The sequence below is a fragment of the Apium graveolens genome, unplaced genomic scaffold, assembly GCF_009905375.1.
Source record: "Apium graveolens cultivar Ventura unplaced genomic scaffold, ASM990537v1 ctg4473, whole genome shotgun sequence".
Classification (NCBI taxonomy): domain Eukaryota; kingdom Viridiplantae; phylum Streptophyta; class Magnoliopsida; order Apiales; family Apiaceae; genus Apium; species Apium graveolens.
The window spans coordinates 24,215-86,844 of NW_027418557.1; the positions used below are offsets into that span (position 1 = coordinate 24,215).

Sequence of the window (62,630 nt, forward strand, 5' to 3'; positions counted from 1 at the left end):
ATTGGTGGCCTAACATGAAGAGAGAAGTAGCAGAGTGGGTCAGCAAGTGCTTGACATGCCAGAGAGTGAAGGCTGAACATCAGCGACCTAGTGGACTATCACGACCCCTAGAGATTCCGGAATGGAAATGGGAGCATATAGCCATGGATTTTGTGACAGGCTTACCAAGAACAAAGACCAATCGCGATGCCATATGGGTTATCATAGATAGGTTGACCAAGTCCGCACACTTCCTACCAATCAACGAAAGATACACTGTAGACAAGTTGGTGGATATTTACTTGAAGGAAATAGTAGTTAGACACGGCGTTCCAGTAGCCACAGTGCCAAATAGAGACCCGAGGTTTAATTCCTGATTTTGGAGAAGCTTCCAGGAATGCGTAGGCACCAGACTAAACATGAGTACCGCTTACCACCCCCAGACTGATGGACAAAGCGAAAAGACTATTCAGACCCTAGAAGATATGCTACGAGTATGTGCCATTGATTTTAAAAGAAATTGGGATGACCACTTACCCCTGATCGAATTTGCTTACAACAATAGCCATCACGCTAGCATATGAATGCCCCCGTATGAAGCTCTTTACGGAAGGAGATGTCGCTCTCCCCTGTATTGGGATGAAGTTGGAGAACACAAGATATTAGGACCAGAATTAGTCCAACAGACCAGTGAAATGGTAGGACTCATCAGGAAAAGACTGGTAGCAGCCCAGGACAGACAAAAGAAGTACGCCGACCAGACCAGGAAGGATAGTGAATATGCAGTAGGAGATTCTGTGCTATTGAAGGTATCTCCGTGGAAAGGAGTGATGAGATTTGGAAAGAAAGGGAAGCTGAGTCCCAAATTCATAGGACCCTTTGAAATTTTGAGGAAAATAGGACCTCTAGCTTACGAGCTCGCATTGCCTCCTAATTTGCAACAAGTACACAACGTGTTCCACGTGTCCATGTTAAGGAAGTACCATGCAGATGCATGACATGTAATAGAATACGAGCAGGTAAATTTACAACCAGACCTGACCTACATCGAGCAGCCAGTAAGGATAATGGACCAGAAAGAACAAGTGCTGAGGAACAAGACTGTGAAGCTGGTTAGGATCTAATGGAGAAATCAAAATGTCGAAGATTCAACTTGGGAACTTGAAGACGCAATGAGAAATAGATATCCCCACTTATTTTCTAATTGATTATGGGACGGAATCCTTGTTAGAGGGGAAGACTGTAATAACTCGAATTTTTGAGACCTTGTAAAACGTTTAAATGAATAGTAACCCTGACGGACGGGAAATTTTTTTGAGCCCACACTATGTAGTGCATGAGAAAACGAGTTTCGGAGTTGATATTATGATTATACGTATCAAATGAGTATATATAAACGCTATTAGTTTTCGAAGAAAATGAACTTTGAGAAACGGCCGTATTTACGACTCATCGAGGATTACGGGAATCACAATATAATTACGAGATTAAAACCCTACGGATTTATATTCAAGTATGATAATTAAAAATATAAGGAATAAATACGAAAGGAATTACGTCGCGAACCATTTACGAGTAAGTATTACGAAAACGTTTAAGCAACCGAGCGAACGCGTAAAAATTAAATAAACGTAACACACTAACTAAACCATAGTAAGGAAGTAACCATGGTTACTTCATCAAATAGTGAGCTAACCATAGAATGATCAAGCTAGCTAGCAAAATAGTGTGCTAAGGAATCTAACCATGTAGTTTAGCTTGTAAGCTAGCAAGCTACACAGATTTGTCCCCAAGATTTGCTACAAAGAATAAACCTAGAATGCTATACTAGGAAGAATAAAATCAAGTGCAAGATATCACCCCATCTTCCTAGAAGCAACCTATCAAATCAACCAAGCTAATCAAACAATCAAGTATAAATACCCCCCTTCATCTTGTTTCCATTCGGCAATTTGAAGAAAAGAAAGGGAATTCAAATTCAAAACTCAAACTTCTAGCTCTTGTTAAATTCTCCCATTAATTCTCAAGCCTCATAGCAATTAAACTAAGGTAAGAAAATTCTTTCATCTCATTTTATCATGGTTTGATGGGTGGAATAAAATCAAGAAACTCACTAGTGAATAGTATGAATAGTAACCTCTCTTTCGTTTCTTGATTTCAATGGTGGTTTTAGGTTCCAAAAATCATACCAAGCACTTCCAAGCCTCCACCATCCTCAAGAACACATCTCAAGATTTCAATAAAGGTAAAAATATTTGGCCCAACTTTATTTAAGTTTCATTTTTAAGATCAATTTAGTATATGGTAGTGAACCTTGTTTAATAGTGGTATTGATGAAATCTTGGTGTTTAAGATAAGTAGATTTAAGGTTGATTGTTGTTGCCTTAATAACATGATGTTCTTGAGAGGATTTTGTGTGTTGGTGATAGAATGATGATTGTTGGTGGTTATGTTAAGAGTTAGGGCGTAAACAAAATCCCGATCGTAAACGTAACTTCGTTAAAACCAACAAATCGTAACTATAAGTTTCTGCAGAAAGTTCCGAAGTTTTAAACTATAGTTTCTTGAAAAATAAACCATTTTTAGGATATATAATGTTATAAGGATCGTTTAGGCACTTGAATCGCTTGATTCCGATTTACGGATCAAAAGTTATGGCCATTTTACTAAAAGTAATTTACGCGACGAAAACTGCTACAAATTTACCGAGAAAATAATGATTTTTCAATTTTATAAATCATGAATTTTTACAGAGAGTAACATATTGAATTTCCTAACTTCCATAAGAATTTCAAGTGAAAATAATGATTTTTCAATTTTATAAAAATGTCGGAGCCGACACCGCGCGAGTAGAAACCGTAAGAATCCATAAGTGGAGCCGACGACGATAATAAGAATGAACCTAAGATACTTAGAAAAATGAAGCGACCACGATGTGAATAAGGACTTAAAATGATAATAAGGGTAATATAAGCTGAGGGGGTGCATAATAAGTAGAGCATGAGTGCGAATTACCGTAAATTAGAACGGTACCTAACGAAATGAAATATGTTTATGGTTATAGATTTCCGAGCGGAACCCAGGGCATCCTCCACCTCGAGATACCCTGGAAAGTTTACGAAACCAACTCCATTTTACTGTTGTGTTGTGAAAGGATTGTTTTACTATCATTGCATAAATACCATGATTGCCATGATACATAGTTGTTGAATTTTTGCATAATGTAGCGATGTTGTATGTAACACCCCCAAATCCAAGGTCGTGAATTCGGGTTGTTACGATCACTTATTAATTAAATAATTCTCTTTTCACAATATTACTCGACCTTTTATTCAGACTCACACACACACAGGTTATATGCTTGGAAACATTATTAAATAAATCATTTCCACTTATCTACCTGACGGGGCTGGCGCACAAAAAGCCTACGGAACTCACGAGCGTTCCTTACCCGCCTAAGGACAACAGTCCTGGTCTGATCCATGCTGGTAGTCTGTTGTGATATGATATATAAAAGCAAGGGTGAGCATTAAAGCTCAGCAAGGTATATATCCCCATAATTAAGTATGTAAGGATAAATAAAACCAATAATTATACTTTGTATCTCCAAAGCGTTCTGAAAGTTTATATGCTTATCAAATTTATAAAATTCTCAAAATCAACTACAATAGTATATCCACTGAATACTTGTATTCATCTCCTTCTCAAAATCATTTTATACTCGTACTCATTTTATTTCAAAATCTCAAGATGTTACTCGAACCAAGATTCTCATATGGGTGTGATATATATTCGTCAACATCCCAATTTAAAACTCAGCCTTATCGGCAGATTTCTCAAATGGATTTGATATATAATCATCAACATCCTTATTTAAACTCAGTCTTATCGGCAGATTTCTCAAATGGATTTGATATATATTCATCAATATCCTTATTTAAAACTCAGCCTTATCGGCTCTCTGTTGTATATTTCACAACAGTTTTTCCAAAATGGAAGAAAGGGACTATACTGGAATAAACCACGTATCGGTGATCAGCCGAATACGAAATTTTCTCTACTAGTAGAAGGAATACAAACCTAGCCGCCTTTGGGCTCATCAAGACACTACACGGTGGTTGCCCATTGCCGTGCAAGTCCGAAAGTCAATGGTCACATAGACCATATAACCGTACAATGCGCCACTCCGCGCTTGCATAATGCGCCACTCCGCGCCTGGTCACTGCCCGATACCACTCCGTGCCGGGCAGGCCACATTCCAGTCCCAAAACATTTATATCTTTTGCTCAAAATCCTTTTTCGAAGGAATAGGTCGTTAAAAGTTGACCTGTAAATAAGATGTTTTATTCATTACTTTTAACTCAATTGATCTTTGGGAGTTGTCGGAGTTTTGAATTTAAAATCATTTTCAAATCCCTATCTGTAGTAGGGTGACACATATATTACTCACTTGTTCTTTATTGAACGAGGAAGCAAAACTCTTATGCTTCTAGACTAAGTTCCCTAAGGTTTTGATACGTTTCAAATGATTAATCTCTTTCAAGAGTTTTGAATAATTTAGAAAGTACCTTTGGGAAATATGTCTATTTTTAAATAAGTTTTTAGAAGTCCGAAGACATTAAATATCTAAGGTCTCATAATAATCTAAGAGGGATTTAATGAATTGATAAAATCTTATAAATAAAACATCTCTGTATAAGGTTCAATGAATTGATAAAATCTTAAGTACAAAGTATTTCTAATTAAGGTTCAATGAATTAATAAAAAACCTTAAATACAAAATATTTCTGAATAAGGTCCAACGAATGGAGACACCTTAATCAAATAATCAAAACAGGATTTGGTATCCTATAATTGCTCTTTGAATAGTTAAATCTTTATTAAATAACGTGAAATGATTTATAAACTATTCAGTATATTTTTAAATACTTTCTTTATATTTAATAATCCCTTAAGTATCGCTTTATAAAATAATCAATCAAGTAAGGGTGTCCCTTAAATGAATAAACCAATATTTCTCGAAGTTTAAGTCAAAATCTCAATCGTTCGCTTGATATATATATTACGCGAACGTACTTTGTTTATCGAAATAGAAATCTTTCGCGTTCGGCTCTCTCCGGAATTAAATCGTTATTAAAATATTTCCGACTCCCATTATCCTATATTATATTTGAAATACGTTTCAATTTCTCATACTCGTGTAAAACGAAATTTGTTTTCGTAAACAATCGCATAATTCGTATGCATTGATATCATAGACAAGCATATATATTTGAACTGTAAATCATGCCATCAATATCACAACAGTATATAAATATATAGCATGGATAGTATGAGATAGGGTTTCGAAAACTTGCCTCGAGTAATCGAAGTGGTATGGTATCTAGTGTTTGGTTGGCGATCTATAAACAAGAACCAACAGTCTAAGTTAGTACGCGATTAACGTCTCGCTTTTATTAAGCAACTTTCGCAACTACTCAAGTATAACGAATCTCCGATCGTCACATTCTCAACACTTATATTCTCACTTTATAACATGGTCGAGTTTTGAAATCGATCGTTCGCTTTAGAAAATTCATTTCGAGTTTTAAGCTCGAACGTGAGAAAACGCGCGTCAAAACTTGGTTTTTATGCGTTTCTCGCTTGCGCTCGCTTTACCAAAATATTTTTATAAAATCGAAAAATTAATATTTTCTCAAAATTCTTTTTGGAAAGTCTTCTCTACTGTCATATCCATTTTTTATAATTTTTCCAGAATCTCGAAATTATTTTAAGTCCTTCAAAATCACCATGCAAGTGGACTTAAGTGCAGTTGGCTAATCGCAGAAATGTTTTACACTAAAACGACCATAACTCCTAAACCGTAAATCTCCTCATGATGATCTACACATGTATAGAAACTACAAAACAAGATCTATCTGGTTATGGCCAGTGGTGTTCAAATTTTAACCATTTTCATGGCCGAATGTCCTGCAGAAAACAGATAAAGTGCAAGAATGCCCAAACTCAATTTCTACTACTTGATCTTAACACAATCACTACCTATAACCATCATAAACACAAGTACTTCTCAAGATCCACCCACATACACCTTATATGCTCTATATAGTACCACATACATGGATTACAACTCAACATCTCAAGCCTTTAGCAAGAACATAATCAATACAAACTCAAACAAACACAATCCTTTGGATCTTAACACTACAACAAACATAACTCTTAAATCCAACCATAAAACCTTAAAGGGTTGAAACTTATACCTTCTTGGACACTAGAAAAGGTAGTGCTAGGATTATTGAGGCTTGGTTTGCTTAGAAAACACTTAGAAGGGCTAGCTCCTTAAGAAACAAAACCAAGAAACAAGTTAGAATTTCGGAGTTACATTTCAGCACCTCATTCAAACATTTTTATAAAATTGAAAAAAAATAATTTGAGGCTGAAATTTGGTACGAAGCTTACCCATGATATAGAGAAGATATGGTAAAAATTTCATGATATTTGAATGAGTATATTTTGAGTTATGAATTTTTCTTTCTCCCTTGCTCAGAAAATCCGAACTGCTGGAATGAAAAATGGGAGAGCTTTAAGTGAGGGAAAAGGGGTTGTTTTCTTTTGTGGCTAAAGTGTGGGAGTGTATAATGAATATATGGGATGTATGCAGCAGATTTGACAATAATTTGGCAAAGGTATGGGTTGGTTTGATTGTGTGGTGAAGTGAGAAAAGGGAGAAGTATGGCTTGTGTACTTGTTTGTCTCCCATCACTATTCAACACTATTCTACTAACTATTCTAGTTAGCTTCTAATCATCTAGTTACACTCCTAACTACTAGTTAGGACTTGGTTATGCATGGCCAACTTGCATGGGATTTAATTTCTCATTCGTTTATTTATCGTAAACGCAATCGTCGTTCCATTCCGATAGTTTCCACGTATAACGACTTGTTTCGTAGCGATTTCTTTTATCGCTTATAATCCTATAACCAATTCCATTCCTTCTCTTGATCATAGAAACACCTTGATATATTATTTATTTCACGTAGTATTCCCGGTTCTACGCCATTCTTTATGGATACGAAAACACGTAGTATAATTGTGAATCTTCGAATTCCGTCGGCTTTTACATTCACTTATTTTCCTCGATAAACAAGAATATGATCTCGGATTCTCAAAATTCCACTATTCATTTTATGATGATCCCCATACGTATTACTTAATTAGCTCAAGTTACTATTCACAGAAGTTTTAAAATATTACAAAAATCAGGGTTCTTACAGTCTCCCCCCCTTAAAAGGATTCCGTCCCGGAATCAACTCACAAATAGATGGGGGTACCTTTCTCGCAGGTGGCTCTCTAATTCCCAAGTCGACTCCTCGACCTTGGGATGTCTCAATAAGAATCTGAATAGCTTGACACTCTTGTCCCTGAGTACTTTCTCTTTTCAACCAATGATTTTAACTGGTTGCTCAATGTAGAATAGATCTAGTACTTACTCATGTTTCACTATATTCTTGGTATCCGCATTATACTTTCTCAACATTGGCACATGAAAAATACTATGAACCTGTTGAAGGTTTGGAGGTAAAGCCAATTCGTATGCCACGGTTCTATTTGTCACAAAATCTCAAAGGACCCATATATCGGGAACTCAACTTCCCTTTCTTTCCAAATCTCATCAGTCCTTCCCATGGTGACACTTTCAAAAATACCTGGTCACCCACTTCATACTCTCTGTCTTTTCGTGCTAAGTCGGCATATTTACGCTGTCGGTCATCCTCTGATCAACTCAACTATGTCCCTCGTTCTTTACACCAAGTCGGGACCTAGTAACTTTCTTTCACCAACTTCATCCCAGTACAAGGGTGAATGGAACCTCCGACCATACAGCGCCTCATGTGGGGGAATTTCTATACTCGCATGATAACTATGATTATAGGCAAACTCTATCAAAGATAGGTGTTCATCTCAATAACCTTAAAAATCAATTACAAAATTTCTCAACATGTACTCCAATGTCTGAATGATTCACTCACTTTGTCCATCGGTTTGGGGATGGTATGCAGTACTCACATTCAGTTTGGTTCATAAGCATTCCTGAAAGCTCCTCAAAAAAATCTGGAGTTGAATCGGGGATCTCTGTCAGATACGATAGCTACAGAGACTCCATGTCTTATCACAATTTCCTTGATGTATAGCTCTGCTAATCTATCCACCATGTAGGTTTTCTTGATTGGAAGAAAGTATGCTGACTTGGTCAGTCGATATATAATTACTCATATTGCATCACGGTTAGCCTTAGCTCGGGGAAATCCTACCACAGAATCCATGGCTATTTGTTCCCACTTTCACATCGGAATTCCTAAGGGTTGTAGGAGTCCCCTCAGTCGCTGATGTTCCACCTTCACTCTTTAACAGGTCAAACACTTACTGACTCAATTGGCCACGTCTCTTTTCATGTTGGGTCATCAATAATATTCATTTAGATCTCGGTACATCTTGGTACCTCCAGGATGAATTGAATATCCATCGGCAATGCCAGCACGGGGGCTGTTACCAAACTCCTTTTCAATTCCTGAAAACTATCCTCACATTTTTCATTCCACGCAACCTTTTCCGTTTTGCAAGTAGGCCTAGTCAAAGGTCCTGATATCTTAGCGAAATCCTGTACGAACCTCTCATAAAACCGGTTAATTCCCAAAAAGTTCCTACTTCCGTAGGTGTGGTTATTCTTTCTCATTGGAATACTGCCTCAACATTGGTAGGGGCAACTAGCACTCTTTCACTGCTCATCAATTGTCCTAAGATCTGAACTTCATTTTGCCAGAATTCGCACCTTGAGAATTTGGCAAACAACTTTTCTCTTCTCAATGCTTCTACCACTATCCTCAGATATTCCGCATGTTCTTCCTCCATTTTAGAATAGACTAAAATATTATCAATAAAAATAATGACGCACACGTGCAAATACTTTTTAAACACTCGATTCACAAAGTCCATGAAAGCTACTGGGGAATTCTTTAGCCCGAACGACGTCACCAAGAACTCATAATGTCCATACCTCGTGCGAAATACGGTATTTGTCCCCTGTTTTAATCTTCAGTTGGTGATATCCCGTTCTTAGATCGATTTTCGAAAAGTGTACAACTCCTTCAAGTTGGTCAAACGAATCGTCAATTCTAGAGAGAGGGTATCTGTTCTTAATAGTCAGCTTATTCAGTTCCCTATACTCTGTGCACAATCGCATACTGCCATCCTTCTTTTTGACAAACAACATTGGTGTGCCTCATGGTGACACATTAGGTCTCATCATTCCTTTGTTCAACAGTTCTTGCAACTGTGAAGTCAATTCTTTCATTTCAACCGGGGCTAGCCTATATGGGGCTTTTTGAAACTGATGTCATTCCTGATGCTAATTCGATAGCGAACTCTATCTCTCGGTCAGGTGATAATCCTGAAAGGTCTTTGGAAAACACATCCTCAAATTCGTTAAAAACTGGTATGTCACATACATCGGGGCTTCTCTCTTGGTACCCGCCACGTATGCTAAATACGCTTTGCTATAATTCCTCAATAATTGCTTCGCTTGAGCAATATTCAAAAATTTCTGGGTCTGACGCTGACCCTTAATCACAATTTCCTTACCGTTAGGCATTCGGATTTTAACTTTCTTTCCTTAATAATCAATCTAAGTACCATTGCTCGACAACCAATCCATTTTTAAGACCACATCAAATTCTCTCAGCCTGAAAGGAATTAAGTCCAACTTAAAGTCCTTCCCTCCTAGTTCCCACTTGCAGATTAGATGAATCTCATTAATTGGAACAACCTCTAAATTCACTATTTCTATTCGCAATAATTCTCGCATTGGAATCACATTAAGTTTTAACTTGGCCAAAAATCTCGCGATATAAAATACTTAGTTGCTTCAGAATTAAACAGAATATTTGCAGTAACCAAATTGAGTAAAAGGTTACCTGCTATCACGCCCTAGCTGGGTTGGGGCAGTTGCTAGAATAATGTCTTGGTTGGTTGCAATTAAAGAACCTCAGTAGCTCTTTTCCCAAATTACATACCCCGAGATGTTTCTCCCCACATGACTTATGATCTGGTAGGGGTGACCGAAACTGGTTATAAAACATAGTCCTATATTGACCACCTCCCTGGGCGATACTCTTGCTTACCGGTTCGCTAAACCTGGTACCCACTACGGGTTGGGACACCGCTCCCCTCTCAGTCCTAATCGGAAACTTCTATTTATCGCTCTACCGCCTTGGCTTCCGAACTCCTCTTCTTGCTCTCTTCCTCTTTTTGACCTTGCTCACTCTCTGCCTCTACAATCGAGGCCTTTTTGCACATAGTCTGTTATCTCAAGTAATGACACTCGGTCCTGAATTCATTGTTTCAGCCCTTACTGAAATCTCCTTGCCTTTTTCTCTTTCGTGTTCACAAACTCCGGCACGAATCTCAACAGTTCAATAAATTTGGCTTTGTACACAGCCACTGACATCTTATCTTACTTAATCTCTAGAAACTTCAACTCCATCTGAGCCTCCATAAACCTGGGAAATACTTTTCCCCATGTGATAATCACATCAGTCTCCAGGGTTCCTTTAGGTTCCCACTAATAATTTGCTTCTCCTTTCAACATATAATTGGTGAACACGGTCTTTTGTGTCTCTTCTATAGGCACTATCTCAAAGCTCTTTTCCATTTCTTTCAGCCAAGCTCTGGCCTTAACAGATTAGCAGTCCCTTGAAATTTCTGGGGGTTTTAACAACCTAAAGGCCTTAAAGACATTAGTAACTGGAACATGATCAACCTGGGTTGAGGGTGACAATTTAAATTATCTCGAAGAAGATTCATAATTTGGTCCATGGGGTTTCCGCTCTGGCCTTCCCCCTCGTTAGTATCCATAGTTTCTTCTTCATTGTAATCCTCTAAGTCGAATTCATTATATTCGACTTCCTCGTGTTCTTGGTTATTTTGGTTTACCAATTCAGCAGGGTTTGCTCTAGTTCCCCAATATGTCGGGGTGGCATCGTTATGCTAATATTAAAGATCACCAATATAACATTATTCGCGTCTCTCCTCATTATGTTAAAGTCGCTTAATAACTCGCTTTGCCACAAATACATTCTTCATTCCTCTTTAGTTACTCGCAACGTTGTGCCCACGCACCTGATTTGATGCGTTAACAAAAGACGACATCCTGTCGAGAATATACACGTAGCTCCTAGTGATATCCCACTCTTGCAATTCTGCGTCAGACTTATTGGTCTTCTCCTCCAGCAGTTCGGAGCTTGCTGCGTTGATTGCAGGAGCATGAAACTTTTCGAAAATTATTCTGTCGATTCTCGCTTTCCGTGCCGAGCTATAATGGCTTAACGGACAAAATGATTTCATATTATCGCATAGCATTCTCATCTTGGGACACGCTAAAATCTTCCTTATAGGACATAGATTCCTCAATAGTATAGCGAATACCCTTCTTGGTAGAATCGCTGTTTATCATGTATTGAACCCTTATTATCGGAACAATACTTTCAACCAATTCAGGTAACGTAATAACCTTAATAGTAAAAGAATTAAGAATCTTGATTCTTGCCTAATATGTCTCCTCAAGGACCCTCTATAAAGAGCTATGAGTAGCAAGACTCGGGTTTTCCAATCAACCCATGGTATTGGGGTATCGTTTTCATCCCGCTTTCTCCGGAGACTTAGCTCCACTTCTATATCAACATTATAAAAATCATGTACAATTTTCTCCTTTCCTCATTTTGTCGATCTTAAACGATCCCATCAATTTCCGTATAACACTTCACATAAACACTTCAACATAACTCCTGGTAGTCCATCAACAAACTCTATCGGCTCAACCAATGGACTCTCTTTTGCATATAACTCTTAGCACTCTTTTCTCTGAGTGCTACAACTCATTCTCTTCCCTTAATGTCGGCTTTTCAATCAACTGTTAATAACTCAACCAATGCCTCAACTCTTAAGGCTAAGGTCCCCTTGGGTACTACTGTCGCGACTACTCCATAGTAATCCGACTACGAACTCGATGAAAGTTCTTGTTAACTTTTAGATCCTCAGTCTACCCATTTTACTCTTACTGTTTCCAAGACTTATAACCTTTGGCTCTGATACCATTTCTGTAACACCCCCAAATCCAAGGTCGTGAATTCGGGTTGTTACGATCACTTATTAATTAAATAATTCTCTTTTCACAATATTACTCGACCTTTTATTCAGACTCACACACACACAGGTTATATGCTTGGAAACATTATTAAATAAATCATTTCCACTTATCTACCTGACGGGGCTGGCGCACAAAAAGCCTACGGAACTCACGAGCGTTCCTTACCCGCCTAAGGACAACAGTCCTGGTCTGATCCATGCTGGTAGTCTGTTGTGATATGATATATAAAAGCAAGGGTGAGCATTAAAGCTCAGCAAGGTATATATCCCCATAATTAAGTATGTAAGGATAAATAAAACCAATAATTATACTTTGTATCTCCAAAGCGTTCTGAAAGTTTATATGCTTATCAAATTTATAAAATTCTCAAAATCAACTACAATAGTATATCCACTGAATACTTGTATTCATCTCCTTCTCAAAATCATTTTATACTCGTACTCATTTTATTTCAAAATCTCAAGATGTTACTCGAACCAAGATTCTCATATGGGTGTGATATATATTCGTCAACATCCCAATTTAAAACTCAGCCTTATCGGCAGATTTCTCAAATGGATTTGATATATAATCATCAACATCCTTATTTAAACTCAGTCTTATCGGCAGATTTCTCAAATGGATTTGATATATATTCATCAATATCCTTATTTAAAACTCAGCCTTATCGGCTCTCTGTTGTATATTTCACAACAGTTTTTCCAAAATGGAAGAAAGGGACTATACTGGAATAAACCACGTATCGGTGATCAGCCGAATACGAAATTTTCTCTACTAGTAGAAGGAATACAAACCTAGCCGCCTTTGGGCTCATCAAGACACTACACGGTGGTTGCCCATTGCCGTGCAAGTCCGAAAGTCAATGGTCACATAGACCATATAACCGTACAATGCGCCACTCCGCGCTTGCATAATGCGCCACTCCGCGCCTGGTCACTGCCCGATACCACTCCGTGCCGGGCAGGCCACATTCCAGTCCCAAAACATTTATATCTTTTGCTCAAAATCCTTTTTCGAAGGAATAGGTCGTTAAAAGTTGACCTGTAAATAAGATGTTTTATTCATTACTTTTAACTCAATTGATCTTTGGGAGTTGTCGGAGTTTTGAATTTAAAATCATTTTCAAATCCCTATCTGTAGTAGGGTGACACATATATTACTCACTTGTTCTTTATTGAACGAGGAAGCAAAACTCTTATGCTTCTAGACTAAGTTCCCTAAGGTTTTGATACGTTTCAAATGATTAATCTCTTTCAAGAGTTTTGAATAATTTAGAAAGTACCTTTGGGAAATATGTCTATTTTTAAATAAGTTTTTAGAAGTCCGAAGACATTAAATATCTAAGGTCTCATAATAATCTAAGAGGGATTTAATGAATTGATAAAATCTTATAAATAAAACATCTCTGTATAAGGTTCAATGAATTGATAAAATCTTAAGTACAAAGTATTTCTAATTAAGGTTCAATGAATTAATAAAAAACCTTAAATACAAAATATTTCTGAATAAGGTCCAACGAATGGAGACACCTTAATCAAATAATCAAAACAGGATTTGGTATCCTATAATTGCTCTTTGAATAGTTAAATCTTTATTAAATAACGTGAAATGATTTATAAACTATTCAGTATATTTTTAAATACTTTCTTTATATTTAATAATCCCTTAAGTATCGCTTTATAAAATAATCAATCAAGTAAGGGTGTCCCTTAAATGAATAAACCAATATTTCTCGAAGTTTAAGTCAAAATCTCAATCGTTCGCTTGATATATATATTACGCGAACGTACTTTGTTTATCGAAATAGAAATCTTTCGCGTTCGGCTCTCTCCGGAATTAAATCGTTATTAAAATATTTCCGACTCCCATTATCCTATATTATATTTGAAATACGTTTCAATTTCTCATACTCGTGTAAAACGAAATTTGTTTTCGTAAACAATCGCATAATTCGTATGCATTGATATCATAGACAAGCATATATATTTGAACTGTAAATCATGCCATCAATATCACAACAGTATATAAATATATAGCATGGATAGTATGAGATAGGGTTTCGAAAACTTGCCTCGAGTAATCGAAGTGGTATGGTATCTAGTGTTTGGTTGGCGATCTATAAACAAGAACCAACAGTCTAAGTTAGTACGCGATTAACGTCTCGCTTTTATTAAGCAACTTTCGCAACTACTCAAGTATAACGAATCTCCGATCGTCACATTCTCAACACTTATATTCTCACTTTATAACATGGTCGAGTTTTGAAATCGATCGTTCGCTTTAGAAAATTCATTTCGAGTTTTAAGCTCGAACGTGAGAAAACGCGCGTCAAAACTTGGTTTTTATGCGTTTCTCGCTTGCGCTCGCTTTACCAAAATATTTTTATAAAATCGAAAAATTAATATTTTCTCAAAATTCTTTTTGGAAAGTCTTCTCTACTGTCATATCCATTTTTTATAATTTTTCCAGAATCTCGAAATTATTTTAAGTCCTTCAAAATCACCATGCAAGTGGACTTAAGTGCAGTTGGCTAATCGCAGAAATGTTTTACACTAAAACGACCATAACTCCTAAACCGTAAATCTCCTCATGATGATCTACACATGTATAGAAACTACAAAACAAGATCTATCTGGTTATGGCCAGTGGTGTTCAAATTTTAACCATTTTCATGGCCGAATGTCCTGCAGAAAACAGATAAAGTGCAAGAATGCCCAAACTCAATTTCTACTACTTGATCTTAACACAATCACTACCTATAACCATCATAAACACAAGTACTTCTCAAGATCCACCCACATACACCTTATATGCTCTATATAGTACCACATACATGGATTACAACTCAACATCTCAAGCCTTTAGCAAGAACATAATCAATACAAACTCAAACAAACACAATCCTTTGGATCTTAACACTACAACAAACATAACTCTTAAATCCAACCATAAAACCTTAAAGGGTTGAAACTTATACCTTCTTGGACACTAGAAAAGGTAGTGCTAGGATTATTGAGGCTTGGTTTGCTTAGAAAACACTTAGAAGGGCTAGCTCCTTAAGAAACAAAACCAAGAAACAAGTTAGAATTTCGGAGTTACATTTCAGCACCTCATTCAAACATTTTTATAAAATTGAAAAAAAATAATTTGAGGCTGAAATTTGGTACGAAGCTTACCCATGATATAGAGAAGATATGGTAAAAATTTCATGATATTTGAATGAGTATATTTTGAGTTATGAATTTTTCTTTCTCCCTTGCTCAGAAAATCCGAACTGCTGGAATGAAAAATGGGAGAGCTTTAAGTGAGGGAAAAGGGGTTGTTTTCTTTTGTGGCTAAAGTGTGGGAGTGTATAATGAATATATGGGATGTATGCAGCAGATTTGACAATAATTTGGCAAAGGTATGGGTTGGTTTGATTGTGTGGTGAAGTGAGAAAAGGGAGAAGTATGGCTTGTGTACTTGTTTGTCTCCCATCACTATTCAACACTATTCTACTAACTATTCTAGTTAGCTTCTAATCATCTAGTTACACTCCTAACTACTAGTTAGGACTTGGTTATGCATGGCCAACTTGCATGGGATTTAATTTCTCATTCGTTTATTTATCGTAAACGCAATCGTCGTTCCATTCCGATAGTTTCCACGTATAACGACTTGTTTCGTAGCGATTTCTTTTATCGCTTATAATCCTATAACCAATTCCATTCCTTCTCTTGATCATAGAAACACCTTGATATATTATTTATTTCACGTAGTATTCCCGGTTCTACGCCATTCTTTATGGATACGAAAACACGTAGTATAATTGTGAATCTTCGAATTCCGTCGGCTTTTACATTCACTTATTTTCCTCGATAAACAAGAATATGATCTCGGATTCTCAAAATTCCACTATTCATTTTATGATGATCCCCATACGTATTACTTAATTAGCTCAAGTTACTATTCACAGAAGTTTTAAAATATTACAAAAATCAGGGTTCTTACATTGTACGATAAGTATATATCGTGAAATGTATATTTCGCTTTAAGCGTGACATATTATATGAGACCGAGAGTCGATCGGGATTTAAGATAAAACCCGGGAATCATTCCGGTAATATTATAGAACGGTTATAAGTCCATAGTAGTACGTTTTAAAAGGGATCCAACATCCACTTACGAAATATTAAAACCCCTCGAACTTTTATTAAAACGATTTCCCAACGATCATATTCCCTCAACTATATTTTATTGATTCGAATCATAAATACTCTATACTTATTCTTTTATCATGGGCATAGTATACCCCAGCAATTATTTATTTCAAACCCGATTACTCATTAAAGATTATTAATTGCGTAAATATAAACTAGTTGAAGAATATTATTTTAAATATTCTCTTAGAGAGCAAACTCATTCGAGGTTTAATTATTTATCGATTATCATTTATTAATTATTATTTATTAAAGGGTTTATTTTGATTTAAAATCATAGATCCTGATTTAAAACATACTTTCTGATTTCGGGAAATCATCCGAGTAATTTCAGATCGCCGGAGAATATTATCCTGACTTATTTAATATTTTGAATATAGTTTCAAGGAGAAACTTTTCCCCTTTATTTAATTATTTGTTGACAACGGTCAACTCACATCCTTAGTACTTCCTCCGAAACTTTCGGAAGTACATATATATATATAGTAAAACTATGCCTATCAACAAGCAAAACGCTTGGAGGAACTTCGATGTGGTTCGAGTTCTCGAGATATGATAGGATTTCCTAAAGGACAAGGAAGGGGTAGGATCCAAGTACTTCGTGTATTGGATAGACTACTGGTACAATAGGAGACGGTACAATATGTACCTATGGACCTGCGAAGTGTGTGTATATCCGAAATGAGGACACATAGCCCGTATGCGGCAAGGGTGATAACCGATATGTTAAGGTGTCGTCCCTCTATTAGTAGAAAAGGTTACTTTTATCGCAGTACGACTGATCATCGTATGTGGTGGCTCCAACGAATGTCATAATTCTTCCAATTGGAATTGAGATGCCATACCGTAACCCAAGCCTAGGTGCTGGAATTACTATTAAGGTATTCGCAGGATATTAAAATCCCTTAAAGAATTGTTTTCATAAGAAGGTGTGTATCACCAAGGAAAACTATTTTCGAATAAAACATAATTATCATATATGATGTTATCATACAGTCATTTTCATACTGTACATTATTATTCTGGGCATTATAACTCACACTTGTTTTCTTAAATTGACACAACATAACAGTGAATCAAGATGCCTGCCATGAGAACCACAGCCAGGAAACGAGTAAGAAATGGCCAGCTGCCTATTTCGTAGATTGTTTGGTGCTGTACAACAGGTAGTCAGAATAAACTGGATTAGTTTTCAGTTGTTTATAGTTCGGCTTATTTATAAGTATGACTTATGTAAGGTAAGAAATAAGAAACGTATATTTGGCCGGCGGACTAGCCTCACCTAAAGGTCACTCCCCGGTAAGATTAATTACTTTTGGGTTGTAATAAATATCACTTGATGGTTGACAATTACTCTAGTTATGATGGTTCGTTTCCAAGACAATAACATGTAAGTGTGTATGTGATAAGTGTGGGGTCGTGAAGCGTGAGTATTTATATACTGTAGTGTGAGTTGTGTGAGTTTAGATGGCGTGGCCTCCGAGACTCCTGACCCCGGGTTTTGGGGCGCCACAAGACTTCTCGTATTTATCGAATAAATTTGATTATCTGTTAGACATTTATTTATCGGTTTTGTGGAGCTGCGTCTCTATTTTTATGATTTTGATTTAATAAGTTTGACCGATGTTTTGACCTTCGTGATATTTTGATTTTTCAAATAAAATAACGTTTTTTATTTAAGTTGTATATTTAGAATTAATAGTGCGAAAGTGTTGGTTGTTACAAATATTCTATATTGGTTAATTATCTCTATGTCACCTTACCTTGTCCCAAAATCAATAAACAAGTACTAACGGCGGAGGAAGCATCACTCGGAGACACTTTCTGTTTCCTCCACTAAATTTTGAGGAATACAACGATCGTGTGATGGCTCAGGCATAGTCTTCCACCCTCACAAGTCACAATACAAAAAATATTGGGTCCTGTTCTCTGACAATCGTGTGTCAGGGAACAGTTATCCAACACATCATCTCCTGATCCAACGGCCAAGATTTTAAAAAAAAATTAACCATTCCGCTAAAAAAAAGCGCGGAACGTCCAGAAACTAATAACAACCCGACTTTCTTCTCCATCAGTTATATACACAAACACAAACACTAAAATCATATACTTCCTCCTTCTCTAGAGATTTTCTGGCGATTTCAGCCGAAACAACAACCAAACAACAACCGTACAACAACCGTTTTCTACCCAAATGTTCGATTCTCTCGATTGTTCTTTGTATTAGTCTGTTCTTAGGGTTAGGGTTTTGAAATCGAATTGATTGTTCTTTGTTCTTTGTTTACTTCGAATTGATTGGGTTATAATTCTATATATATATAAGTATGTGTGTAAATGTAATTCGACCTCATTGATTGTGTTTTGAACCCGATTGTGTTTTGAACCCGATTGTGTTTTTGTTGAACCCGATTGTTCATTATAGGATTACGATTATTGATTTGAGAATGTTATTAGTTTCTGGACGTTCTGCGTTTTTTTAGCGGAACGGAGATGTGTTCCGCGTTTTTTTTTTAAATCCTGGTCAGGAGATAGTGTGTTGGTTAACTGTTCCCTGACAATCATTGTCAGGGAACATGACCCAAAAATATTAGGAAAAAGAATTAAGAAGTTAGATTTTTCATCGGCACTCGTCCATATAACATGCGGTGATGGAAAAATCCGTTTCATTGGCTGCCAATGCAGAATTTCTAGAATACAAGACAGGGACAGTAGTAATCGCGACGATTAATCCGTATGATAGTAATCTTTTCGAGAGTTGATAAAATCGTAATTAATTTTATAAAAAAATTGTATTTTTATAAGTTCTCTTATATAAAATGCTTTAAATATTTATCAATACGTTCTTTATTACAATATAGTGAGAATATTCCGAGATGATAAAATACTATAATAAGAATAAACATTCCATCCAAGGTAGAAATTAAATAAAGTGTGGGATAAAAAAGGTTCAATTTTTTAAACACAAGTGAGTGCCGTTGCAACTTGCAATTGGATTGGAATGAGGTCATCATAATTTCGGGCTCACGGACTTGTAGTACATATTACGTCTGGTTCTGGTACTCGTACAAATTACAAACTACCCGCAGCTTAAATAGTAGTGCCTCCGTCCCCGAAGGTTTCCGTTCACTGTTTACAAGTATTTCGAGGCGTACAGTTTCATAATTTTTTTTTAATTTTTTTTTAATAAATATTTAAACATAAAACTTTTATTCAGAAAAAAAATTGAAAAAAATATTATGAAGCTATGTTTTAAACGAGTATTGAAAAGTATTTCAAAAAATAATGTATAGAATTTAATGGGATAGAGGGAGTACTTATTTATTTTTTTATACGTGGTTTGACTTTTTTGAACACAATTTTAAATATTATGTTCTTATATATATAATAATAATTTTTTAAATTTGTTTGTAAATTAAAATTTTAATTATATATTTTAATTTATAAAAAATTAAAAATTAATTATGTGTACAAAAGTCAAACCGTCCCTTATGAAATAGTTTTAACGGTGGTATATGTACATCGGTGGACGGTGATAACGTCAAAAAAAAGTACCAGCACAGTTTGAACACAAACAAACAAGTTGCTAACTGGACCACCGAGTACATGCCAACAACATTACAATAACAAGACAATTGTAATGACATGAAATTAGCATTAAATTATCATTTTAAGTCTCCGTTTGGACAAAAAATGCTGGCGGAAAAAATGTTGTCAAAAAAATTAGATGACTATTTGGTATTTTTTTTTTAATTTATGTATAGTTTGAGATATAATATATAAAAATAATATTTTTGAGAAGGTTCCATGATAAAACTGATATCTATTTCTTGCAAAAGTTGAAAACAGTTTTTTTCGAAAAACATGGGGACATGTTTTTACTAACAACAGTTTTTAGACCAAAAGCGATTTTTCAGACACCAGTTTTTAAAATTTACTAAACACCTTTCTAACAGTTTTTCAGCAAAAAATTGTTGTAACTGTCGGCAACAGCAATACCAAACGGGCCTAAATTCAAATCTCGGAATTCATAAACTAACTCCATTAAACTAGATTTGATAATTGACAATGACACATATGGTTTTATAAATCCCAATTTTTTTTAGTTAAATATCTATAAGTCCCGTAATCCATCCGATTTTTTGAAATCTGATAAATCATTATAAATTATTTTTGATCTTTATAATTCAAATAGATTATTAGTTATAAAATATAACTTTAATTAAAATTAAATTATTACAAAAATTGTAACTTATAAATAACTAATGAAGTAAGGCTATTCAATTAAATAGAATTAAAATATTAAACTGCATATGAATTCTCCTACGATTAATTCTATATCAGTATCTATCAGACTAATTGCGATTATTGAAATTACATACAAATTAAAGGAGACCTTTATCCCAAGAAAAATGTATATTTATATATTGATTTAAAAATTTAAAAAAGTAAATTTGTAATAATTTACGTTTTTTTAATATATTTGTCAAAATCCCCAATTATTTACTTGCGTAATTACATAAAACTAGCTTTATTACCCGTGCAAGACACAGGCTAGCTTTATTTATAAAAAAATTGTTATTTTTTCCGTACTTTTACGATATTTGCGTGTTGTTTCATACAATATTGTGTGATTCATGTTAGAAGTACTACTAGAACGACGAACATCCTTAAGTTTATATTGTGTCGCGAATGTAAAATTTATAGTGCACTTTTACCATTAAAAATAATGGTTTTCTATCAAGTCTCAATTATTTTTTCAACTGGAGATACCAAAAATATTATAATGTTTAGGCGTCATGTTTATCAAAATATGGGGGCAAAATAGTAAATTTTTTGCATGGTCGAACTCGAACTTCAAATTACTCGGCTCATAAGGTTCACGAGTCTTATCGAGCCAAAATTATTTTTTAATACAAATATATTTTTATCTAAATATTTAATATTTAATTAATATATTATATATTTATTCGAATCGAATTCGAGCACAACCTATCATATTTTGAGCTTTTGTCAATATTTGGTGAAATTGATTCAAGTTTTCGAGCCGAACTTGAGGCTACCGGACTATTTACGACCCGAGTTTCATGCTTGATTTAAGATTCGGGTGAAACCGAGCTCGTGTTCGAGTCCAGACATTTTTAATCGAGTTCAGGTCTGAAAGTTTTCGACTCAGCTCGGCTTAATTATACCCTTAGTTGTTGTAAAGTTGGTATTTCGAAGTGAGTTAATTACTCAAGTATCCATATTTAATAAACTATTATTACATGGTAATATATTATAAATATGTTAATATGGTACCATAATATCAACAAGTTATTTATTTAATATTTGTAATTTTTTTATAAATAAAAAAATAATTAAAATCACGCTGTTGTAGATGAGTATAAAGTTAGTATATTGTATTGAGCTATTTACCCAAGTCTTAGAATAATTTTTATATATCAATATCAGATTATATACGTTTAGGCTTAGCCATCCAATATGAAGAAACAAATATATAACTCGGTACTTGATGTTATTAAAATATAATCAAATGAGCCTCTTGTTTGGATATAGGTGTCACAGGTTCAATTCTACAAGACAATAATATTTTTCCATATTTATTCAAATAAGAGCGCAAAATATTAATTTCGAATTATATGTTTCCCTAAAAAAATTGACCCTATCGAACTTTTTACTACCTGAATTTCGAGTTTAAAATTTAAAGTTCGGTTGAACTCAAGTTCGTACTCGAACCCGAACATTTTTAATCGAGTACAAGCATGACAGTTTTCGACTCGACTCAGATTGATTATATCCTTTAGTTGTTACACGAGTATAAAGTTAGTATCTCGATGTGAGTTAATTATCCGATTTTCGATAATTAATAAATTATTATTATATGGTAAGATATTATCAACAAGTTAATACAATAATATATTATCAACAATAAGTTATTTATTGAATGTATAAATTAAAAAAAATTATAATCCCGTTGTTGCACATTAGTGTAAAGTTATTATATTGTAATCAGCTAATTAACCAAGTTTTAAAATAATTTTATTCTATATAAATATTGAATTATACAGGTTTAGTCACCCAAAATAAAGAAAGAAGTATGTAACCCAATACTTGATTTTATCAAAATTTAACCAAATAAGCTTTCTCAATTGGTTGAAGTATTTTAATATAAGTGTAAAGTTAGCATATTGAAATGAGTTATTCAATCAAGTCTCAAATCATTATATTTTATATAAATATTAAAATAAATATAAAATTTAATATAAGGTAAGACACCTCGTGTAAATAAATAAGTTTTAAATCAATACTTAATTTTATAAAAGTTTAACAAAAAGTGTCTCTAACTCAAGTAGTTGATGTGTTTAATTTGCAAATAACTGGCATAGGTTCGATTCCTATCGGTAATGTTTCCCCAACTGCAGATTATATATTTTATATAAATATTAAAATAAATATAAAATTAATATAAGGCAAGACACCTCGTGTAAATAAATAAGTTCTAAGTCAATACTTAATGTTATAAAAGTTTAAATACTTAATGTTATAAAAATTTAACCAAAAGTGTCTCTAGCTCAAGTGGTTGATGTATTTAGTTTGCAAATATTTGGCATAAGTTCGATTCCTATCAACAACTATTTTTGAAATTTATTAAAATACATGGGCAAAACAGTAATTTCGAATAAAATGTTTTCCCAAAAACTTGATGTTTCTAAGTCAATACTTAATGTTATAAAATTATAACAAAAGTGTCTCTGCCTGAAGTGGTTGATGTGTTTATTTTGCAAATAGTTGGCATAGGTTCGATTTCTATCAACAACAACTATTTTTGAAATTTGTTAAAATACATGGGAAAAACAGTAATTTCAAATAAAATATTTCCCCAAAAACTTGATGCTGCAGTATTATTTATAAAGATAATAGATGCTTTGATTATTTTATTAATACATTTTTAAACAATTTAGTGAAAATAATACAAGATGATAAAGATACTAATGAGAATAAAAATTCCAAATACAATATAATCTCGATAAATAAATATTCGATAAATGAATAAACTCGTTAAACGAACAACTTTTTCCGGTACCAATATAATAGATACTACAATTTATTTTTAATATCGATAAATAAATAATATCATTAAATGAATAAAATTTTCCGATCTCAAATACCGTAAAAATAAAAATTCCAAATAAGAAACTCTAAGGGTGCATTTTTTTACATCAAGTGCCATTGCAATTGGATTGGAGTGAGGTCATTAAAATTTGGGCACACGGTCACGGACTGAATTAGTACATTATAGGACCCTCGTACTATAACTACAGTTTACCCACAACATGTTTGGTCAAGTTGTACAAATTTTGTAAATTTTGTAAAAAATACCATTGGTGGTATTTGACCGGCAGCAGTATTGACTAATGTGAACAAAAATAATTTTGTTCTATTCCAACATTACAAAAAAAAAGACAATTTTAAAAACATGGAATTATAAATTATATAAAAAAAATTAAAATCTGATAAATTATTAAATTGCTATAAATTCTTCTTCATCCTTATATTGCGAAAAATGATAATGATATTATATATAAAAATAATAATAAGAATAAAAAATAGTAAATATATATTGTAGATGCAAATCCAGCCGTCAAAAACGAGAGCTATCATATCATAAAGCTCTAGCATGTATTTTGGGTTGAATCCCCAGCCCAGCCCCCAAATTGGTTTGTGCTGCAACTCATAATCACCTTCAAAGTCATGGTTTCAGTGTAAAGCTTGGATCTTTACTATGAATTCAATCAATTGCTATGTAAAGATTGGATTTTTACTATGAATTCAATCAATTGCTATGTAAAGATTGGATTTTTACTATGAATTCAATCAATTGCTATGTAAAGGTTGGATCTTTACTATGAATTCAACCAATTGCTTTGTAAAGGTTGGATCTTTACTATGAATTCAACCAATTGATGGGTAAAGGTGGGATCTTTACTGTGAATTCTATCAATTACTATCAAATAGTGTATCAAGAATCAACCAGCTTCCTTCTTATCAACAATTCAAGCAATTCTCATGTAAAGGTGGAATCTTTACTCTTTCTTTCTTTGTGCTTTATATCTTTAAGTTTTTATGCAAATCTGTGTTTTGATTATAATTTAATTGCTTCTTGTGTGTGTGTGTGTGTTTTGATTTCAATTTGATTGCTTATTCTGTGTGTTTGTGTGTTTTGATTATAATTTAATTGCTTCTTTTGTGTGTGTGTGTTTTGATTTTAATTTGATTGCTTCTCTGTGTGTTTGTGTGTTTTGATTTTAGTTTGATTGCTTCTTCTGTGTGTTTGTGTGTTTTGATTTATATAATTTTATTTGCTTCTTTTGTGTGTGTGTGTTTTAATTTCGATTCTAATTTGATTGCTTCTTCTGCTTTGATTGCTTCTTCTGCGTGTTTGTGTGTTTTGATTATAATTTAATTGCTTCGTTTGTGTGTGTGTGTTTTGATTTTGATTTTGATTTTGATTTGATTGTTTCTTCTTCTGTGTGTGTGTGTTTGATTGCTTGTACGGAGAGACTATTTTTAGTGTAAAGGTGGGATCTTTAACTATGAATTGAGCAATTTCTTTGTAAAGGTAGGCTCTTTACTATAAATTCAAGTAATTGCTTTCATTCAGTTCATCAAGAATCAGCCTCTCCCGTCTTATGCCATCACCCAATCATCTTATGCCACCACCCAATCATCTTATGCCACCACCCAATCATTTATTTTGAAAGAAATCGATGTTTTGATGACTTTAAGCTGCAAAGTTTCGATCTTTCTTCTTTTTTCTTGTCAAGAATTTTTGTTTTTAATCTTTCTTCATTTTTCTTGTCAAGAATTTTTCTTTTCTATCTTTGTGCTTATACTTTTAAGTGTCTGCAATCTATGAGTGGATGTGTTTTTTCAATTGTTTAGTTATGTCTCTACTATGAAAAGATTGGATACTTTTTCTTGTTATTTGTGTATATATGTTTTCCATTGCATATTAATGAGTACATGTTAATTTTAACCATTAATAAGGTGCAAGAAAATACATCGACATTACTTCTACAGTCCTTGCAGTTGGTATTACTACTATAAGTTAAATATTTGCATGTTATTTACTGGACAGGGAAAAACAAGTACAAGTACAAGTGTATATGGTAGCTCTGCTGATACTAGGTGTCTTTGTGCCTGAACCATATATAATATCTGCACATGCAGTTGGACTTGTATAGCAATTGACAAAGAATGCGTTGACGTATTCACTTCCTGCACTTCCAATTCTACCCACTTGAGAAAGTTTCCCAGAAGTCTTATGCAACAAATATGTTATCTGTTTGCAAACTAGAATATCCCCATGATGAGTAGCAGCTGTTTGAAATTGTTAACATGTAATCAAATGAAAATGTGGTTCAATTAAGTTAAAATTTAAGCTGGAGACATATAAGTTGAAGAAGTGATCACTGACCAAAATCAAGCATCACATATTGATCTAATGATATTAATTTCTGTGTCAGGGAAGGACAGGTTTGTTGTACTATGTATGGAGTATTCAGGATCACATCTCCTCCTTGGCTACAGACCCAGGATCTACTAAATCTTCTAGAGCAGGGGGCATCAAGACCTCTAAAGCTGATGGAAGTGATGACTCGCCAGCATCTAGCCCTTCCGTACAAGCACGTGGGACTTTCCAAGGGCATGAAAATACTGTTGAAGATGTGCAGTTTTGACCCTCAAGGTAGCTGGGGAATGCACCCTCTAAGATGCATCAGTTCTGTTTTTTTCACTGAATATACCGCTTATTTCATATATTATAGAAGATTGTATATGTTAGTAGAATGATTTGTTCTCTTATGGTGATCAAGAGTAAAAATAGTAGTATATTAGTGTAGCAAGGGCCATTGCGAAGGTAATATAACATGTTGCTTTGTCTATCCTCTCTGTAGCAGTAAACCTGCCATTAAGCTATCTTCCTTGTGCTTTCTTAATCACATTCAATCCTTTCATTGTGAAGTGCACAGGAGTTTTGCAGTGTAGAGGATGATTCCTGCCTTATATTGTGGGATTGGCAGAAGTGGTTTTACTCCAACCGTCAAGGTTAAGTTCACCTTACTGTTTTATTCTGTTGACTGTCGAGGACCATAAGTTTTGTGTAAACCAAACTATTTTGGTTGTCTAATTTAAGGTAACAGTTAGATTTTTTTGTCCAATTTTTTTTTGATGTGTGATAGGAATTAGTTTCACCCCTAAACTGAAAAGTTGTACATGCAGATGTTGTAGGCTTGTAGCATCTGCTGTTTATTTCAAAAAGACAGCCTTCATCTGCCATCATCATATATCCAAACTTTTTAATTTTTTGTAGTCAAAGCTGGGAGTTCATGTAATGTATCTGTAAATGTGTTAATGTATATCTCTTGTATATGTATTTGCCACCTTTAATTGTTTTTGCCCTATCCTTAGTTCATTACCAGTTTGTATTAATAGGTATGTTAATGGAGTTGAAAATGTTTGGTTCAGATGATTAAGTGTAAAGCAAAGACCATGTGCATTAGATAAGCATGTCGAGGAGGGAGAACGAGAAACTAGAAAGTCAAAGTTGTGAAAGACCAGAAAGTCAAAGTTGTGAAAGACCAGAAACGATAATAAATCTATCATAGGATATTACTGTTAGAGGCTATCTGAGCATTTTTAATACTATTTTACGTAATTATGGGTGTAGTTAGGGACTTGTGCACTAAATGATCTCATGACAGTTGACATCCTACCCATCAGCTTTTACTACGAGGTATTATGTTGCATGAAGCTTAGAGAATCTGAATTCGTTTATTTTATAGGTTGAAAAAGCTCACGATGCGGATCTTCACTGTGTGGATTGGAATCCTCATGATGTAAATTTTATACTGACCGGGTATGTATATATTGTCAAGCTTTCTGTGTGTTCCGGTCATCGTTGTCCAAATTGTTAGTTCACATTTCTGCATAAGTTGTATTTTAAAAGTGTATGATTTTCAGATTTTCCATTCCAGTGATTAGAGCTTAGTGACTCTCGTATTTTTTTTCTTCTCTTGGAGTATTGTTATTAATCATTTCTTTGGCTCTCAAGGTCTGCTGATAATTCTGTTGGCATATTTGACCGCCGTAACTTCACTTCGGGGCCTGTACACATATTTCCGGGTCACAGTGAAGCTGTCCTTTGTGTTCAGGCATGTATATATATTAGCTCCTGAATCTTGTGAGTGAAAATTAATTATATTTACCAAGCTGTTGATGATCTTATGAACAAAAAACTTTCATATTCAGTGGTCTCCAGATAGGGCATCTGTCTTTGGAAGTTCTGCAGAGGATGGCGTTCTGAACATTTGGGATCATAAGCTGGTGTGAATGAAAACCTCTGATGCTTTTATTAATTTTGATAATGTTTCTGTCATCATACAGAAAATTTTTAAAATTTTTTATCAGAAAAAGAAATCCTCCACCCCCCCCCCCCCAACATACACCACACACACAAAAGGGTAATAAGATAAAGAAAAGTGAGGTTGCAGGAAATGGTTTAAAAGGTAATATTCAGACTGAAATGGATACAAGGTAGGACATAGTACAATCTCAGGTGTCATTTTAAGAATAGCAAGGATTTGAATATTCAATTAGATTTGCAAATATTACATCTTGTTTTCAATGACAGTAATATTGAGCTAGCTGATGACATATTTCTATGTTCATAAACTTTGTATTTGATACCTCATTAGAACCTTCCATGTACTGAAAACCATCAACGAGAATTGATGTCATTAATGCATGAAATATGTTTAGATTCAATTATATATTATGCAGAGAATTCATAGATATCATACCTTTTGTTTGGTTGATAAAACTATTATATTTACTGAGACCCTAATTATAGTAGCAAGGACAACCTTAACGAATTCAACAAGAGTACTTAGATTGTACTGTGTATTCTGTAGTCCATACTCATGTTTCATAAACGTCCAAGAACTTGGTTATATTGTTCTTTCTGTTGTATCTACTATTTGGTTATATTAATAAGACTTGTTATATGAGCATATATACTAGATTCACTAATTATTTGAAAATTATATAATCGATTATTGATGTATATGAGATGTAGATGTAATTTGCAAATAAAATATTGATATATACATTTATATCAATATATACATATATATCAATATATATATATATGGAGAGAGAGAGGGAGAGAATTTATAGTTTGTGTGATAAGCTGGATCTAGTGTGGCTTAAACCTAAGTGCTGGTGGTTCAGCTCTTGGATCATCACAGCCTTCGTGTAGGCCATGGGAAAGGGGTGATTTACTATGGCGGTTATCAACTTTCAATCCCTTAAACTGGTCCGGAAAGCCTAAGGTTTGTCTTCTCTTATTTTGGTCCACATTCTTGACATGTATCTGTTTTTTAAACTTCGTAGAGTGCATTCTTTGTGATTTTCTTCCCCAATTTATTGTTAGTCACTTAAGTAGTGATGTTTTGGAATACATGGATCTAGATGTGATATTTTCTTTGTGGGATCATAATAAGTATTGCAATCTCTCAAACATTTAGTTTCTGAAGCTTCTCCGGGCTTCACCAACTACGCATGCTTGTAGACTTATAGTTTAATTTTTTTAATTCACTAGTTTTATCAAGTGGTACAAGTATTTCTGGTATTCACTTCTGGGCTGTACTCATGTTAAGTATTTAAATGCAGAGCGATAAATTATCATTGATAATTACCTGTCTGTATTGATTTATAGAAGTGGATTCTTCGTTTGTTCTAAATTTTGTAGTTTAGCAATGCCCAAGAGGAGCTGGGGATTGCTGGAGGCTAATTATTAGACTGGTCGTAGATCTTTGCCAAGCTTATATTAATCAATGTTTAGCTCTCGGCAAATGCACGATAAAATTTGTTACTGCAATATATAGATTAAAAATATAATTAACCAACAATTATTGGCCATGAAATAGTCAGAAGTATATCAGCATTAATGCTTAAAGCAGAGGTGTTTCTAACACTAGAATCAGTCATATACTCATATAGGATAACTCAGGTCCTGTGTTAGTTTGCATCCCACCTTCTCATCCTCCTTGAGCAGCTCTTCAAACTTGTCTCTTTTTATTAAGGACAAATGTTATCATAGATATTTGCAGATTTCCTTCAGTCCAATCCTAAAAGGAATAGGTACTCGATGTAGAATATGGCCTTTCATCTTGTCATATTTTTAAATTCTGTAATTTGTCCTAAACCATCTTATTATGATAATTTAGGCTGCCAGTTCACTGGCTTGTGCCAGAAGAGGTTGGGTAAATGTTGGTTTTGATAAAATCGAGTGCGAGTCTTGCAGTGCAAACTTGAAATTTAGTGCATTGGCCACCTGGATGTCTACACGGTGAGTTTCTTCCAACTCTCTATATCTGTTTTTCGATATTATGATTATTATTGTTGTTATTTGCATTTGTTTTTTGTTGCATCCCTCCCCAATACTCGTTTAACAAACTCTTTACTGTATACCCTAATCGTCAAGTCATTTATGGATGTATTAAATATCTTCTATCAATTCACACATAACATTTTTCCAAGTCATAATAATTCAATAATAGGAAGTCATAATATCTTCTAAATTGCAAACTGAGGAAAATATTTTCAAACTTCACAAATAAGCTTATACCTAGTTAGACTTATCACGACAAGCTTCAATGGTATTATGTGGTAATTAGAAGTTGAATTGGAATAAACCTGACGGGCTACTTTACAGAGTGATATTTAATTTTAGGAATTAGTTTGAAATAGTTGATTTATGTACTGTGGTGCAATGATTCAAAAAGCTGTTTAGAGAATTGTTATGATTGAAGAGTGTTACCAGAAGCACTGTCCAAAATTATAGGTTCTCTGATTTGGATTCTTAACAAGTTTTCAGACAGTTTATTAGGCTACTAAATCAAAAAAACTGAGTGGAACATTTACCCTTCCATGTGTTTATTCCTTAATGGCCGTCATCCTTTGCGCATTTAACTGTAAATATTTTTTGTCAGTTAGTTTTTCTCTTGCACGATCAAATCCTGGTCTACCTTCTGTTCATTGTCTAGGCTGTAGAACTGCTGCACTATGCATCCTTTTTTCCGCGGTGTTTATATTACATCTCTTGTATATTTCCCTTTGATAGCTGAAAGTGCTGGGGAAGAATTTGCTAAACAGCTTGATGGGGGACAGAATAAATTGCCCCTGGAGAGGGAACAGCTGTGCTGAGAGCTTGGTCCAGTTCCCTCCTACTCCTTCAGCTTTGATTGGCGGTTATAAGGATCGCTATGATGGGCTTCTCCAGTTTCTTTCCCTCCCGATTGTTGCTGCATCTGCCATAGAACAGATGAAAGCTTCTCGAAATTTGGAACTTGAACGATTTGTGGATCAGTTGCAGGATTTTACAGTTGGGATTCTGGTCTAAAGGCAGACACAATACCACAAACGGAGACTAACAGAGAAGAGGTTTCCTGTGTATATACTTGTGTAAGATTTACATATGACAATGGATTAGGCTTTTGACTTCATATCTTTGTTGTTCTGTTAACGAACATTCTTTGCCTTTTCTTGTTTTTAGGCCCGGAAACTCGTAAGCTTGTGTGGATGGGAGCCAATGTTGCTTCCTAACATTCAAGACTGTGAAGAACACTCTGCTCAATCAGCTAGGAATGAATACTCCATAAATCATAAAGATTCTGGTAATCCGAATGATTGTGGGCTAGGGAAAAAAGCACTGTGTTCTTCATTGTGAAGGTCTGACCTTTACAATGAGTTCATAGTTACGTCTGACCTTTACAATGAGCTTAAGGGCTTTGTATCAACAATTGCATCAAGAATCTTCCGTATATATGTCAAACTACCAGCTAACTCTTGATTTTGAAAGGAATCGATGTTCCCTATGTAATTGACTTCTATCTCTTTACTCTTATATTTTTGTTATTGATATTTTTAATTTTTTGTTTGTTTTGCAGTGTGTATGAGCAAAGAGTCTCATTTACAATACCAAGGCTGGTTCATTTTTATCTATTTACTATGTTTATCAACTTAATCTGGGTTCATAAATTCATATGGTAAACTATGTTAAAAGTCAGACCTTAATGAATTTTGTATGTATTTACCAATTAATGCATCAAGAATCAACTCTATCCATCTTATACTGGCTGTTACCTGATTAGGCATATATGCTAATATCGGTTTGCGCTCGCATAGCAAGGAAGAAAGTTTGACCTTTTTTGTTGTTTCAGGTCATTCTCTCTTAATTTCCGGAAAGGCTTGTTTTTTGGCTGATGTGGTATGCAGAGACACTTTTCAGTGTAAAGGTGGGGATCTTTACCTATGAATGCAAGCAGTTGCTCTGTAAAGGTTGGACTTTACTATTAATTCAATTAATTGCTAGCAATTAGCCTATCAAGAATCAACCTCTTCCTTCTTATACCGCCACCTAATCATATATATATTCAGACTTTGGCAGGAGTGCTGGTGGTCCTTTTATTGCTACAAGTTGTGATTATGATGCTCCTCGATGAATATGGTAATTGGTAAGAACAGCAGAACATCTATCAAACCACGACAAAAATTCTTTTGCTAAAGTTTTCAATAACATGCACTACATTTTACCTCGTTGGTCTATTAGCGCCCTTCTTGACTGCAAGACCACAGTTAATAATAGCGTAAGGGTGAGAGCAGCATCTGTTTTATTACATAACATGCAAGCTGTTCACAAACCCGAACAGCTGGGTAAAAATACTTCGCTTTCTTCTCAATTGTTCTGGTTTTTGCCAGCAGGTCCGTCGCCAGAGGGAGCACCATCCCCGCCTTTTTTATTGGACAGCAGCTTCGCCACAATCAGAAGAACTGCTAACCCCAGGAGGTAAGCACGATACTTCACTGCAGTGTTCTTTAACTTCAAAAAATCTGTCCAGAAAAGGTGTTACAGATTAAAATTAAATACTACAGCATTAAATATTAGAATTAAGACTAATTAAGGGGTACTCACTTTCTTTTTTTGTTTGCACAAATGTTATTATTCCGAAAACGAAGTTAAGGAAAATGGGAAAAGCCTCGACGCTTTTAAAAAGTTTGTTGAACTTTTCAATTTCGCCAAACTCTTCGTTGACAGCTTTTATCCACGTCATAACCTTGTTTTTTGGTTTTGCTTCCGGCGGATGGGTACAGCCGGAAGGTGCAGCCCCTGATGGAGGAGGGGCAGGGGCTGCCAAACAGGTGATACGCTTCTTTAGCTTTAATAATGGAAAACCTGAAATGAAATATGGGAATACTAAATAGATATACAGAATTGATAGAAGATCAAGATGTATTGCTGTCAGGATCTGCACTATATCAGTATACTGTGTTGGTAGCAATGTGGTTGTGTTAGTATAGTGTGTTAGTAGTGGAAGGGGTAGAATGGTCTTTGTGATGTGTTTTAAGTCTAGACCAGTATAAATAGAGTATGAGGATCTGTAATTCAGTATGTATGAACAAATATCAGAAAATGGAATATTATTTCCACCAAGTCTTCTCTCTCTCCAGAATCTGTTATTTCTTTCTCTCCTTAAAACTGATCTCTCAGGATCATTTCTATCTCTGAATCTATCAATCCCTTGTTTCTCTTCTAATCTAGCTCTATTTCATTGATTCTATCCTTGCTTTACTGTTTTACTTGCTTATAAACCTAGAAAATCACAAAAGCATTCAAAAACTAGAAAATTATTACTTGTCAAGGCATGACAATTGCAAAGAAGCGGCTTATACATTTCTACACTACCTGCCTTTCTACATTAGGCACCCAGGTATTATTCTGTGTACTCCAGAATTTGATGAATGAGAAACTGATAAACTACAATTATTTCTGGCTTATATGCTTGCGGACTGTAGGCTGGTGTACAAGCAGGCCACTCACTTAAATTACATCAATACACAGATCATATATTGGCACTATGGTTATTCTGCAAGTAATTGTCTGCGTTTTCATATTATTCTTTTTTATTTTCTTTCAGCGTCTGCAATCGATGCCTTCAGACTATGCTCAAGGGTTACGCCTTTACATCTCCATTTAACCAAGTTAATGTTGGGCCTATATTATCATACGACAACATTTCAGAAAGTGGCTGAGAGCCCTCACTGCTCAGGCACAACGATCTGTAACAGATATATTGACAGATAAATTGACAAAGCTGTGTGTGTGTGATTAGGGTTTATATGTACGGAAGGGTTTATAAATGTACTGAAGAATGCAAATGCTTTATTAAACCCTGAAATCAAATATTAATGCTGTATGTATGTATATATATTACAGAAACCCACAAATCAAACAGTATCAAACATCCAATCAACAAACAAACGATGACAGAGAAGTTAAATAATACACGCTACGGTTCAAATGGAATGAAATCATACCAGTAACTGGGGCCCGCTGGTATGAGATTTTAGGTGGGTGGTTACAGATCGCCGCCATTGATGTTGCCATTGATGTTGACAGTACTCTGGATTGCAGCATCTTCGATAAAAGTTGATCCTCTTCGATAAATGAGAGAAATGGGTCTCACATTGTGAGTTAAAAATGACCAAAATATCACTCGGTCATCGTGTAGCGTTTAAAAAATAACGATGTAATATTTTGCCTCTTATTTTTTTTATTGGAGCAACGTGACTTCAAGTTACGTTTTGTGTTTCTGTTTTGTTTTGTTTTGTTTTGTTTTCTTCTTTTAAGCTTATTTTGGTGTATTATTTAGGGGTCCGGAAATTCATTTAATGTTACAGTTTTCAATAATTTTTTTATTTAATATTTTTAAAATTTATAAATGATATCATAATTTAACAATTTTTAATATTTATGGTTCACCCTAGATATAGTATATTTTATAAATATAATTATAAATTTAAATAGAATATTTTTAATAAATACATCTACCGTATATTGATACGATTTGAACATTAATTTTGCTCATTTGTCGCGCGAAGACAAGTTATTTTCATTTAAAACGAGTTGAGTCCGGATTCGAGCCCGATTATTCGAACTTGCTGAAGATCACGATCAAATCGAACCGATCAATTGACATGATTCGAATATCAACTTTGCTCATTTATCACGCAAATACAAATTATATTCATTTAAAATGAGTCAAGTCCGGATTCGAACCCACATTCGAGCTCGATTACTTGAACTCGCTGAAGATCATGATCAAATCAAATCGATCAATTGACACGAGTCAACTTCGCTCATGTCACGTGAATACAAATTATATTCATTTAAAACGAGTTGAGTCCGGATTCGAACCCACATTCGGCCTGATTACTCAGCCCCATTACTCGAACTTGCTGAAGATCAAATCGATCGTTGAAGATACGAGAACTTAGGAGTGTTTGTTTTTGAGTTTGAGTAACGAAATTGAAGCCCAAATCATCTATACCTGTTCGTTTCATCAATTTCATAAAAAATGAATTGAAATTTCGATTTATGATAGGTTGAAGAAAAGGGTTTCTGTAAAAATTTTATTTGATTTTCCAGATTATATGCTAATTGTTTGATGATTATGATGGTATGAATAGATTCGTAGGACTTTAAGCTTCAATTTGACATAAACGGTGTTGTTAGTCGAATGTTCGGTTTTTTGCCGGAGTAACCGCCGGTTTCGATTTATTATCGCCGGTTTTAAGTTTTGTTTGGCCGGTTGTTTTGAAATCGATAAGTACTGCCGGCGTTTTACCGGAATCTAGAGCTTTTCCAGATTCCGGCAGAAATTTCGGTAGGGTTCCGGCCATGTTCTTGACCAAAAGGGGCTTTGATCCTGTGAACCCCTCACCCAATTGTAAAAACCTGTTTCTGATTTAGTATTAAATAAAACAAATTAACTTGAAACTAAACAGAAAACAAAGCAACCTGGCTACAAATATCACTGATGCATTGCCACTAAAGATGAAGCAAGTAAAGAATGCAATAAACATTACACACTAACTTGCAGCAAAGAAGAAATATCACTACTGCTGCTGTTTTTCAATCACTAATTATCTTGCAGTATGTAAAATATGTTTAAGCAAGCAAAGCATTAAAGTATATCTATCTCATTGACACGATCATCGTCATCTTCATCACTGTCAGAAGCATCATCTATCCTCGAGTAAAACGTATCCTCCTGCAAATTTTAAAACAAAAGTCTGAAAACATACCAGCTCAAGCTTCAGCTTCTTAATCTTTCCTTGTAACTCAGTAATATGATGCTTTAGTGCCTGGAAATGTTTGAATATAGATGAGAAATAGACTAACAGTCTAGAACATAATCAATTGAGAAGATGCCATGCAGAATACTAATACTCCACCACTTTCTGCCTCGAGAGCAATAGCAGTATGCTTGACTTGAGCAAATCTTTTCCCGTCAACTATTATCTTTACCAGCTCACAATACTTCCAATGGTTCCGTCAAAAATTCCTCAGTCCTTAAACAACCATATTATACTAATCTCAGCTCTCGTTATAAAATCAGAAGGATACTAAATTACTACTAGAGTGGGAGCGATTACCTAGAAGCAAAAAAAGCTTCATACTCAGGCCAATCTTACGAAATAGACTTAAGGTTTCCAGATCATTAGGGAGTGAAGATGGTTCCAGATAATCCTGCACCTTTTGTAAAGCCTTCTCGGCCTTCTTTACTTGCCTGTTTGCCTGAAGTTTTGAGCAAGTAAACAAAATGTCAGATATGGTATGATGTTTCAAAGTGATTTGCAGGTCATGAAAGGAACACTTGTACTAGTGTATCTAATACTTACCAGAGAAAGCTTCTTCTCAAGATACCTGACCAGAGAAGCATGTCTGGCCAAAGCTGAGTCTTTCATCATCTTCTCTCTTTCTTAATCGGTTGGCTGGTTCCCCCAGCGTGAGGTTGCTGCCATGGTCTCAGCAAGGGTTCCTGCAACCAGCATATGGTCCTTGGAAGCTTTGGTGTTCAATTCTATTAGATCAAACGCTTTCTGACGGGCCCAATCTTCCTCATCCTGATGGATAGCTGCTAGGTTTTGCACTTTTACCAGCGTCTCTGTTACATCAGGCGGCAAAAAGTCATTACCCCTGTAAAAGACAATATAGATTTTACAAATGTACAGTGCATAACATGCAAGTAAGCAACAAATTTGTATACCTGACAGAATGAGCAAGATAAACAACTTCACCTTCAGTTCTTCGGCCATTCTTTCTTTAAGAGTATTATAAATGTCCCGCTTTATAGCTATCTTAGCGATGGCACTTTTATCCCACAACTTTACCACAGCCTTAGCCAGACCTTGCAGCTCTCTATTTCTTCCTGTGGAAAGTAAGTTATGACAATTACAGGTGACAATTTTGTTCAAAGTGTAGTAAATAACAGTTACTTACTACCTACTTAGGGCAAAATGTGGAGGCATTGTCCTGGCAACCCTTCGAATAAAAGTCATATCCTGGTCTTTCAAAACAGGTCGTATCCCGTAAGGAAGAAGTCTGAATGGCCGATTAAACCAGGAACTACATTTGGAAGCAAGTCAGCAACAACAGGCAGGGGATCACGGCCTACTCAATCTACATACTTAATGGAACTTGCAGAAATGGGTGCTGATGACTCTAAAGAACTACGCGAGCCGCCTTGAGAAACATCGAAAGCACCATCCTTATAATACTTTGGAGGTTGTCAAGATCAGGAGAAAAATACCAACCTCCAAAATATCATGGCTCCTCTTCATATTTACAGCAACAAAGTAAAATGGCGATGCCAGGCTCCTCAATGCCATATTTCTTAGCCTCCTCAATTCAGGCTCCAGAATAACTTTTTCAGCCAACATTTTGTGCTCTTCACAGACTCCTCCCCACTAGATTTCACACTCTCCCAAGGCACCATTTTCCTCATTTTATCTTCTTCCATGAAATTCTCACCTAATGGCCTCATTGCATCCATCCATCTCGGGCTTTATGATCGGAGAAAGAGAGGGGGCGTGATTTAGGCTCCTTCCTTTCCACTGCATAGTCCCCAATCTACAAGAAAGCCGAGACTACAACCGCTTGACTCCGGTGTATGATAATTATCGGAACTTATAGAATCACATGACAAGTTACTGAACATGGGTTTCATGTAACAATCTATAGCAATGAGAACGATTACAAGATGCGTGCACAGCAGAAATGATTAGCTACACTACAGATACTTGCACTTACATTCAAATTGTTTTTGATTCTTGTTCTGCCTCTATTATTCATTCTCTAAAAGGCTCTCCAGAAGTTTGCAGGCACGCTGAAGTTGAGAACTATGTAGAGTGAACATAAAAAGAATTTAGGCGAAAATGAATCCAATTCTTTCCTAAGCAATAAAGTAATATTGTCATTCATAATCTGAATGAAGTGATATATATGGTGTAAATTCCTCTTTCATTTTCTATCACAATTTCAACCAAAGTAAATAACAGAACTAATTAACAGGGTAATCAAAATCTTTGGAGCTAAGAATAAATAACATAACCAAACCATTGTAATCAATATATCCATTTGTACATCAAATTATAATAGAGTCTTCCTCGCACAGCTACGTTGAAGCAAGGACTACAACTATAAATGTTTGAGAAACAAAGCGGCATACAAACTGGGTAATTAAAGAAGCCTGTCCTCTGCAAACACATGCATTCAGTTTGGCCGAATTGTGATATGACAAATTCTCACAAGTCCGAGTTTTATTTACATGTGCCTGAAAGAGATATTTATAGTAGTAATAGCAAAACCAAATTAGAAAAAAGATGATAAATTAATTCAGAATTTTTTTATGTAACTTGATAGATTATTGAAAGCTGTCAAGTCGACTAACCTTTTATATACTACTCGTGTAGATAAATCCATTTTCTATTCGTATCAGACCGGGAAAGTCTCTCAGTAGTTGGTCCTCCAACAAAACCTCATTATCTTTTCGCGGTGACCATAATACTTCGACAGACTGTTTTGATGTAAAAAACAACTCAAAAAAAGTAATTAAAAAAACAGGTATATAAGAAAATTTGTGGAGTGTATATTTTTCAGTCAGTTACCTGTATTTCATTTATTGGGATACGTTGAAGTGTTTGGAGAACTTCAAAGGAATGAGTACAAGTTCTTCCCTTTTCCTTGAAACATGGGATCAAGTGTTCACGAGTAGCAAGAACCAACACAGTAACCACAGTATACACATTTTCACTGTTGCTGTTAGATTTAATTATATTGGTCTCGTTTTTATGTTCATCATCGTTGTCTGCATTTACCAATGTATTTAACAATGTGTACTCAACGTCGTCTCTCCCAAGCTCTCTGTTTAGAAATTCTTCGAACCACTTTCTTAACATCATCATAGGTGCATAGAGATTCTGCAATATTTTGTGACTTTAGAAGCATGTCTTATTGTGCATTTGAAATAATACACCTCAAATTTCTAGAAAAATTTAATAGGCTATTCTAATGGACTAGCTATGCAGGCGAAAACACATGCAATGAACTTACAGTTAAATGGGTAAAATGGATTGAGGAATCATTATATTGCAGAAGAGCTTTTACCACCTCTGCAAAATATTTGAAAAGGTTAAAATTTATTATGTAGCTCCATATTATATATATGCTAAACCTGTAATCACAAGCAGTTATAGATGCTTATACTTACAATTGACAACTTAACAAAAAAAATTAGTCTGACTAAAAACTTTAATTTAGACTAAATGCTTTAAATAACCCACATTGCATCAAACTATATACAGATATATCAACCTAGCTAGAAATGACAGAGGATTAACCTGCATCTGAAGTACCTAGAATTTACATCTGCAGCCTATTTTACATAATATGGGACAACCAGTAGAATCCAATGGGGTACACATCTTCAAACTATTGTTGATGCATGTTACCGAAACTCTTCATTTCGCCTCAAGTACCCGGTAGAACCCTCGACACTCGGACTTATAACTATAGTTCAGTAAGTCTGCTATGTACTAAAAGTTAAGTATGTTAGACAGTATATAATTGCATGGACTAGAAGCCGGTAGATTCTAAAAAATTTCTTCGTTGTTATTAATAAAAACCTGTCAATTCCTAACTACAATTCTTATATCCTATAGCTAAATTATTCACTACCCTCCTTACCCTGCAAAGTTGCAGCAACCATAAACAGGTTAATTCCTGATAGCAAGATTAGCAAATTAAAGTTTGTTTGTTTAGTACACCTTTAAATGCGTTGTTACCTAACCAAATTAGCTAACTTGAGGGGAAAAAGAGGGTTCTGTCAGTGAGTGCACCTTTCAATACGTAGTTCAGACCGTTTAAGGTGGATACATCTGCATTTTCAGCTAATTTCTTAAGCCTCTTTCGTAATGTGTGCTCCTTGTCTGAAACCGCAACCTGGATGAAGTAGCAAAAGAGAAAACACACAGAAAAATGAAACACATACGGAAAGACAAACATTATTGTAAACATTATTGTATAAAAGGAAGATTTGCATCAAACCTGAAAGAAGAACACACTTCCACGTCGTTTAGACATCATTAATTGGCCCAGATACGGGTGTAGCATGCCATAAAGATTGGCTAGTAGCGTAACAGTCACAGAAGCGCAAAATTGAAACACATATGGAAACACAATATTTATGTGAATAGATTGACCAGTCTTCTCGGAATTGCAAGAAGGGGAATGAGACGTAGATGATAACAATGTGGATAATACCGATGATGATCCCCCAATTCTATCATACGAGGCTGCCAATGCAGAATTTCTAGAACACAAGGTATGCATAGTGATAGTAAACGCGAAGAGTAGTCCGTATGATAACAAGGATGCTAAGATTCTAGAGAGCGTATCAACAAATTTGTTACGGTGACAATTAGGGGAGTTTCTAACTTCCCTGGACTTGTTTATCATCATAAGTAATTTGTTAGCATGATTAGCATTGTAGTTATTGTCATGGTTGTCATGTCGATAAATGGAGTCGAGTCGACGGAGGTCCAGCTTATCAACTAGTGGAATAATCGTAGAATTATACTTATAAACAGAAGAAACCTGCTTATCTACAGTAATTATTCGACGGGAAGGAACAGGACTTGATCTCAAAGAAAATTGATCAAAATTATTCCGGTAAGAACGAATATTAACAAGAGATAATACTTTTCTCGGAGAAAAACAAGAAGAAGACGACGGCAAATGTAAAACCGTGCCGCCAATTATTCCTGCTGCTGCTACAGATTCCATATATGCCACCGTGAAAGAGGTTGATGATGTTTTTTAGGGTTTTAACCAGCCCCAAATATCAAAAGGACCTTTTCTAAGACACCGTTGTGCAGTGGTTGGGCTCTTGTACACTTCGAGGGAGATTAGGAGTTCAACCCGTGACGTGTGTTTTATCGATTAGCAAAAAAAATATGATTTTAACGGAATATTAAACAGAAGAAAATACTATTATTTTATATAAAATAAATTTAAAAATGTTAACACTGAAGACTGAACCATGACACACTGAACCATGACATTTGCAAGTATCCACTCGACACACACCAAAGAATCCCTTACAGTAATTCCCAAACTCACAGTCACGCCAAACAGGACTCTAAACAAGGTTATTTTTCATTCAGACATTTTGTCGAACACTTGGTGTGCATGGTTTTATTTGCTTGTTTTGCGTTCCTAATCGTGTTGTTTTTGTGACAGTGGAACTCAGTGATACTACTTTTATGGGGTATGATTTAAATATTCTGTTAACATGTATCTACTACATGATACATGTAGTATATTTTATAAACATAATTATAAATTTAAATCGAATATTTTTTTTTGTCATACAAATCGAATATTTTTAATAAATACATTCTATGATAAGATTTGAACATCAATTTCGCTCATTTTTCATGTGAATACAAATTATATCGATTTAAAACGAGTCCAGATTCGAACCCGCATTCGAGCCCGATTACTCGAACTCGCTGAAGATCGAATCGATTGTTGAAGATACGAGAACCTAGGAGTGTTTGTTTTTGGAATTTGAGTAACGAAATTGAAGCCCGAATCATCCTATACCTGTTCGTTTCATCAGTTTCATAAAAAACAAATTGAAATTTTGATTTATGAAAGGTCGAAGAAAAGGGTTTCTGTAAAAATTTTATTTGATTTTCCAGATTATATGCTAATTGTTTGATGATTATGATGGTATGAATAGATTCGTAGGACTTTAAGTTTCAATTTGACATAAATGATGTTGTTAGTCGAATGTTCGGTTTTTTGGCTGGAGTAACCGCCGGTTTCGATTTATTATCGCCGATTTTAAGTTTTGTTTGGCCGGTTGTTTTGAAATCGACAAGTACTGCCGACTTTTTACCGGAATCTAGAGTTTTTCCAGATTCCGGCAGAAATTCCGGTAGGGTTCCGGCCATGTGCTTGACCAAAAGGGGCTTTGATCCTGTGAACCCCTCACCCAATTGTAAAAACCTGTTTCTGATTTAATATTAAATAAAACAAATTAACTTGAAACTAAGCAGAAAACAAAGCAACCTGGCTACAAATATCACTGATGCATTCCCACTAAAGATGAAGCAAGTAAAGAATGCAATATACACACTAACTTGCAGCAAAGAAGAAATATCACTACTGCTGCTATTTTTCAATCACTAATTATCTTGCAGTATGTAAAATATGTTTAAGCAAGCAAAACATTAAAGTATATCTATCTCATTGACACGATCATCGTCATCTTCATCACTGTCAGAAGCATCATCTATCCTCGAGTAAAACGTATCCTCCTGCAAATTTTAAAACAAAAGTCTGAAAACATACCAACTCAAGCTTCAGCTTCTTAATCTTTCCTTGTAACTCAGTAATATGATGCTTTAGTGCCTGGAAATGTTTTAATATAGATCAGAAATAGACTAACAGTCTAGAACATAATCAATTGAGATGCCATACAGAATGCACGTAAAATGTACACTTTCTATTACTTGCTCCAATTTGGGAAATTTTATATATTTTTAAGAGGAAGAACCTTCCTGTTGGACATTTCCTCACGTCTCTGAAGTTCAATTGATCGAGCTAAAGCCTGCCTTCTGGTAAGGAGATTTTTGGGTCTCATGGCAGATACTAGTACTCCACCACTTTCTGCCTCGAGAGCAATGGCAATATGCTTGACTTGAGCAAATCTTTTCCCGTCAACTATTACCTTTACCAGCTCACGATACTTCCAATGCAAGTGCATATTGTCAATGGTTCCGTCAAAAATTCCTCCCAGTCCTTAAACAACCATATAATACTAATCTCAGCTCTTGTTATAAAATCAGAAGGATACTACATTACTACTAGAGTGGGAGCGATTACCTAGAAGCAAAAAAGGCTTCATACCCAGGCCAATCTTATGAAATAGAAATCTCTCCTTGTCACTTAAGGTTGCCAGATCATTAGGGAGTGAAGATGGTTCCAGATAATCCTGCACCTTTTGTAAAGCCTTCTCGGCCTTCTTTACTTTCCTGTTTGCCTGAAGTTTTGAGCATGTGAAACAAAACTTCAGATATGGTATGATGTTTCAAAGTGATTTGCAGGTCATGAAAGGAACACTTGTACTAGTGTATCTAATACTTACCAGAGAAAGCTTCTTCTCAAGATACCTGACCAGAGAAGCATGTCTGGCCAAAGCTGAGTCTTACATTATCTTCTCTCTTTCTTCATCGGTTGGCTGGTTTCCCCAGCGTGAGGTTGCTGCCATGGTCTCATATCCCGGTCTTTTAAAACAGGTCGTATCCCATAAGGAAGAAGTCTGAATGGCCGATTATAACCAGGAACTACATTTGGAAGCAAGTCAGCAAAGACAGGCAGGGAATCACGGCCTGCCCAATCTACTGAAAACCCGAACCGCTTCAAAACAAGGGATGCGCTAGCGCCCCTTGACAGACACTCGGTTTTCTACAAGGGATGTATAAAAACAAACAAGGGATGTTTTCATATTCAACTTTGTCATCTATATTTACAGTTACATTCTCATCTATGCCATGGCTCTAGAACTCTCAATTTAGAAATTCTACGTAATTCTTGCTTAAGCTCTTCAGGAAGCTATAATCTGTCAGGAAAACTTGCGACTTCAGAAGCATGTCTCATTCTATCACTAATATATCATGCAAAATACATAGTGTCTTTTTGAATTAATCAAGGATCCTCAAATTTCTAGACATGATAGGCTATTTAGAGTAGCTCCAGTGTATGATAATTATCGGAACTTATAACAATGATTAGCTACACTATAGATACTTGCACTTACATTCAAATTGTTTTTGATTCTTGTTCTGCATCTATTATTCATTCTCTAAAAGGCTCTCCGGAAGTTTGCAGGCACGCTGAAGTTGAGAACTATGTAGAGTGAACATAAAAAGAATTTAGGCGAAAATGAATCCAATTCTTTCCTAAGCTATAAAGTAATATTGTCATTCATAGTTTGAATGAAGTAATATATATGGTGTAAATTCCTCTTTCATTTTCTATCACAATTTCAACCAAAGTAAATAACAGAACTGATTAACAGGGTAATCAAAATCTTTGGAGCTAAGAATAAATAACAAAACCAAACCATTGTAATCAATATATCCATTTGTACATCAAATTATAATAGAGTCTTCCTCGCACAGCTACGTTGCAGCAAGGACTACAACTATAAATGTTTGAGAAACAAAGCGGCATACAAACTGGGTAATTAAAGAAGCATGTCCTCTGCAAACACATGCATTCAGTTTGGCCGAATTGTGATATGACAAACTCTCACAAGTCCGAGTTTTATTACCATGTGCCTGAAAGAGATATTTATAGTAGTAATAGCAAAACCAAATTAGAAAAAAGATGATAAATTAATTCAGAATTTTTTTATGTAACTTGATAGATTATTGAAAGCTGTCAAGTCGACTAACCTTTTATATACTACTCGTGTAGATAAATCCATTTTCTATTCGTATCAGACCGGGAAAGTCTCTCAATAGTTGATCCTCCAACAAAACCTCATTATCTTTTCGCGGTGACCATAATACTTCAACAGACTGTTTTGATGTAAGAAACAACTCAAAAAAAAAGCAATTAAAAAACAGGTATATGAGAAAATTTGTGGACTGTATATTTTTCAGTCAATTACCTGTATTTCATTTATTGGGATACGTTGAAGTGTTTGGAGAACTTCAAAGGAATGAGTACAAGTTCTTCCCTTTTCCTTGAAACATGGGATCAAGTGTTCACGAGTAGCAAGCACCAACACAGTAACCACAGTATACACATTTTCAGTGTTGCTGTTAGATTTAACCATACTGGTCTCGTTTTTATGTTCATCATCCTCGTCTGCATTTTCCAAACTGTTTAACAATGTGTACTCAACGTCGTCTCTCCCAAGCTCTCTGTTTAGAAATTCTTCGAACCACTTTCTTAACATCATCATAGGTGCATAGAGATTCTGCAATATTTTGTGACTTTAGAAGCATGTCTTATTGTGCATTTGAAATAATACTTCTCAAATTTCTAGAAAATTTTAATAGGCTATTCTAATGGACTAGCTATGCAGGCGAAAACACACGCAATGAACTTACAGTTAAATGGGTAAAATGGATAGAGGAATCATTATATTGCAGAAGAGCTTTTACCACCTCTGCAAAATATTTGAAAAGGTTAAAAATTATTATGTAGCTCCGTATTATATATATGCTAAACATGTAATCACAAGCAGCTACAGATGCTTATACATACAATTAACAACTTAACAAAAAAAATAGCCTGACTTAAAACTTTGATATAGACTAAATGCTTTTAATAACCCACATTGCATCAAACTATATACAGATATATCAACCTAGCTAGAAATTACAGAGGATTAACCTGCATCAGAAGTACCTAGAATTTACATCTGCAACCTATTTTACATAATATGGGACAACCAGTAGAATCCATCGTCGTCTTTATGTTCACCATCGTCGTCTGCATTTACCAATGTATTTAACAATGTATACTCAACGTCTTCCATCCGAAGCTCTCTGTTTAGAAATTCTTCGAACCACTTTCTTAATTGCATCATAGGTGCAGTGATACTCTGCAATATTTTGTGACTTTAGAAGCATGTCTTATTATCTATTAGTATATTTTTAAAGAAATTATGGGGCATTTGCAATCATCCCAAGCTAATCTTGATCCTTTATGTTAGAATAAGTGGTATGAACTCTGAAGCATGCACACTTGAGTAAATATAGTGACGTCTCAAGTGAAACATCAAAGTTAGGTCTACAACATACAAACAATTCCAGAGCTTTTAATACACATAAAACCAACAAAGTTCATGTCGATGCAAAAAACATATAGCAATTCCAGAGCTTCCAAATGATGAGGTCAAATTTTTATTGGTTTTTTCCTTATAAATGCTATGAATACCCCTAATTAAAACGTGTCTTGTCATTCACAGGATCCATTTTGGGACCTCTAGAATTTCTCAAATATATGTACCCAACTAAGGTACAACTAAATATGATGTGCAATACATTTTGTGCATTTGAAATAATACTCCGCAAATTTCTAGAAAAAATTAATAGGCTATTCTAATGGACTAGATATGCAGGTGAAAACACACACAATGAACTTACACATAATTTGGTAAAATGGATAGAGGAATCGTTATATTGCAGAAGAGCTTTTACCACCTCTGCAAAATATTTGAAAAGGTAAAAATTATTATGTAGCTCCATATTATATATATGCTAAACCTGTAATCACAAACAGTTATACATGCTTATACTTACAATTGACAACTTAACAAAAAAAAATTAGCCTTACTAAAAACTTTGATATAGACTAAATGCTTTTAATAACCCACATTGCATCAAACTATATACAGATATATCAACCTAGCTAGAAATGACAGTGGACCTTTCATCATTGGCAATGATGATAAAAGAGTATTTACTATTATTTTATGACAACTGATAAAGGATTAACCTGCATCAGAAGTACCTAGAATTTACATCTGCAACCTATTTTACATAATATGGGATAACTAGTAGAATCAATGGGGTACATATCTTCAAACTATTGTTGAGGTATGTTACCTGAACTCTTCATTTCGCCTCAAGTACCCGGTAGGACACTCGACACTCGGACTTATAACTATAGTTCAGTAAGTCTGCTATGTAGTAAATATTAAGTATGTTAGACAGTATATAATTGCATGGACTAGAAGCCGGTAGATTTAAAAAAAAAATCTTGTAGTGAATTTTTATTTAACTATATGATATAAGAATTGTATAGTTAGGAATTGACAGGTTTTTACTAATAACAACCCTCCTTACCCTGCAAAGTTGTTAGGGATTTGTAAAGTTGCAGCAACCATAAACAGGTTAATTCCAGATAGCAAGAGTTAGCGAATCAAAGTTTGTTTGTTTAGTACACCTTTCAATGCGTAGTTACCTAACCAAATTAGCTAACTTGAGGAGTAAAAACTATGAGGGAAAAAAGAGGGTTCTGTCAGTGAGTGCACCTTTCAATACGTAGTTCAGACCGTTTAAGGTTGATACATCTGCATTTTCAGCTAATTTCTTGAGCCTCTTTCGTAATGTGTGCTCCTTGTCTGAAACCGCAACCTTAATGAAGTAGCAAAAGAGAAAAGACACAGAAAAATGAAAATAATATATTCAAAATCTTGATGTGTATTTCAAATACTCACGCACATATTATTGTAAACATTATTGTATAAAAAAGAAGATTTGCATCAAACCTGAAAGAAGAACACACTTCCACGTCGTTTAGACATCATTAATTGGCCCAGATACGGGTGTAGCATGCCATAAAGATTGGCTAGTAGCGTAACAGTCACAGAAGCGCATAATTGAAACACATATGGAAACACAATATTTATGTTAATAGATTGACCAGTCTTCTCGCAATTGCAAGAAGGGGAATGAGACGTAGATGATAACAATGTGGATAATACCGATGATGATCCACCAATTCTATCATAAGAGGCTGCCAATGCAGAATTTCTAGAATACAAGGTATGCATAGTGATAGTAAATGCGAAGAGTAGTCCGTATGATAACAAGGATGCTAAGATTCTAGAGAGCGTATCAACAAATTTGTTACGGTGACAATTAGGGGAGTTTCTAACTTCCCTGGACTTGTTTATCATCATAAGTAATTTGTTAGCATGATTAGCATTGTAGTTATTGTCATGGTTGTCATGTCGATAAATGGAGTCTAGTCGACGGAGGTCCAGCTTATCGACTAGTGGAATAGTCGTAGAATTATACTTATAAACAGAAGAAACCTGCTTATCTACAGTAATTATTCGACGGGAAGGAACAGTAATTGATCTCAAAGAAAATTGATCAAAATTATTCCGGTAAGAACGAATATTAACAAGAGATAATACTTTTCTCGGAGAAAAACAAGAAGAAGACGGCAAATGTAAAACCGTGCCGCCAATTATTCCTGCTGCTGCTACAGATTCCATATATGCCACCGTGAAAGAGGTTGATGATGTTTTTTAGGGTTTTAACCAGCCCCAAATATCAGAAGGACCTTTTCTAAGACATCGGGAAGCTTTTGTGCAGTGGTTGGGCTCTTGTACAATGGAGATTAGGAGTTCAACCCGTGACGTGTGTGTTATTGATTAGCAAAAAAAATATGATTTTAAAGGAATATTAAACAGAAGAAAATACTATTATTTTATATAAAATAAATTTAAAAATGTTAACACTGAAGACTGAACCATGACACACTGAACCATGACATTTGCAAGTATCCACTCGACACACACCAAAGAATCCCTTACAGTAATTCCCAAACTCACAGTCACGCCAAACAGGACTCTAAACAAGGTTATTTTTCATTCAGACATTTTGTCGAACACTTGGTGTGCATGTTTTTATTGCTTGTTTTGCGTTCCTAATCGTGTTGTTTTTGTGACAGTGGAACTCAGTGACACTACTTTTATGGGGTATGATGCTTGGTTACCAACTCCGCCTACAATGCTGTCTACAATGCTGCGTCGTTTGCGTTTATTGGTGACTGCATTTATGAGGTTTGATTTGGTTTTTCGCACATTGTTTTGAATTGGTTCTTTATGCGTGTTTAGCATGAATAAGATACCTTTGTCATTAATGGTTAGGCTTTACGTAAATGGAAGTGGATTTGAGGTAGTTTTAAAGTTTTCTTCGCATGTTTCGTGCAATAAGTGTGTTTCTGAATAATTAGCACAAGTTGGGCCATTTGTTAGAGAGTTAAAATGCGAATTGCGAACCTTGGGCAGTCTTTAGAATGCATAATATAACACAGACTTTATTCTTATCATCATAATATCGTGGTTTGGAGTACCAGAACACAGGCTTCATTATCATAGTTGGAAGAAAAAAAATGAAAGTCATTTGGACACATCAGGTGTTTAATTGAGGTTGATAATTCTGCATAATTAGCCTCTGCTTCATGATGCTCTGTTTTCGGATGCATGCTATCACATGTACAACAGTAAAGAAGAAACGATCGACATTATATTGGTTAATTATCTCTCTATCACTTAGCCTATTGCAAAATTATAAAACTAGTAGTAACCATAGAGGTAGCATCATAAATCTTACCAGTTATGCGTATGTATAATTTACTATTATTGAGCAATAAAATATCATTTTTAACTATGAATTTTTTTAACTTTTATGAAAATTATATGCAGCTATATGCTCGGAGACACTTTTTGTTTCCTCCAATAAATATTGAGGAATACAACGATCATGTGATGGCAGTTGTACGTTGTGAGGCTCAGGTGTGGTTTACAATCTCAAGTAATGCTAAACTGCTGCTGTTTAGTTAACCCTTGATATTCAACATCGTTGCAATGAAGTCAAAGATTATACTTATCTCAATGTTTCTGATACGCTGATTGTTTAAAGTCAGGAGTTTTAAATTAATGAAAGCAAGCTGTGATATCCTCTATTTTGGGGGTTAGTAAAGATTTGCAGAATAGTATGTACCTGGAATGCCATGACTCTTTGGGAGATCGAAAAAATGAGTTTTTGGTTTCATTAAAGAGAGAATGGGGAAACGTTGCAAGGGTGGAAAGCCAAGAAAATTTCTCGTGCTGGCAAGACAGTCTTGATCAAAAATGTTGCAACAGCTATTCCGTCGTACTGTATGTCGTCTTTTCTGTTGCCAGAATCGATGTGTAAGAAGATGGAGGTGATGATGAACAAGTACTGGTGGCAATCAGGCTCTACAGATAGAAAGGGTATTAACTGGGTTGCTTGGGGCGGTTTAAGTATGTCTAAGTGCCATGGAGGTCTGGCTTTTCGCAATTTATATCGCTATAATGTTGCTCTCATGGCTAAACATGTCTGGAACTTTATCCATAATCCTAACGCTCTTGTGTCGAGATTTTATAAAGCGAAGTTCTTTTCTAATTCTCACATTCTTCAGGCAAAAGTGAACCCAGGATCAAGTTTTATTTGGCAAGGAATCATTACAGCTAAAAATGAAGTTATGCAGGGCTACAGTTGGATTTTAGGTGATGGAGAATCGATCAACTGTATTCAGGACCCTTGGTTAGCTGGAACAGATGGCTTTAAAGTTGATCAATCCAGGGCGTATGTTGACATTACCATAGTTGTGGCTCGGCTATTACAGCACAATGCAAAAGAATGGAATAGGAGTAAAGTTATAGATATGTTTTCTAGAGATGATGCAGCACTGATTTTGTCCACTCGTATTCCTGCTCTCCCAGCAGTGGATCGTTTTGCCTGGTCAAAATCAAGGGATGGAAAGTACTCAGTCAAGACGGGGTTTCAAATGTGGCATTCTCGGAATATTGGCACTGGCTATGTTACTCAATCGAACGGATGGAGCAAGTTGTGAAAATTAGATCTCCCTCATAAAATGAAGTTGTTTCTATGGCGTTTCTGTAGGAATAATGTTCCTGTTTCATTGAGCACCAAGGGAGTGTGTCTTCCTCTCAGTTGTCTTCTCCATGTTTTCTTCGCTTGCCCCTTTGCACCGGCTTGTTGGCAGTATGCGGGTTCGTATTATGACTTGTCAATGGACGAGTTTTCCCCATCTTGGTTACTTACTAAACTAGAGAGTGTACCCTCTAGTCAAATGTCGCTAATTGCTAGAGTGCTTTGGGGGATTGGTTCTTTCGGAACAAGGTCTGTGAAAACAAAATAGTAACAGCAGCTGTAGCTATGGAATGGAGTGCGAAGACAGTCTCTGATTGGAGGGAGGCCAAAAACAAACGTGCTAACCAAGTAGCAAACAGCTCAAGCACTACTATAAGTGTGCCAGTTGAATGGCAAAAACCAGATTCTGGCCTCAAGCTGAATGTAGATGCAGCAATACAACTGCGAGCAGATTCCTTCTCAATGGGCTTGCTACTTCGGTTCCATGAAGGTGGTTTAGTTGCTGGAAAAACGGTCTGTTAGGCTATGTCACTACGGTGATCGAGGCTGAAGCTCTTGACAGAGTGACCATTGAATCAGATTCCCTAGTCAATATTCGAGCTCTGCAGAATTCGCATGACAACTTGTGGGAAGTCGGTCATATCCTGAATGCCTGTTTTCTTGATTCTAGACCAGGTTATTCCGTTTCATTTGTTAAAAGACAAGCGAATAGGGTTGCTCATTTAGTAGCTAAATTACCATGTTCTTTAAATTGTCAAAATGTGTTAACGCCTCCTTCAGATGTGTTGTTGGAGACTCTCCTGTATGACATTTCTTAGTTATGAAATTTGTCTCTCATTCAAAAAAAAGAAGAAAAACACTGCCTGTGTTGCAATCAGAGGATGACAAGACTATGCGTCAGCAGGTTCGCAGAATAAGCATCACACTAATTAATCCATGTCAATCATTTCGTGGTAATAATCAATGAAAACCTAACAAAAGTGTCCCACTAATCATCTTTTTAGGTGATTAGTACTTTAATCTCATCATTATTTCCCACTTCTTTAGTTGCACAGACTTGAAATTAGCTCTATTGGTGAATGTATTCAGTCCAAAAACACATTTGAATGAACATAACTTTGTTTCTCTTTTTGTCCAAGTAGTGTTAATCAAGGTTTTACTTTTGAGTGACATGTTTATGTAAAATTAAGAACACTTCAAAACACACTCATCATTTCACCACCAATATTTGTTTGTTACGTAAACCAAAAAATATATCACGATTGTCAAGTTTACGATGACCGTAAATGACTGTAAATTATTATGTTTCTCTTTATGCGTAAGTAGAATTAATCAAGATTTTAATTTCGAGTGACATGTTTATGCAAAAGAATGAACACTACAAACACATTTATCGTTTCACCACTATTATTTGGTTGTGACGCTAATAAGATACGAAAGATAGAAATTCCAGTGTAATATGGAATTATCTGTTGACTTTCCATTATGAACCAGACTAAAAATGGCTGCTTTTTTCTGCTATTCCTGAAATAGGCTACCACATCTCTGTCAATTCATGTGCCTCTGTCAGCTTTGTTAACTGTCACTATCAACTGCTATGAGACTGAGCATCCGTTGAAACTTTCATCCGTTGATGACTTTATCCGTTGATGCTCTAGCAGTGCATCCGTTGAAGCTTTCATCCGTTGATGGCTTTATCCGTTGATACTCTAGCAGTTGAAGCTTTATCCGTTGAAGCACTTATCCGTTGATGGATATTATCTGTTGAAGCATTAGAGACATCCGTTGAAGCTTAGTTTCTTATCCGTTGAAGGTCTTCAACATTCGTTGACACTTCTTCACTTATACAAAATTACAAGGCATGAAATATTTACAATTAGCCCTCCTATTTGTACATCCATTAGCAGTCAACATGACTGATTATCTCCTAACAACATCTAAGAATTACAGCTTGAAATCAGAAAGTGAGATGTGCTACAATACCAAACTTATTGCTAAGTAAAGCTACTCCTTCTACGGATAGACAAGATGGTCTTATCCGTTGAGGCTACAAACACTAGATTTCTACTTAAGTATTTTGCTGAACTTATCATCAAACTAATACACATATTCCTAACACTATTAGAGCATCTCCAACGCTAAACACATGTTAGGTATAATATATATGTGTCAGTATATTATACCTAATATGTAAAATATGTATCACTCCAATTTTAAATCCTATTAGGTATAATTTTAGATAACTAAAAATATGCACGCTACATTTGTTGAATCATTTGCCATCATCTATAATTATTTACATCAGTTGTAACTCTTATTCCAACCCATTTAGAATTTTTGACCTCAAACTTGCAGAATATTACCGCTAATGCCACTAATACTTTTTTTCTTGATAGTGGAGTCATTTCTGATTCATTACGTGGGCTGGGTTTCCGTGTGTATCTTTAAAATTGTGAGTCATGAGGATTTAACCACGGAGCAAAGTAATAACAAGATTAAAGCTTTATAAAGAAGCCGTGTTTTCAAAATTTGAAATTCAAACATGGGAAAATTTTCCCCAAATGGAATTATTCAAAAACTTCAAATACAAAGCTCTTCTTATCTCTTTTCCAAATTCGAATTGAATTTTTTTTTTGACTCTTCCATTATTTTCTCTTCTTTTGTAGGTTTTGGAGTGAAATTATTTTTCGATGAAACGACGATCCAAAGTTCTTTTACCCCATTCAGAAAGTCCTTTCCGCCGGACGACTCGTAGGAGGTGAGAAGGGCCTTACTCCATCCCACACAGTGTATTACTTTCGGCCCTACCATGCAACATCTACCTACACAACCTCGATCATGAAACATGATTTATATGTTCATATTTCTAGGAACTGTTTTCTTTAGTCTACTTAAATATATTTACAATCCCTTCTTACATTATTTTAGATATATGCATCTTTAATTTTAAAAATATTGGAGCACTCAGAAATAAGAGAGTGCCTTCAAGAAGTTTAAATTATCGGGAATCGAGTAATCTTTTGTTACTACTATGATTTGTTCTTGATTCCGAATCTTCTTAATGGTTTGTATTGGTGTTTTTAATTCGATATCTACGAAATATAACAATTTGTTCTTTTTAAAAATTTTGATCATTTAAAATTCGCCCTTCAAGTGTTTGATTTAAGTTCTAATAGAATTTCTCATTATTATTTTATTGTTCGAACCTCTAATAAGTATTGTAATATCTAATGTTTAAATAGTTTTATTGAGTTTTTCCTAATGTTCACTCATGAATTTTGACGTATGTTCATTTTGCAGGTTGATTTTCTTATCTCATGGAGTCTTCACTTATATTTGTGTGTAAGTTTGGATTTCTGTATTCAGAGTATTTGTTTAACGATGTAATTCAATTGTTTGTATTGGTAAGATTTAGTTACTTCTTTTTCATGTATGATAAAAGTTCCGATACAAACTTTTGGTTTTTGTTTCAGTTTCAATTTCATCTTGCTGCAACTCTTTACATGCTTATTTGTTGAATGTTTGAACAAATAGCTCTTTGTTATTGTAGTATGTTTCCTTTGTTTCCTTATTTCTGTAAAGTACGTGGGATAACATAGATATTTTCTTGATAGTGGTTTTTTCATTCTGAATTTGATTAAAATTTTCTAATATGAACATCACTACATCTCATGTTCTTTTATTTTTATTCAAGATGTTTAGTTCACTACCAACATATACATTTTGTTGAGAGATGAAAAACACCTTTCTTTGGTGATGCTAGACTAATGGAAAGATTTTTGGATGGGAGGATCTCATACCTTTTAAGATGGTAAAAGTCGTTCTCATCACATCCAAAAGATCTTTGTGTTCCCAAGGTTTTTCAGCTACATTTAAGTGGTGTCCTTTTTGGTATATATGAGTAGAATGCCAATTTTAATTTTCTTCTTTTAACATTTATAATATTGCAGATAACTCATCTTTTTCTAATATTTTCGTAAAGGACCGGTCTGTAAGGTGTACATTCTGTAACTCTTGAGCTTTTTATGTACTTCCTACTTTTATTTGGGAATAGTCTGGCATGCTTATATTTACACAGGTATAATATGCTCCTTCTATTTGCAATATAATATCGTGCTCTAAATCATGTTGTATATAATGTGACTTTCCATTTTTACTCAATCTGTAAAACTATAATTGACTCTATCACTGACTAACTAATTGACAACATATCTTTATACAAAATAAAAATTGGTTATTGACAATGTAAGCGAAGTGGAGGTGAGTCGGCAATGTGGTGTGAGATACTTATATGCATCTTAATAGTTTTGTTAAAGCATCTGATGTTTTGAGTTGTCTACGCTCTTTTATATCCATATTTCAGGAATTTTGACAAGGTCAGGGGAGAATCTTCTGCTTAACTACTTACGAAGATGGTATTTGAATTTGAGGGGAGGATAACAAAGAAAAATGTTCCAGAAATAATATAATTGATGATGGTGGAGCTTCATGTATCCGAGGTCACATAATATACCGACAAAATGCATATAATCTGGAGAAACAATGGCTATTTAGAAGATCCTACAAGACATGAGATATAAAAATTATGAATTGTAGTTCATATACTCGATGAATCATTCGAATGTATTTGGTCTAAAACATTATTTCTTTTCAACTACCAACAATGATAATGAGATGTTTCTTATTTAGTAATGGAATCCATGTATATAATGTTGAATAAGCCAGGCATTTTTCAATATTTTCGACACTTCGCAATTTCGCATAGCACTTCACTGAATGTCACAATTCTAACACAAAAAATGAACGTAATTTTTTTATATGGGTTTTGGGAATACAGTGTTTTAGTATATTCAGGTAAACTAGGCATATTCAATGTAAAATGTAAAAGAACATTTGCACGTCTATATCTCTAAATCTGATGACTACAATTGATCAAACCAAGTTTTGAACTTAATGTGCAACATTTTTATTCAATATCGGTAAAAGAACCAAGACCTAATCAATAACTGCAAGCGAGTAACATACAAGCGGCTTTTGACTACTTTTATTTATACTCTGTAATCTTAGAGTCAAAACTATTACACCAAAACATTAATTGAAATTATGTTTGCCAAGTTTTGGAATAAAAAACACTTTGACATATTCAGTTGATTGTTGTTAAACTATAACATGAAATCAACACCCTGCGAAGCGGGCATCCATGATAGTTCATATATATGGTTGGAGTAGTAATTGTATCTAGTTAATACTATTAGCGCTATAAGTACAATACTTGTTCATTGATTATATAATATATCAGTTTAATTGTTTTTGTAATTTTGGTACCTCCATGATTAAGTAAATTTTATATTTATTTGTCTCTTAAAACATGCTCTGCTTTTTATAAATTATTATATTTTATTGATCCATGCACTATGTGTATGTTATTATAATTATTATTTTAATAAATTATCATTATATTAAGTTGTTAGTATTGGAATTGGTCACCATGTTAATTTGTTTGGCTAGTTGTTTATATGAACTTGGTTGGCACCTTTGGTTGAGACATATGACATGTTCATTTATATATAGATTGGGCCGGTGAATTAGTTTTGCCATGAATCACTGGTTAGAGAAACAATGATACATTACGTGCATGTATTATCGTAATTATAACATGTTCGGGTAATTTATTACGTTGCTGGGTGTGACGTGCAAGATAATTAATTAATTATTTGTTTTAATTTAAATGATATATAGGATTTGTCTGTCTTCATTTTTCGGTGTTCAGTCACTTTCGATATAAGTGACTTTTCGTTACTCACTTAAGTTATTAAATCTGTTTTGCAATAATTTGTTCGAATTGATTTCTGAAAAAAAGGTGATATCGAAAATAGAATTTAGAAAGTAATTTTGATAGAATTCCCCCGGTTTTAGATTATGTATCGAATTATAGAACCTGATCACTGGTTAGTGTGATACATAGAACATAGAACTAGTTGTACGCACGTTCCGGAACACATATATGCCTTGTTGAGATTGTCTTAACGAGAGCGTAAACTAGCCCCCATCGAATCATCGAATTATAGAGCCGTGTCGCAGGCATAATGCGGTAATTTAGAACTGTGGGAATATAATATTTTTGTTCTGTTAAAAATTATTTGATCGATTTAGAAATTTAGAATTTTTGAACTTATTAAAAAAATTATATTTTGGAGTCGTTATACGAAGGTCACTTGCTGGGCGTTGCAGCTCATTGTTTTAACATATTTCAGGTTTGAGCTTTGGAAGCAAAAGATGTGATCTACGTGAATTTTGATGCTATTTGATTTAGATGCAATTTATTTGAAAAGACTTGTAATAACTCGAATTTTTGAGACATTGTAAAACGTTTAAATGAATAGTAACACTAGCGGACGGGAAAAACTTTTGAGCCCACACTATGTAATGCATGAGAAAACGAGTTTTGGAGTTGATATTACGATTATACGTATCAAATGAGTGTATATAAACCCTATTAGTTTTCGAAAAAAATGAACTTTGAAAAATGACCGTATTTACGACTCATCGAGGATTACGAGAATCACAATATAATTACGAGATTAAAACCCTACGGATTTATATTCAAGTATGATAATTAAAAATATAAGGAATAAATACGAAAGGAATTACGTCGCGAACCATTTACGAGTAAGTATTACGAAAACGTTTAAGCAACCGAGCGAACGCGTAAACGATTCCATAAACGTAACGCACTAACTAAATCATAGTAAGGAAGTAACCATGGTTACTTCATCAAATAGTGAGCTAACCATAGGATGATCAAGCTAGCTAGCAAAATAGTGTGCTAAGAAAGCTAACCATGTAGTTTAGCTTGTAAGCTAGCAAGCTACAATGATTTGTCCCCAAGATTTGCTACAAAGAATAAACCTAGAATGCTATACTAGGAAGAATAAAATCAAGTTCAAGGTATCACCCCCATCTTCCTAGAATTAACCTAGCAAATCAACCAAGCTAAGCAACCAATCAAGTATAAATATACCCCCCCCCCCTTCATCTTGTTTCCATTCGGCAATTTGAAGAAAAGAAGGGGAATTCAAATTCAAAACTCAAAGTTCTAGCTCTTGTTAAATTCTCCCATTAATTCTCAAGCCTCATAACAATTAAAATAAGGTAAGAAAATTCTTTCATCTATTTTTATCAAGGTTTTATGGGTAAAATAAAATCAAGAAACTCACTAGTGAATAGTATGAATAGTAACATCTCTTTGGTTTCTTGATTTCAATGGTGGTTTTAGTTCCAAAAATCATACCAAGCACTTCCAAGCCTCCACCATCCTCAAGAACACATCTCAAGCTTTCAAAAAAGGTAAAAATCTTTGGCCCAACTTTATTTAAGTTTAATTTTTAAGATCCATTTAGTATGTGATAGTGAACCTAGTTTAATGAGTGGTATTGATGAAATTTTGGTGTTTAAGATAAGTAGATTTAAGGTTGATTGTTGTTGCCTCAAGAACATGATGTTCTTGAGAGGAGTTTGTGTGTTGGTTATGGAATGATGATTGTTGGTGGTTGTGTTAAGAGTTAGGGCGTAAACAAAACCCCGATCGTAAACGTAACTTTATTAAAACCAACAAATTGTAACTTTAAGTTTCTGCAGAAAGTCTCGAAGTTGTAAACTGTAGTTTTTTTGAAAAATAACCCTTTTTTAGTATAGAAAATGTTATAAGGATCGTTTAGCCACTTGAATCGCTTGATTCCGATTTACGGATCAAAAGTTATGGTCGTTTTACTAAAAGTGATTTACACGACGAAAACTGCTACAAATCACGAACTTTGAAAATATAAAGGATCGACTTAAAAGTGTTCATAAATAATGAAATTTTTACAGAGAGTAAAATATTGAGTTTCCTAACTTCCATAAAAATTTCAAGTGAAAATAATGATTTTTCAATTTTATAAAAATGTCGGAGCCGAGACCACGCGAGTAGAAACCGTAAGAATCCATAAGCGGAGCCGACGACGATAATAAGAATGAACCTAAGATACTTAGAAAAATGAAGCGACAACGATGTGAATAAGGAATTAAAAGGATAATAAGGGTAATATAAGCTGAGAGGGTGCATAATAAGTAGAGCATGAGTGAGAGTTGCCGTAAATTAGAACGGAACCTGACGAAATAAAATATGTTTATGGTTATAGATTTCCGAGCGGAACCTAGAGCATCCTCCACCTCGAGATACCCAGGCAAGTTTACGAAACCAACTCCATTTTAATGTTGTGTTGTGAAAGGATTATTTTACTATCATTGCATAAATACCATGCTTGCCATGATACATAGTTGTTGAATTTTCGCATAATGTAGCGATGTTGTACGATAAGTATATATCGTGAAATATTTATTTCGCTTTAAGCGTGACATATTATATGAGACCGAGAGTCGGTCGGGATTTAAGATAAAACCAGGGAATCATTCCGGTAATATTATAGGACAGTTATAAGTCCATAGTAGTACGTTTTAAAAGGGACTCAACGTCCACTTACGAAACATTAAAATCCCTCGAACTTTTATTAAAACGATTTCCCAAGGATCATATTCCCTCAACTATATTTTATTGATTCGAATAATAAATATTATATACTTATTCTTTTATCATGGGCGTAGTATACCCCAGCAATTATTTATTTCAAACCCGATTACTCATTAAAGATTATTAATTGCGTAAACATAAACTAGTTGAGGAATATTTTTTTAAATATTCTCTTAGAGAGCAAACTCATTCGAGGTTTAATTATTTATCGATTATCATTTATTAATTATTATTTATTAAAGGGTTTATTTTGATTTAAAATCATAGATCCTGATTTAAAACATACTTTCTGATTTCGGGAAATCATCCGAGTAATTTCAGATCATCGGAGAATATTATCCCGACTTATTTAATATTTTGAATATAGTTTCAAGGAGAAACTTTTCCCCCTTATTTAATTATCTGTTGACAACGGTCAACTCACATCCTTAGTACTTCCTCCGAAACTTTCGGAAGTACACATATATATATATAGTAAAACTATGCCTATCAACAAGCAAAACGCTTGGAGGAACTTCGATGTGGTTCGAGTTCTCGAGATATGATAGGATTTCCTAAAGGACAAGGAAGGGGTAAGATCCAAGTACTTCGTGTATTGGATAGACTACTGGTACCGTAGGAGACGGTACAATATGTACTTATGGACCTGCGAAGTGTGTGTATATCCGAAATGAGGACACATAGCCCGTATGCGGCAAGGGTGATAACCGATATGTGAAGGTGTCGTCCCTCTATTAGTAGAAAAGGTTACTTTTATCGCAGTACGACTGATCATCGTATGCGATGGCTCCAACGAATGTCATAATTCTTCCAATTGGAATTGAGATGCAATATCGTAACCCAAGCCTAGGTGCTGAGATTACTATTAAGGTATTCGCAGGATATTAAAATCCCTTAAAGAATTGTTTTCATAAGAAGGTGTGTATCACCAAGGAAAACTATTTTCAAATAAAATATAATTATCGTATATGATGTTATCATACAGACATTTTCATACTATACATTATTATGCTGGGCATTATAGCTCACACTTGTTTTCTTAAATTGACACAACACAACAGTGAATCAAGATGCCTGCCATGAGAACCACAGCCAGGAAACGGGTAGGAAATGGCCAGCTGTTCCGTAGATTGTTTGGTGTTGTACCACAGGTAGTCAGAATAAGTTGGATTAGTTTTCAGTTGTTTATAGTTCGACTTATTTATAAGTATGACTTATGTAAGGTAAGAAATAAGAAACGTATATTTGGCCGGCGGACTAGCCTTACCTAAAGGTCACTCCCCGGTAAGATTAATTACTTTTGGGTTGTAATAAATATCACTTGATGGTTGACAATTACCCTAGTTATGATGGTTCGTTTCCAAGACAATAACATGTAAGTGTGTGTGTGATAAGTGTGGGGTCATGAAGCGTGAGTATTTATATAATGTAGTGTGAGTTGTGTGAGTTTAGATGACGTGGCCTCCGAGACTCCTGACCCCGGGTTTTGGGGCGCCACAGAAATGGTATCAGAGCCTTAGGTTATCAAATCTCGGAAATGATAGGATATAAAATATGTAGACATAGGAATAATAAAATAATCAATTAGAACTCAAGTCGAGTTCGTCGTCGGGCTACACGGGTAGTCTTGACTGTTTTACCCTCAAGGGAATTCCGACTCTAAGTTAGTAACACAGTGCCTATTGTGTCAGGTACCAGTGGAGCCTAGGAGGGAGATTGATCATGTTGATGATGTCATGGTCCCTGAGTGTGACCCTATTCCCGAGCCAGAGAGCCCACCCATTGATGATTCAGATGATGACCCTACTGAGGATGTCCTAGAGGAGGAGACTGAGCTTCATGTCCCCATAGCTAATGGCGAAGTCTGGAGAGATGTAGAGATGTACCCTCACCCGCCTATTCGCTCTCCTACACCACCCCCAGGGATTCAAAGCCCTATGCCCCTATACTGATTATGATGAGGAGGAGGCGATACGTGCACAGTTCCATGAGGTTCATGACATATCCTCTAGCGACCCAGAATCACCTCTACCACCACCGGCGACCATGCATGTAGTTGTACACGACTGGATAGTGGGTCAGCTTAACGCTGAGATCACTGCAGCATCTGCTCGCATTGCGGAGTTATGTCAGGCACTGACAGCTGAGAGAGCCACCCGACTAGGATACCTAGGAGATTTCAGAGCTGCTTCCTTAGCCATAGCCCGCAGAGAGATCGATGGGATCGAACTCCGTACCAGGGTTCAGATGAGGATGACAGCGGTGAGAGGATACATCCCAGTAGTTGATGCAGAGCTGATGATTGCATGAGCGATGAGGAGGGTGCGTGACCTCACTCGCAGTGATAGTGACTGAGAGACTAGTGACGAGATATGGACCTTGAAGAAGGCTGGGTGACTTGTCACCAATTTTGATAGGATAGCTAGTAGTAGATAGCGTTCCTAGCCCTTCAGGTTACACGACTTATGTATTTTCATTTCAGTATTCAGGACTAGTAGTGATGTATTATAATCAGGCATGTATGAACTCAACTAGTTGTTTCGTTCCCCAAGATATAAATGGGAGATCTTATTAATATATATCTAAGCAGTTATTAAGAAATGATGTTTATATTATTGCACTTTATAAAAACCTGCTAAGTAATAAATGACATGCTTGCATATGAATAAAATAATCCAACTGTTATAATTTCAACTATGTTGACCAATTTTCAATATTAGAACAATGTCACCCCGTGGAAGAGGAACCAGGGCACAGCCCGCAGAATCCGTTAACCAACAACGAGGTGAACCTGACCCTGTAGTGAATGAGGAAAGTGAAGAAGACCTAGACTATAATGAATATGATGAGGAAAAATATGTAGAAGAAGAGGCTGAGGATGTCCATCAGGGAGGAAACCCCATGAATGAATTTATGGAGCTGTTAAAAGCAAATCTGAACCAACAGCCTATTCCACCACAGCCACATGCTACCCAACAGACTGCAACTACTGCCTTTAGAGCCTTCAAATCTCTCAAACCCCCAGAGTTTCTAGGATCTGTCGACCCCGTTGAAGCACGGGCCTGGCTCAAGGAGATAGAAAAGTCCTTCGAGATACTAGGAGTTGAGGAACGACATAAGACCATTTTCGCTTCTTACATGCTGAAAGGAGAAGCTAACTACTGGTGGGAGTCCAAACGAAACCTAGAAATTGATGTTGTGATTCCATGGGATAGATTTACTCGACTTTTCTTAGATAAATATTTCCCTAGGTTTATGGAAACCCAGATGGAGATTAAGTTTCTGGAGTTGAAATAGGATAAAATGTTTATAGCTGAATATGAGGCCAAATTTACTGAGTTGTCGAGATTTGTGCCTGAATTTGTGAACACCGAAAGAGAAGAAAGCGCGAAGGTTTCAGCTTGTCTGAAAACAATGGATACAGAATCGAGTGGTAGTGTTAAAGCTGACAGACTATGCACCTTAGTACAGAAAGCCTCGATTGTTGAAGCTGGCAGTGAGTTAGAGTGGAAGGGGAAGGAAAATAGGAAAAGAAGATAGGAAGCCAAGGAATAGGAACCGGAAACAGGAGCCCTTCCGAGCAGGTTCGTCAGGGGAGCGGTGTCCTAACCTGCACGAGGCCCCGGATTCAGAAAGCCCCGAGTGAGAGTGTTGGCCAGGTGCGGCGGACAATCTAGGGCCACTTTTATAGCCAACCTCGTGCCCCAATACCAGAGTGCCAGAACTGTAAGAGAAGACACCTTGGGG

General features: G+C 35.2%; 5 protein-coding genes and 2 long non-coding RNA genes across 51 annotated transcripts; 3 read left to right on the forward strand and 4 right to left on the reverse strand.

Moving 5' to 3' along the window:
* The first annotated feature begins 24,027 nt into the window (after positions 1-24,027).
* On the forward strand, positions 24,028-34,099 carry LOC141701956 (WD-40 repeat-containing protein MSI5-like). Of its 40 annotated transcripts, none has more exons than XM_074505621.1 (14): positions 24,032-24,459; positions 25,912-26,132; positions 26,409-26,491; positions 27,229-27,302; positions 27,498-27,597; positions 27,695-27,769; positions 29,674-29,795; positions 30,570-30,910; positions 31,002-31,786; positions 31,886-31,962; positions 32,058-32,100; positions 32,207-32,294; positions 32,600-32,647; positions 33,424-34,099. In XM_074505621.1, the coding sequence occupies exons 3-8, from the start codon at positions 26,435-26,437 to the stop codon at positions 30,571-30,573; spliced, it is 432 nt and encodes a 143-aa protein (XP_074361722.1). In that variant the 5' UTR covers positions 24,032-24,459; positions 25,912-26,132; positions 26,409-26,434; the 3' UTR covers positions 30,574-30,910; positions 31,002-31,786; positions 31,886-31,962; positions 32,058-32,100; positions 32,207-32,294; positions 32,600-32,647; positions 33,424-34,099. The 40 variants fall into 40 exon arrangements, with proteins under 40 accessions (XP_074361704.1, XP_074361722.1, XP_074361721.1 ...); XM_074505620.1 differs by having other exon boundaries at positions 32,210-32,294; XM_074505605.1 differs by lacking the exons at positions 32,058-32,100; positions 32,600-32,647 and having other exon boundaries at positions 31,002-31,122; positions 31,396-31,494; positions 31,669-31,786.
* A 1,214-nt stretch (positions 34,100-35,313) lies between these two features.
* Positions 35,314-37,742, reverse strand: LOC141701952 (CRM-domain containing factor CFM3A, chloroplastic/mitochondrial-like). The gene is made up of 6 exons (XM_074505595.1): positions 37,602-37,742; positions 36,799-37,421; positions 36,559-36,720; positions 36,191-36,456; positions 35,945-36,086; positions 35,314-35,860 (listed from the first exon to the last, which is right to left on the reverse strand). The coding sequence occupies exons 2-4, from the start codon at positions 36,848-36,850 to the stop codon at positions 36,272-36,274; spliced, it is 399 nt and encodes a 132-aa protein (XP_074361696.1). The 5' UTR covers positions 36,851-37,421; positions 37,602-37,742; the 3' UTR covers positions 35,314-35,860; positions 35,945-36,086; positions 36,191-36,271.
* Positions 37,743-37,897: 155 nt separating this feature from the next.
* Positions 37,898-40,794, reverse strand: LOC141701950 (uncharacterized). The gene is made up of 6 exons (XM_074505589.1): positions 39,897-40,794; positions 39,689-39,791; positions 38,904-38,962; positions 38,459-38,770; positions 38,242-38,367; positions 37,898-38,124 (listed from the first exon to the last, which is right to left on the reverse strand). The coding sequence occupies exons 1-5, from the start codon at positions 40,632-40,634 to the stop codon at positions 38,245-38,247; spliced, it is 1,335 nt and encodes a 444-aa protein (XP_074361690.1). The 5' UTR covers positions 40,635-40,794; the 3' UTR covers positions 37,898-38,124; positions 38,242-38,244.
* LOC141701953 (CRM-domain containing factor CFM3, chloroplastic/mitochondrial-like) lies at positions 40,703-43,143 on the reverse strand. 2 transcript variants are annotated; one of them, XM_074505597.1, is made up of 4 exons: positions 43,006-43,143; positions 42,744-42,900; positions 42,415-42,659; positions 40,703-42,175 (listed from the first exon to the last, which is right to left on the reverse strand). In XM_074505597.1, the coding sequence occupies exons 2-4, from the start codon at positions 42,763-42,765 to the stop codon at positions 42,089-42,091; spliced, it is 354 nt and encodes a 117-aa protein (XP_074361698.1). In that variant the 5' UTR covers positions 42,766-42,900; positions 43,006-43,143; the 3' UTR covers positions 40,703-42,088. The 2 variants fall into 2 exon arrangements, with proteins under 2 accessions (XP_074361698.1, XP_074361697.1); XM_074505596.1 differs by having other exon boundaries at positions 40,703-42,269.
* An 822-nt stretch (positions 43,144-43,965) lies between these two features.
* Positions 43,966-48,041, reverse strand: LOC141701951 (uncharacterized). 5 transcript variants are annotated; one of them, XM_074505591.1, is made up of 8 exons: positions 47,149-48,039; positions 46,912-47,014; positions 46,022-46,080; positions 45,267-45,477; positions 44,981-45,039; positions 44,536-44,847; positions 44,318-44,443; positions 43,966-44,200 (listed from the first exon to the last, which is right to left on the reverse strand). In XM_074505591.1, exons 1-4 carry the CDS (start codon positions 47,881-47,883, stop codon positions 45,307-45,309), a joined length of 1,068 nt encoding a protein of 355 aa, XP_074361692.1. In that variant the 5' UTR covers positions 47,884-48,039; the 3' UTR covers positions 43,966-44,200; positions 44,318-44,443; positions 44,536-44,847; positions 44,981-45,039; positions 45,267-45,306. The 5 variants fall into 5 exon arrangements, with proteins under 5 accessions (XP_074361692.1, XP_074361691.1, XP_074361693.1 ...); XM_074505590.1 differs by having other exon boundaries at positions 45,282-45,477; positions 47,149-48,038; XM_074505592.1 differs by lacking the exon at positions 46,022-46,080 and having other exon boundaries at positions 45,282-45,477; positions 47,149-48,041.
* A 92-nt stretch (positions 48,042-48,133) lies between these two features.
* On the forward strand, positions 48,134-51,154 carry LOC141701954 (uncharacterized). Its single transcript, XR_012566939.1, has 3 exons — positions 48,134-48,250; positions 48,342-48,453; positions 49,099-51,154. It is a non-coding gene; the product is annotated as an uncharacterized LOC141701954 (long non-coding RNA).
* Positions 51,155-54,034: 2,880 nt separating this feature from the next.
* LOC141701955 (uncharacterized) lies at positions 54,035-54,967 on the forward strand. Its single transcript, XR_012566940.1, has 3 exons — positions 54,035-54,171; positions 54,265-54,392; positions 54,678-54,967. It is a non-coding gene; the product is annotated as an uncharacterized LOC141701955 (long non-coding RNA).
* Positions 54,968-62,630: the final 7,663 nt, after the last annotated feature.

What these genes read in the sequence shown, in the direction of transcription:
- LOC141701952 (XM_074505595.1), bottom strand. Translation starts at nt 36,850, where the DNA reads ATGACTTTTATTCGAAGGGTTGCCAGGACAATGCCTCCACATTTTGCC. An exon ending in GCCTCCACATTTTGCCCTAA is followed by an intron (nt 36,721 to 36,798) that starts GTAGGTAGTAAG and finishes TACTTTCCACAG; the next exon opens with GAAGAAATAGAGAGCTGCAA. An exon ending in TATCTTGCTCATTCTGTCAG is followed by an intron (nt 36,457 to 36,558) that starts GTATACAAATTT and finishes CTGATGTAACAG; the next exon opens with AGACGCTGGTAAAAGTGCAA.
- LOC141701953 (XM_074505596.1), bottom strand. Translation starts at nt 42,765, where the DNA reads ATGAAGCCTTTTTTGCTTCTAG. An exon ending in GAAGCCTTTTTTGCTTCTAG is followed by an intron (nt 42,660 to 42,743) that starts GTAATCGCTCCC and finishes TGGTTGTTTAAG; the next exon opens with GACTGGGAGGAATTTTTGAC. An exon ending in AGGAAATGTCCAACAGGAAG is followed by an intron (nt 42,270 to 42,414) that starts GTTCTTCCTCTT and finishes AAACATTTCCAG; the next exon opens with GCACTAAAGCATCATATTAC.
- LOC141701956 (XM_074505603.1), top strand. Translation starts at nt 26,435, where the DNA reads ATGATTCCTGCCTTATATTGTGGGATTGGCAGAAGTGGTTTTACTCCA. An exon ending in GTTTTACTCCAACCGTCAAG is followed by an intron (nt 26,492 to 27,228) that starts GTTAAGTTCACC and finishes TTTATTTTATAG; the next exon opens with GTTGAAAAAGCTCACGATGC. An exon ending in GTAAATTTTATACTGACCGG is followed by an intron (nt 27,303 to 27,497) that starts GTATGTATATAT and finishes TTGGCTCTCAAG; the next exon opens with GTCTGCTGATAATTCTGTTG.
- LOC141701951 (XM_074505591.1), bottom strand. Translation starts at nt 47,883, where the DNA reads ATGGAATCTGTAGCAGCAGCAGGAATAATTGGCGGCACGGTTTTACAT. An exon ending in TCTGAACTACGTATTGAAAG is followed by an intron (nt 46,081 to 46,911) that starts GTGCACTCACTG and finishes AATATTTTGCAG; the next exon opens with AGGTGGTAAAAGCTCTTCTG. An exon ending in TCCATTTTACCAAATTATGT is followed by an intron (nt 45,478 to 46,021) that starts GTAAGTTCATTG and finishes AAAATATTGCAG; the next exon opens with AGTATCACTGCACCTATGAT.
- LOC141701950 (XM_074505589.1), bottom strand. Translation starts at nt 40,634, where the DNA reads ATGGAATCTGTAGCAGCAGCAGGAATAATTGGCGGCACGGTTTTACAT. An exon ending in TCTGAACTACGTATTGAAAG is followed by an intron (nt 38,963 to 39,688) that starts GTGCACTCACTG and finishes AATATTTTGCAG; the next exon opens with AGGTGGTAAAAGCTCTTCTG. An exon ending in TCCCAATAAATGAAATACAG is followed by an intron (nt 38,368 to 38,458) that starts GTAACTGACTGA and finishes ACATCAAAACAG; the next exon opens with TCTGTCGAAGTATTATGGTC.